The sequence below is a fragment of the Nicotiana sylvestris genome, chromosome 11, assembly GCF_000393655.2.
Source record: "Nicotiana sylvestris chromosome 11, ASM39365v2, whole genome shotgun sequence".
NCBI classification, from domain to species: domain Eukaryota; kingdom Viridiplantae; phylum Streptophyta; class Magnoliopsida; order Solanales; family Solanaceae; genus Nicotiana; species Nicotiana sylvestris.
The window spans coordinates 27958135-28030223 of record NC_091067.1 but is presented as its reverse complement, the minus strand read 5'-3'; the positions used below and the strand labels follow the sequence as shown (position 1 = coordinate 28030223).

Genomic DNA, 72089 nt, shown 5'->3' with positions numbered 1-72089 from the left:
GACGCCCCTTCGGCTTAGCGGAGAGATATTGGGATGGTCGCTCTATTGTACGGTCAATGCCTTTCCCGATTGAAGCGTGGGTGATCTCTTCGGTGGTCATTCCGACTATCTTTCCTTGATTCCATTTGGACTGCGGTTAGCCGTTGGGTTGGACCATTGAGGTCGTCTTTATCTGCCCTCACCTCGGCGTAGTAAGGGTTGTGAATTTCTTCCCAAGTGGTGGGAGGGTATTTTATGAGTCTACTTAATAGTTTTCTGGTCGCTCTTGACCCATTCCTGTTTAATCCGTTTTGAAAAGCCACTACCGCCATCCATTCTGATACATTTGGCAGGCTCATTCTTACTCTATTGAACCGGGATAGGAAGTCCTTGAGTCCTTCGCCAGGCAATTTCTTGTTGGCGAATATGTCATTCACTCTGGCTTCTACTTTCTTGGCCTCGTCATGAGCGGTAAAGAACTTATCGGCCATTTCTTCGAACATCATTATGGAACGTGCTGGTAATTGTGAGTACCATGTTAAGGATCCCCCTGTTTGGGTTTCGCCGAACTTCTTCAGCAACACCGACGGTACCTGCTCCTTCGAGAGGTCGTTGCCTTTTACTACCGTGACGTAATGAATGATATAGTTTTCAGGGTCTGTCGTGTCGTCATAGGTGGCATTTTGAAAGTTTTGGGTATGGCATGTGGGGATGCCTCCTCATTGTATGGCTGCTCCACGAACTGGCCGACATCCCATTTTGGTAGGAGCTTCGGAGTGCCTGGTATCTTATTCAAATCTTTCTTGGTGCTCCCTCATTTGGTCGTAGAGCACTTTATTCTCGTTCTCCATTTCTTCCATTTTCTTCAGAACAGCTATGAGGGCGTCGTTACCTGCATCAATAATGGTGTGAGGGTTACCTGTTGGGGGAAGAGCGTGTTGCTCGTTGATGGTTATTGGGGTGTCAACTCGTGCGGTGTTCCTACTCGCCCCTTGAGAGGGTTTGTAGAGTATACTACTTAGGGTACTTGTCAGCCACGCCTCCAATAACTTTTTCACTGCGGGTGGTGCTTCTTCCGTCGTAGACGTGGAGGCTCCCTTCTCATGTGAAGTGGTTACACTCCCATGAGGAGGGGGTGAATCACTTTGCCTGGGTGAGGCTCTCGGCGTCACATTCTCCTCGTCTTCCCTGTCCACCTCGTTGATGGTGCTTAGGAGATTGGTAGTGACACCCATCACTGCTTTCAGTCTTTCCTCTCCTTTTCCTGCCATTGTTAGCTTGTGCAAACAAGAAAAAGGGAGCTTTTGTTGTTGTGTTTTTTTAGATCTAGAAGAGACTAAACTTTTTAACTAGGAACTTCCCCACGGACGGCGCGAAATCGTTTGACTAAAAAGTTTTAAGCCTTTTTAGTTAAACCAATTTAATAAATAGATAAGGGGTGAATCCAAGTTAAAAGTAATAAATCCTAGATCCGAAATTAAACAACTTAGACGGTATGGGGCCGTGTTCAAGTCAACAAATGTTGAGTTAATGCTCAATGACTAGTAATAAATATGAAGATGAAAACATGCAATAAATGTGATAAATGACATTAAATGTAATAAGAAGGAATTTGTCACCCAATTGTTGGATGAGATGGATGATTCCTTCCTCTGACTACAACGTGTGACATTAGACAACGGAAATGGACTAAGTGTTCTTGGATCTTGTGAGCTAAAGAGGAATATTATGTGATGGAACCAAATAAAAGAGACAAAACAAGCTTTTTGTATATTCCTGATAGTTAACTCTCGACAAGATGTTCTTTCATAAAAGTTCTGAATCCCCTTTTGTTTCCTCTCTCTTCCTATTTATAGGGATATCCCTAGAAAATTCTAAAAAAGTACAATGTGGGAGAATATTCAACAGAATATTCCTATTCATAATCCTAGGAATATTCTACCAGATGCAGCCATTTGCGCTCTACTCGACCTGGGCACTGGTCTCTCCATTTGATCAACTCCTCGCCACTGAACCGTGCTTGGTTTCGACCTCGGCTTTAGCTCGTCCGTCTGCATTCGCTAAACTATATCTAATTTTGACCCATACATTAACGACAAGGTTATATTTAACTTGCTTGACTCAAAATTAATTTTGTTTGCACTCTAACTATAATCTAATTGCTAAAAAATGATTTATTATATTATTTTCCAATTTCCAAATACAATTTTATTTGTTCTCTTGGTTCTTTTATATTGTTTTCCATAATTCTAGAGATAAACCAGTGTATTTATTAAACATTGAATGATGCGGACCTCACTGGATACATTTGATTTCCATAAAAGTCTAGCATTGTGTGGATCATCTTCTTGAATTATTTGATTATCAAGAAGCGTCCGACCACACTCCAAGTTGATCTTAAGGAAGAACAATCAGACTTGAGAAAAACATAATTTTATATCTTAATCTTTTGATGAAAATCTCAAGAGTTTACGAAATTTTTGAAATTATTACATAGTTAATCCATCATCCTTTAATAATAAGTATGAACGTTGTAACTCATGGTATGCACATATTGTTCCCACAAAGGCACAAGATGGAATTTGGGCTAACAAAAGAAAGTTAAAGTTACTAATTAAGGTGTGAACCAAGTGCATTCGTCTGTGGGTAGCACTTCAAAATCTAAACATACAAAGCAATTTTTAGTTGCTTCGACAGATTTGAATTATAGATATTAAAAATATAAAAGTTTGTTCATATTATCAGTATATTTTAACTTGTTATAGTAAATAATTTATAATGTTTATCAAGTTATCAATTAATGTCTATCATATACATATACTTGTAAAGGATCTCTATACAAATAGTCTATCGAATTCACTATTTATTTTTTCTCGTTGGTATATATAGATTATATACGGTTATACACATATTTTACATGGATCACAAATATATATACACTGCAGTTACTTTTTGTTTAAATAATTAGATGAACAACCATTTAGGTTAATTCTCCTACTTGAAAATTTGTATCATATGATTGAACTTTTACTCTACTTCAAACATTCATTCCTAATTATCAATCAAATGGCCCTAAATGAGGTAAGGAAAGGCAACAACTTAATTGGTAAAAAATTATTCGCAACCAACTAATAAATACATGATATGTATTTGCATATATATTTTTTAGCACTTAATCATAATTAAATATTACATATTCTTATTTCATTAAATCACTCAACTATGATAGTTCTATATGACTTGATAGAAACATGGCTGCATATAAATATTTATTGAAGTTTAATCAATATAAGTCAAACAGGAGAGTCTCACCTCACATTCCTAGCGTTTTGGCCCGCAAGACACCTCTCTTATGGTGTCAAATTATAAGCACTTATTATACAAGCCTCTCTCTTTTTTTCCTTCAAAATATTCTGTAATAAAGAGTATAAAATATCTATAATTGAACAAATTCCCCCTTATTCTTTAATTTTATTCTGCTTCTTCTTATTTTCAATGTATTATAATCTAATCTTAATTTCATTCAACTTTTTCAAGTATTTTCCTCTTAGGAAGATAAAAGGAAAGTGAAAAAGACTCAAAATGAATGAGGAAAGACAAGCTCACATTAATTAATTCAAAATTAATTTATTTTTTTCCTACTTTTGTTTTGAGGATAACTATTTGTGTAAGATATTATTAACAATTATGAAATAACTAAATGGAATAAGAAGTATTGTTCAATAAAATAGAAGAAATAATGAAATATCACATCACAGAAGAAATTATCTATTGATTATAGATTATAATATGGTTACAATGCATGAAAAAGGTACTGTTTCGGGTAGGATTTACGTAATAAATATTGACAGTATAATAATTTTCTTATATTAATAGTATAATTTAATCTGTTATAACAGGTTTACGTACTTATCATTTATTATATATATGTTGCCAATAAATATTCTTAAATAAAATTACCTCTAACTATATTTTAAGTAACTTGATTGTGTACACGGGTTGTACTTGTAACTAAGTCATTATATTTGTGCAGGATTTTCATGTATAAGGGGCATAAATGTTGATTTTAAAATACAAAGGATGTAATCGTAATTGAGTCATTATATTCATATGATTTTCAAAATAAAGTGAGCGTAAATGATTGATTTTAGAATACAAGGAATGAATATGAAGCTGAATTATATTATAGAGGTGTTTAATGCAATTAATACAAATATTTAATCAAATTAGTACTCGTATAAGTTTAAGAAAAAACCAATGGCAAACATAAATATAACCTTTACATTGAAGGTCAAACTTGTCATTTAACAGCACAACCTAGACAACCAGCAGAAAAGGGAGGTGGAGGGTCCATTTTCAGTTTCCACTTTTATCCTCTTTGATTTCTAAATTTTCCTCCTAAAAACACTTTGCTCCTTAGCTAACAAAACCACCAAGACCACCATATGCCCACCCCCCTACATCCTTCACCCCACCCCCCTTACCTTTTACTCAAACCCCATACCCACCAACACTACTAGTACTACTACCTTCGCCCCCTATCCCAAATCCCATGTTAAACAAACTGGTTTCTTGATCCATTACCATGTTACTTCTTATTATTCCCAACTCATTTTCTTCCTCAGGTACCCTTCACATTTTCTTGATTTTCCTGAAATGAGTAAAGTTTTGAACTTTATTATCTGTTGGTACATTTACCCTTTTGTTAGAAATGTGAGTGTGGATTGTTTTTTGGCTTTCTTGATTTAGTTCAAAAGGGTTTTCAAGATTTATATACATGGTAGATTTTCTTTTTTTAAACCCATTCTGCTGATTTGGGTTTTCTTGAAATGAGTAAAGTTTTGAACTTTATGATCTGTTTCTGTTTTTTGGGCATTAACAATTTTGTTAATAATGTGAATGTGCTTTCTTGATTTAGTATAACAGGTTGTTTATTTTATGGGGTTCTCCAGATTTGTATAAATGGTACTAGTTTCTTTTTTAACCCATTTTGCTGATTTGGTTTTTCTTGGATCCTTACTTGAGACAATTTTGTGTCTGTAAAAATCGAATCTTTATTTGAGTTTTGTATATTTTGGTTTCTGATCTCTCACATTGTGCTTCTTACTGCAATTGTGTTGTTGGGTATGACTTTTGTTTTGTTTCTTTGTTTTGGATCTGTGGGCTTCTTTGTTGGTGTTTGATGTGTGAACACTAACCACATAGTTAAAGGATGTTAACCGTTTGCTACTGTTATTCAAGAAAACCTTTTAGTAGAACTAATTGAATGAGATTTTCTTCGGATTTGCTTGTCTGCATACATGTATGACTGAGATTGATTGCAATTTTGAAAATAATATCCAGATCTGTGGGTTATGAGTACTGATTCATGCTACTGCTCTATGGCTCATTGTTTCATTTTCTTTTAAATTGGAAGGAAGAGAATTATTAGAACTCTCGTCCCCTCTCTTTACCCTCTGTAGCTGAACTTTCTTACTTATGCAATGAGGAGCTTAGTTAGTATTGAAATCGAGTTGGCAGAAAGTACGGAAAGTCGGCCGCCCGCCCTATCATCCTGTGTCTCAACCAACTTTTTTGAAATTATGGGTATTGCATAATGGTTTATAAAATCTCTAGATCTCTGTGCATTTTCCCCCACCTTATACTTATTTGTCATTTTCTCGTTCTCATTAGTTGTGATTCAGAAAATAGATGATGCTTTTTTCTGGAAATTTAGTCCTAGTGAGTGCATATATGTTGTGCTAAGTCTGAAGTATCTAAATTTGAAGTTAAGCTTTGATATACAGAAGGCTTATCATAGCCGTTGGTGCTTCTTGTATTTTGCTTCCCAATGCAAATGAGATGCTTATACGGCACTTTTTTTGTTGAATAGGTATAACATTACTGTTGATATTGGTCTGCTGAGGTGGGTTTTCAGTCTGTTATCAAGTCTCTATTCGTGGGTGTTAAAGAATAAACACTGCTGTCCTGTCTACGTGCATTGCCATTGGGCTTCTACTGATAGCTAGGTTGGCATTATGGGTTCTCGGTTCCCGTCTCATAAGTTGAGCAGTGGCCTTTATGTATCTGGTCGGCCTGAGCAGCCGAAAGAAAAAGCTCCAACAATGAGCTCGGTTGCCATGCCTTATACTGGTGGTGATATCAAAAAGTCTGGAGAGCTTGGGAAAATGTTTGATATCCCAACAGGGGCACGGAAATCTGGACCTATTAACAATGCCCCATCAAGAACAGGATCATTTGGTGGTGCTACTTCTCATTCGGGTCAACTGAATTCAATCAGTCGCATGGCTTCCAGTGGCGGTTCTGGATCTGTTTCTTTGAAAAAGACCAACTCAGGTCCTCTAAATAAACACGGAGAGCCTATGAAGAAGTCATCGGGGCCCCAAGCTGGAGGGGCTACTGGTAATTCCCGTCAAAACTCTGGCCCTATTCCCCCGATTCTCCCTACGACAGGCCTCATTACATCCGGTCCCATTTCTTCTGGTCCACTCAATTCAGCCGGTGCTCCACGGAAGGTTTCAGGTCCATTGGATTCCACAGGCTCGATCAAGCTACAGAGTTCTATTGTTAATAACCAGGCTGTTACTCGCCTAAGCCCTGGTGAAGAATTTTCCTTTCGTAAGAGCTTCCCAAAGCCAATACTTTGGTCTATAATTCTTCTATTTGTGATGGGATTTATAGCTGGTGGCTTTATTCTTGGTGCTGTTCACAATCCCATTCTTCTTGTCGTTGTTGTTATCCTATTTGCCATTGTTGCTGCGGTATTCACATGGAATACTTGTTATGGAAGAAGTGCTATTGTTGGTTTCATCTCCCAGTACCCTGATGCCGAGCTTAGAACAGCAAAAGATGGCCAATTTGTTAAAGTTTCTGGGGTATGTTTTTACTTGATATGTTCATTCTGCATATCTTCGGAATCACTATTACTATCCCATTCTCTCATGGAAATAGCTACTGCTTTCCCAGTTTGTTATTGCCCATCCTCCCTTTTCTAAAATGTGGTTTAGGATCCTTTAATAAAGTAGTAATAGCCTTTACTCGAAGTATTGTATTTGTGTTAGTTCACAGTAGTGTTTCAGTTTCCATAGGTTGCAGATAGGTTAGTGGTGAATTCTACATAATATCACGCACTTGACTATTGCGGTTGCTATATTTACTGCTAATCATAGTCAGAAGTTATACACACAGTCACACACACATAGGCATTATGAGTATGTGGAAACAAAACGAATATTTGGCCAAAAGAAATTGAATACTAAAACATTTGGTATCATAGGATTTAAATTCCGACATGCAAATTAGTTAGTTGGTCCAATAGATTCATGATATTTATTGGTCAATAAAGGCTTAAAAAGAAAATAACCATAAAATTGTCATGTCTTTTATGCACCTTTCACCTTTGCTACGTATAGATAAAGCATTTACTAGAGAGGATCTGTTATACACAGTAGAGCAAAGTTTTCTATTTGCTATTGAGGACATTTATTGTTGGAGTCAATTCTTAGTTATATTTCTGTAAGTTTCTCTTTTTATAGCTTCTGTGTAGGTCGGCTAGGCTCCTTGAAAATTTTAAAATGCTCTTGCAAGTATGATGCTTGTATCTTACTCCCTCTGATCCACAATAAGTGGCCATTTTACCTTTGGCACACCCATTAAGGAAATACGAACTCCTAGAGAAAAAAAGATGTATTCACTAAATTAACCTTAATTAATTGTTACCTTGACACATTGGAATATGTAAATAAGGGCAAATTTTAGAAAAATAGAATTAATTCCTTCTTGATTATGTAAATGGACACTTATTTTGGACCAAAATAAGGTAAAATGGTCACTTATTGTGGACCGAAGGGAGTACTTGAGTTTACAAATGTTATTGGTCTTTGCATTTTTCTAAATTCTTAACTTGTTTGCATTGGATCCCGGAAACTGTTCGGATATGAAGTTTTAAATTTAACTATTGCTTTATGGTTTTGCAGGTAGTTACATGCGGAAATGTTCCTCTGGAATCCGCATTTCAGAAGGTTCCCAGATGTGTTTATACATCTACTAGCTTATATGAGTACCGAGGGTGGGATTCAAAAGCAGCCAATCCAGAGCATCGTCGTTTCACTTGGGGCCTTCGTTCCCTGGAGGTGAGAAGAGATTTCACACGCCTTTTTTTTAATTCGGAAGTACCTTTTTTTCTTAAAAAAAAAGAAAAAAGAAAATATCTTTTTCTTTTTTATCTAAGAATCTAACTAGCTCAGTTTTAGCTGGTTATATTCTCTTGTTGCGTGGAAATGCTTTTAAAAAGACCTGAATATTGCAGATTCGGTGATATAAGTACCTAGAAGTAAGTTTATGAGATTTATGATGTTCGAAAAGTTGGGGGATTAAGTAGGCTACAGATGGCCTAAGAAATTTTAATTTACTCAGGCTGGATTCTATGAGTCAAGATTAACTCCTTTGCTCCCTCTATCTAGGGAGAGTATCAAAGGTAGCATAGACCACACGACCTAAAAAGTAATCTGTCACCTAACATATATACACCTATCGAGCATTCTATCTCCTGTGAAATTATCATGTTGATCTTCATAACTATCGTGTTGATCATGTGATGAAAGCGCGTTGTTTGATTTATTCAAATAAACCTTATAAAGTACGGATGAAGCAAACATATGGTTACAATGAGATTGAAGATTTTATATGCTTCCTTTTTTTTCTTTTTACAGAGGCATGTTACGGATTTCTACATCTCTGACTTCCAATCTGGATTAAGGGCGTTGGTGAAAACTGGATGTGGTGCAAGAGTAACCCCTTATGTTGACGAATCAGTTGTTGTGGACATCAATCCATCAAATAGGGACATGTCCCCAGAATTTGTCAGGTGGCTAGCTGCGAGAAATCTATCGAGCGATGACAGAATAATGCGATTGAAAGAAGGGTATGATTTTAACAAATTTCAAAGATTGGTGCTTGCACTTTTTTACATAATACTGCTGTAGTGTCACTCTCGACTCTTTTCTCATCTACATTTGCGATCAGGTACATAAAAGAAGGTAGCACGGTCAGTGTAATGGGAGTTGTCCAACGAAATGATAATGTCCTAATGATCGTTCCTCCTCCTGAACCGTTTTCAACAGGATGTCAGTGGAGTAAATGCATTCTTCCCGCCAGTTTAGAGGGCATTGTACTGAGATGTGAAGACAGTTCAAAGATTGATGTCATTCCAGTGTAACAGATGACAGCGCTACTGTTTTGGTATTAACGTTGTTTAAGTAGTACTGAGAATGGAGTCTCCACTCGGTTAACCAGGTGTATAGTTTGTCAATCCTATTTTTTGCTTCTTTTTTCTTCCTTTTATCTGTAATGGTGTTGGTGTGATTATTATAGTAGAGGAAACATGTCGATTACTGAGGATTTTTGAGAGTTTTTTAAGGTTAGAGAAGTTTGATATATTCTTATTCATGTGGGGGCTTGTCAAAATCTGTTATGTCCTGAAAAAGAAACAAGATATGTTTATTGGTTTGAAGAATTTTTTGTGTGGCCTCTTAGCCACTTTCAATTGCTATGAAGTATGAACTAAGATCTCACTTGCAAAAATATGTTGTTGCTGCCTAGTTACCTGGTGCACTAAGTTGCCGCTATACGCGGGGTTTAGGAAAGGGCCGGACCACAAGGGTCTATTGTATGCAGTCTTACCTTGCATTACTGCCTAGTTACATATTGGAAAATTGAAGCTTGAAGTTCAGACAAGGAAAAAGTTATAATGTTGAAACAATTTGGATATAATTGGAGTTTGATGCTAGATCAAGTATTTTTCTGGCTTTTATACTCTATTTAATGTGTATATGGTTTCAATTGACTAAAATAACAATGTCTTCTCTACTTCTGTCTCAACTCTCAACTACTTGATTCTTTTTGTTTGTAGAGGGTCTATTTTATTTTTAAATCAAACTCTTTAACTTCTCACTTATATATTAAATGTTTGATACAATTTGACTTTCTAAATTCTAATTATGAACTATCGGATGCGATAAGTTTAGCTTATGAATCAGTCACAAGTTGTGTATTTTGAAGCTTCATTATAAATTGATTAGTTTTATGTTAGCTGCCAACTAATTTCAATTCTCTTTTCTTATCCGAGCTTATCAATAAAAATTTAAATGTGATTTCGACTTTAAAATTTGGACTCCTATATTGATCTTAGAAGGACTTAGGCACAAAAATAGTAAAAAGTGATAATCGGAATTTACTTGTACTAATTTCCCCCCAATTTTTTTTTATAAGTTTTGTTATTGGCTTGATATTGTAAGGCCAAATTGCCTCGCATAAATGAATAGTAAAATGGATGGATGGATACCTATTACTGCATGCTACCCTTTAACATTTTATTTTGAAAGATTTGGAAAGAAATTTTAAGAGAAATTTTCATAAAGCACTATCTTTTAGTGATAATTATCTATTTATAGATATCATTTCTTATATTACGGATTGTAGATATGTTTTCTGTTGTTATAAGATGTATTAGATGTATTTAAGCTACTGTATTCATGAATACAGTAGCAAAAATAGGCGTGAATAAGGGAAGTCCAGCTAATCAGTTGTTGTATTCTAGTGTATTCGACTGTATTCATGGCGTGAAACATGCGATTACAGCTGGACAGATTATTGTATTCGACTGTATTCACGGTGTGAAACAGGGGATTACATTGTTTTTAAACGGGAAGTGAATCAATTAACACAATAGACTCCTAATATAACTCAACAAACTCAATTATAACACACAAATTTTGTATTTCCAATTATAAAAAAGATTCTCAACTGAAAAATACCTAAAAACATAGCAATCTTCAGAGAAATTATATAATACATAAATTATATTAATTAAAAAAATATATGAATACATTCATGGCATATAGCGAGATAGTGAATACAATGAAACACATAGAATACAGCGGGATACATTGAAATACAATGAAAAAAAAACAGTGAATACAATTAAATACATGGAACACAGCAAGATACATTGCACTACAATGAAAAAAAGACAATGAATACAATGAAATACATGAAAATACAGCGTGATACGTTGAAAATACATTGAAATATATTAATAGAAATTTTGAGATGGGTGAGAGGAATTTGTCTCGGTTTTACATGAAGGAGCAGCAAGGGGTGCCGAAACTACCGTTGAAGATGCCATTTTCACATCGAGATTGACGAAACCCTAGATGGAATACATGCTTCTTCTTGGGCGCAATTCAGTAATGTGAAGCCGGTAAAGCCAGTAGAGCTCTATCGTCCTCAGACGCCCCCAACACACAATCTACAAGAGCTTGTCAATGGTGGAAGGGAAGAATTCCATTTGAACAACTTTCACCATCAAAATCCTGCTAGAATGCAAATTGAATTCATTGGACCAACCTCGAGACCCATTATTTCGCCATCACACATTGTTGAGTTTGAGCATCGTGAAGAGAAAGAGGCAAAAGCATCGTTTTTGACTAATGGTAGGTGATGTGGGTGAGATGAATTTTGAGATTGAGCATCGTGTTTTCAGGGAATGGGGGAAGAGAATGACATGTATCAAAGTAGAGAGAGAAAGAAAATAGTGTAACTGAATAGTGTATTTAGTGACTTAGGGGTATGAGATAACCAAAATTAGATATCTTGCTATAAACATTAAAAGGTATCTATAGAATATAATTTTTAAAATGGTATTTATTTAAAATAAATAAGGTGTTAACCTTTGCTATTGTTTTTCATCCGGTGTCCGATACCCGCATTGGAGTCCGACTATATCCGGATCCGTGCCGCGTAGGGCCCCATTCGAGGAGAAGGGCTCCCTACCAAGGATTTTTTTATACCCAAGGATCGAACCCGAGACCTCTGGCTAAGGAAATAACAATCTCATCTACTGCACCACATCCTTTGGTGGTAGCAAATTTTTAGCTATAAGCTAATGTACTCTTCAAAAGTTTAATTATTGTTCAATATTTTTGAGTTTAACTACCAAGTCTTTTTTTTTTTTTACCAAAAAGAGATATAATATATTAATACTATAGAGTAGCGTTTGTTACATCGCCTACATAGCAACACGCCTCGAGGACGTTCATATTTCCCCATTCGTCTAGTTGGGCACATATAGAACCAACAATAATTTTGACAAAATAAACACAAGAAGCCCTATCAGTAGCTAGATTATTTATTACATAGGAGGGTGGTTTGTCCAACTGTTGATAGTCGATTACTTCCTTCAGAGCTTCCCTCGCCAGCTTGTGGGCTACCTTGTTTCCTTCCCTAAAGTTATGGATGATCCTCGGCTCCCTCAGCTGGAGCATTAACGACCTGCATGAGCCAATGATTGATTCATGAGTAACGCAACCATCTTTTAAAAGATTTATTACATGTGTGACATCTGTTTCCACGATCAAGGAGTGGGATCCTTTATTAGGGCAATTTTGAGACCCTCATAGAGAGCTTGAAGTTCAGCATGCAGTGAAGAAGTAGCTGGGCATCTATGTTGGAAGCCTATTAACCAATGGCCATTGTGGTCTCTAATGAGACCTCCTAACCCTCCTACTTTTTCTCTGTCGTTAAAGGCCCCGTCAATGTTTAGTTTGTAGCTGTTGGGAAGGGGTTTATGCCAGGCTATCCTGATTGCATGGGAAGGAACAATAGTTTTTTCCTTTTCAGTTATTAGAAGGTACTCAGTTGCTAGGGCTATAGCAGTATTAGAGTTGATATAATATTCGGTGTTAAGATGATTGTTGTTATTCCGATTGAGCCAAATGTACCATAGGAGGAAAGAATAGTAATCTTTCCATGATAGGTGGATTGAGGGAGAGGTGATGTCCGAGTTGTTATGATTTCCAACCAATATGAATTATTAGGCCTTGGACTGAATTTGAAGCCTAACCTATTCCAGATGTTCCTGACTGCATTGCAGTTAAAAAAATATGTTCTATAGATTCCTTATCATTCTTACAAACTGGGCATATGGAATCTATGTTCATGCCAATATTGAAAAGGTAAGATCTAGTGGGTAGCTTATTATGCCGGCATTTTCATAAAAGAAATTTCATTTTGTTGGAGCATTTTAGCTCCCAAATCCAACTAAAATCCATAGGCAATTGAGTACTAGGAATAATTAGTTTGTAGCAACTTTTGATAGAGAACTTACCATCCCCCGTTAGGTCCCAAGTCATCTTGTCAATGTGCCCTACCTTTGGTTGAAGAGACAGAATACAGTTCGTAATGTCAGTGGGGAGATTGAAAGGAATTTTCCCTAAATTCCACTTACCTCAGTCCAAATATCTTTTATTGCAAGGGTTGAGTTATTTTTTGTCAAAGGACCCTCAATAACCTCTCTTAGTTTCGGAGTCTTAGAGATCCAGTTAGCCTCCCAAATATTTAGATTAGAACTTGATCCTGGAATCCATTTTAGCCCTTTGCTACATATGTCCCAACCTTTAACTTAGACCAAGGCATATCAACATTATGAATTAGTATCCAAATAAGACTAGCCAAATTGACCAAGTTTTTATGCCTAGCAGCTCGAATACCCAGCCCTCCATGGCACTTATCTCTAGTTACTGTGTCCCAGGCTACTAGATGAATTTTTTTTGTAGTTAAGGTCGATCCCCAGATGAAGTTCCTCTGTAGCTTGTCAATGAGGTTGAGGATTTTCATGGGGAGGAAGTTGTAATGCATATTATGGTTAGGCATACTATTTAGGGGTCGTTTGGTAGGGCGTATAAGAATAATGCTAAATAAGGTGCATTAATAATGCAGGGGTTAGTAATGCATGGGTTAGTAATGCAAGCATTAGTTATATAAAGATTATTTCTTATGCATTGTTTGGTGTGGTGTATTAAAAATTAAAATGCATTGCATAATTTTTTAAAAATTTAATTGTTTACAAAAATGCCCTCCATATTCTTTAACTTAAGGGACTTTAAAGATAATTTTATCTTTAATCATGCTAATGCATGCATTAATAGCCTTTGTATAGCTAATGCCATGGTTTTCTATGCATTAACTATACATAGGATAATACCAAATAGAGTATATAACTAATGCTTGTATTAGTTATACATAGTGTCACACCTCCTTTTTGCGCGCCCGCCCCGAGGGGTTAGATGCGCGGGTGGAGTTTTTCCAATTTAAGTGACAATATTCGAAATGAGATTATTTATTTAATTCAGAGTCGCCACTTGGGAAAGGTTTGGCTTTTGGTGTCCCAAGTCACCGGTTTATCTTGAATCCCAAATCGAGGAAATTTTCGACTTTTCCAAATGAAGTCTGCGAACCAGAAATTCTAAGTAAGGAATTCTGTTGACCCGAGGGAAGGTGTTAGGCACCCTCGAATCCCGTGGTTCTAGCACGGTCGCTTGAATTGTTATAATGGCTAAATATCTGATTTAAATACATGTTGTGACTTATGTGCTTTTATTAAGTTTAAACCGCTTTTATTATTATCATTTATTTTTGTAGAATTGCAACGTCGTGAAAATGCATCTCGAACCACGTCACAATCAATGCACCCGTAGTTGTTAACACATTTGACTCCGTTGAGACTTGGATTTGGGTCACATCAATGTGCACCCGATTTTAAGAATATAATTTACTTAAAGTCGCGCCTAAAGAATTTAAATGCGTTATTATCTTTGGGGAAGGCAGTGGAATTCACTAAACAGTCCGTCCCAAACTCTAAATATTTATCATGGTCAATTATTGAGGGCCCCGCAATTTGCATTTTTATTTGGCGAGGCTCGTCTCATTATTTTAGAAGGGTATCCTACAGTGACTACATTTCTATTATTTTTGTCTCTAAAAAAAAGAAAGATGATACCGAACTTACCTGTTTGAACAAATACAGACTGCATCTTTATTATGTTTGCCGAACCTAAGTTTGTTTGATTACCTGATTGAATATTTATGAGGTGAGAGCCACCTCATGCTTTGTCTTCATCGAGTGAACGCGCTTATTAATTTGCTAAGTGAGATTGCAAGCAAACTAACAACATATACTAAGTTATATTTAACGACCTCCAAGTTCTGTTTTTTAACTCTAAACTATTCGAAATTGATAAACGAAATTGGCTGTTTTATTAGGAAAATTACTACTAATTGAACTCATAACGACTATTAGTTTCCTTCAACAATCATCATATTATTTCGAAACAAGGAATCTATACCGAGACTCGATATCGAACCTATATTGGAACACATAATCTGACAGGAAGGCTGGCCTTCATAGCCAAACTCTTAATGTGAGTGCATGAGAGTTTGTTTGGGATACATTTATCCCGGACCTAGTACCACAGATTTGTCAATTCAGTGGTCTAGGCAAAATACATACAAGTGCTTACCATGACTCTATATTATACAGTCATAACCAAACCAAACAGAGTGTTATACTGAACTGAATGTATACTAAATCAAACATGCTGTCTATGTCATACTGTCATTACTATTGAGCCATGCTATCTAACAGTTCATCTTAAACAGAATGTATGCTAGTTTATACAGAATATTTACAGTTTGCAGTAACAATACAGGCCCAACTAACATTCGAACTATCTTTTTACACCAATGCTGTAACATAAACTGATGTTCATTTCTTTATTTCTGCTTCAACTTCAAACTTTCAACAATACAAGGTTTCAGAGGTTGTGTACCTGGAAATATTTGACAATTGAAGGAAAGGGGAGTCAGCAGAGTATAATGACAACAAAATTGCAGCAGCAATCACAGCACTATCAGTAGCAGCAGGGCAGAATAGCAGCAGGCAAAGCAATACAGCAAGAAACAGGCTCGAGTGCAGAAATGCAACTATGGCCAATAGAAAGCAATAGCCAAATAACAGCAACACCCAGTGGAGTAGAATCAGAACTCCAGACAGACCAAACCAGTAGTAAACCAATGAAAACACTCGACTAATAGACCCAACTGGAATTTCAAAGAATCAAGATTGATTTCAACAAGTTGAACAACTGAAACCCAAATAATAGTAGGAGGAAACAGTTTCTGATTGTTGGTTGTACACCTTCTATCTCTCAACCTCTCTCTATCTGTGTGTATCTATTTGTATGTATTTTAGCTCTCTCTTTCAAAGAATTCCTCACAGTCTGTCTATTTTTTTTCTTTTCTTTTTCTCCTTCAGTTCTGTCTCTTTTTACCTCTTTTTAGCTCTTAAGGTCCAGTGTGTGTATTTTCTTTCCCCTCTAATTCTGTATATGTCTCTACTCTCCCTGTATGTCTATCCCCCTTTTATAAGCCTTCCTTAACCCTTTTAACAGCCTGTTTTGAATATCACAGTACCCCTCCCATGTGCCCTTTTTTCATTTTCAGATTCCAACTTTAGCTAATTAAGTATTAGACCCCATTCACATTCCCTGGCAGATTCAACTTTTCCATTTTATTAACTAAAAGCGAGTATGGGCAGTAGAATATATCTGACAGCATATGCTGTCAAACCATTTTAAAATTGAAAGCCCTTTTATGCAGGAAAACAGGCTGTGCACAAGGCACATGAGGTGCACCAATGCACATGCTGTGCTAAGTGCACATGCCCTCCATTTCAGAACTTTAAACAAAACATTCCTTTTACATTACTGATTCAAATTGACAACTATAAGTAAACAAACTGAGTTCTTAATTGATCCAAACAATGCTTAGCAGAAGTAGGTCGACTTGTTATTGCTCGGATAACTGAAACTAATTGACGACACATGTCGACTCGACTATATTAGCATTAACATACACAATCGTAGCCAAAAATCAGACATTTAAACAGTATTGATACATGGTTCGAATTATACTGACTAAACAGAAATGCCCTCGAGGAGTCAACTAGTCAGTACAAACTTGGAATACAACCAATACACATGTCTTATCAGAATATGAGGGGTTCAAACAAACATAGTGGTTCAGGCAAGGTGGACAAACAGAAGTTGGTAAAAATTCAAAGACACAAATTGAAACAAAACATGAACAGACATTTAATCACTCACATGGACCAAAACAAATAAAGGGAAGAAAGCAGACTCACCTCAAATCTTGAAAAAAATCAGAAACCTTGACTCGGACTTGGACAGACTTTCTTAAGGCTGAACGGACTTTAATCGAAGTGTTTCTCAGATGAGAAACACTTCGATTAAGGTCCCTTAGACCTTAATTTCTTTGGCTCGAACGGGTATGAACTAGTGACGAGGAACTACAAAGTTCCAAAACTCAGATCCGGGATTCATGTTTCCATGGTTAGATTCGGACCAAACCAAGTATGGTTTGGTCACGAGGGGGTCTGGGGAGTGTCTTGTGTGAAGCTGGGGTTAAACTGTGTAGATCGAGTTTTGACTCGAATCTTCAAATGAAGATTCGAGAAGGTGGGGAGGGATTCGAACTACATGGTTAACAGATCCATGTTCAGGAAGGCAAGGGGATTCTAGGGTGTTAAGGGGAAGGTCACCGGCGTTCATGCCGCCGGTTTTCATGGTGGAGGATACAGGGGCGGCTCTAGGGTTTGAAGGGGATGAGGTTGTGAAGACGAAGGCTGGGGTTCGGGTAGGGGGGCAGGGTAGGATTATGGGCTTATATAGTTAGTGGGTGGACGGATCTCGACCGTTAGATCAATTTAGATCTACGGTCTGGATCTGATGGTTAAGTGGGACGGTGTCGTTTCAAGTGTTGAGGGTTTGGGTTCGGTCCGGGTGTAAACGGGTCGGGTTTGTTGGTGGGTTACGGGGAACTGTTCTTGGCCATTGATTACTCTGAGATCAACGGCCCAGATCAGGCACGATCCAAACGACGTCGTTTGGACACCCTGGGTACTAAGTGGTCTGGACCGGGCAGGCCTGGGTTTTGGGCTGTTTGTTTGGGCCAATTTTGTTGAAATTGGCCCAAGTCCGGAAGAAGAAAGGGACCTTTTCTTTTCTTTTTATTTTTTTATTTTTTTTTATTTCTTTTCCTTATTTATTTTAAAAACAAAACTAAACAAAAAATCAAAAATTAAATACACACTCAATACAATTATTCGCACACACACTAAGATATTTCAAAACAAGTAAAATCAAACAAAATAAAATCACGGACAAAGATGCCTGTCTATGCCTTTCTATTTAAACCATGTTACGGTTCAGATTATGCATGACACGTACACATTTTTTTTAATTTTGTTTTAATAAAGTAAATAAATAAAAATAGGCCAAAGTCACAAATAAATCAACAAAGTGCCGCACAAAAAATCCAAAATTGTACAGCATGACCAATTTTATTCTTTTGGAGCGACTGTCGCGCAAAAAACAAAAATCACGTGCTCACAGCTGCCCCTCTTTGTTCGGAAACACGAAGAGTTTTCGTGCAAAGATAAAGTGAGCGTATATGAGCGATTTTTCCCTATGGACCACTCCGTATGAAGCATTTTTTTTTTTGAAAGGTCTGACCGAATCTTGCTTCAAAGATTTCCTACATATCCTGGGCTAAACAGGAATCAGGTCAATGTAGTTCGAGAAGTTTTGGTAGCTGGGACTACCATGGGACTGCAATGCTTGCTGCTACTGCTGCTGCTGTTGTCACTGCTACGTCACTGACCGCCTTATTACAACCAAACGAAAATTGGAAACTGAACTAACTACTTATATGCATGTCAACTGCTAGTTACAAGATTCCTATCTATGATTCTTTTACGACTTGATCTTGGGTCTTAGCTGATTCTGCTTGTAGACTCCGATCTGAATCTTGATGCTTGCGAGTTGCGGCGACTTGTTTAATCTCCGGGATACTGAGTGAGGCGCGATTGGCAGGGATCAGAACCTTAATCAAATGTTGGAGTCAATCTGCCTTCCATTTACTCTGATGTATCGGGACATCTTTTCTCTTTTCTCTTTTTCTTCTTTGATTCCGAACTGGGAGTCATCTCGTGGGTCATTTTGATCCATGTGGCTAGAGGTCAGACCTGCGGGAGAAAACAAACGAACGAAATTTTCTGCCCCAGTTTCACTAGGAAAATTTCGTTAATTATTCGCCAGGAAGTTCATAAAATTGATGAAAGAGGATATGCATGCTCAGTTCAGGGTTGGAGCCCTAATACCGACTAGCTGGGGAAAGGTTCAGTTTAGGGTTTAAAACCCTAATGCCGAACAAAGGAAGAATTCAGTTTAGGGTTTAAAACCCTAATGCTGACTAAAAGGAAAATTCAGTTTAGGGTTTAAAACCCTAATGCTGACTAAAAAGAAAATTCAGTTTAGGGTTTAAAACCCTAATGCTGACTAAAAGGAAAATTCAGTTTAGGGTTTAAAACCCTAATGCTGACTGCATGGAAAAGAGTTCTCGAGTTATGCCGAAAAGATTCATCGAGTCATGCTGGGAGGATTCATCGGGTTATGCCGGGAAGTTTTATCTGATTATGCCGAAAAGATTCATCGGGTATGCCGAGGGGATTCGGGTTATGCCGAAAAGATTCATCAGGTTATGTCGAGGGGATTCATCGGGTTATACCGGGAAGATTCATCGGGTTATGCCGGGGAGATTCATCGGGTTATGCCGAGGGGATTCATCGGGTTATGCCGGGAAGATTCATCGGGTTATGCCGGGAAGATTCATCGGGTTATGCCGAGGGGATTCATCGGGTTATGCTGGGGGGATTCGTCGGGTTATGCCGGGAAGATTCATCGGGTTATGCCGGGAAGATTCATCGGGTTATGCCGAGGGGATTCATCGGGTTATGCCGGGGGGATTCGTCGGGTTATGCCGAAAAGATTCATCGGGTTATGCCGGGAGGATACATCGGGTTATGCCGGGAGGATTCATCGGATCATGTCGGGAAGGTTTATCGGGTTATGCCGAAAAATTCATCGGGTTATGCCGAAAAAATTCATCGGGTTATGCCGGGAAGATTCATCGGGTTATGCTGGGAAGATTTATCGGATCATGCCGAAAAGATTCATCGGGTTATGCCGGGAGATTTATCGGGTTATGCCGAAAAATTTATCGAGTTATGCCGAAAAGTTTATCGGGTTATGCCGAAAAGATTCATCGGGTTATGCCGGGAAGATACATCGGGTTATGCCGGGAGGATTCATCGAATCATGCCGGGAAGGTTTATCGGGTTATGCCGAAAAATTCATCGTGTTATGCCGAAAAAATTCGTCGGGTTATGCCGGGAAGATTCATTGGGTTATGCCGGGAAGATTTATCGGATCATGCCGAAAAGATTCATCGGGTTATGCCGGGAGATTTATCGGGTTATGCCGAAAAATTTATCGGGTTATGCCGAAAAGATTCATCGGGTTATGCCGGGAATTTGGATAAAAAGGGCTCCTTGGGTTATGCCAGGGAGATCCGGGGTTTATACCGGGATAGTTGAGGAACGAGGTCCTATGCTACCATGATTTGTTTTTCTTTTGAGATATTCATTTTTATTCCTTGTCTTCTTTCCTTCCTTTGGTTCTCCCCTTTCTCTCTTTTTATTTATCAGAAATGCACGAAAGAATTATGGGGAAACTTACCATTGGTCGTTTTCCCGCTGCAAGGCTGTTTCAATGCTGGTGTGCTCCATTTCTTTGGGCTACACCAGCTTCATGCATGGCTGCTTTGAGTCGCACCTGTCTCAATTTCCTGGACAAAGAAAACATGGTCAGTTTGAAAATGGCGGTTGGTTTTGGGGGCCTTGACCGTTCCAATTGCTTTGTCTTAGCCTAATCCTTGTTGAAAAACTCTGTCATTGATTAGATTTACATGCGAAAACCTTTGGACTACTCCGACTTGCGTTTCCCGATTTTGTGATGATTTGCCTTATAAGGCTTTGGTTTTTCCGTCCCGTTCTGCTTGGGGATTTTATCAGGGAGACTCTGTGGGGATTTGTACAAGAGGAAATTCCGTGTGGATTTGTCCAACGTGAACTCTGTGAGGATTTTTTTTTTTGTAACAAACTTGATGGGGATGTGCTGGGGTGGACTTCTTTGGGGAATTGTACGAGGGGAAACTCCATGGGGGATCTGTAACAAGGGATACCCTGTAGGGATTTGTCGGTTTTGGAAACAAATCAACTACCATGGCAAGTCGGGATGGGACTGACGCGCCACTGAGGTCGTACATTTTATTTGATTCTTGCCAAACGGAGCCCTGTAAAACCGGTCCTGCTACCTTTCTTTGCGATTATTACGGAATGAAGAGTTAGATCAAAGAAAACTATGTAAAGGAGAACATATGAGTTTAAAGAGAAACGCCCCTTTCGGGGAGAAAAGAAGGACTTATCTGGAGTGTATGCCAGTTTCAAACTGACATGACATGCCTTTTGGACTGGATGCCCGACCTCCGAGAACTTGCATTTCCTCATGAATCAAAACAGATCTATATTTTTCAAAGCCTGAGAACCTTGCTAGGACTTTCTGAGGTGGAATCATCTTTTTGGCCGACAACGCCCTTCGCGGGTTTTCGCTAGTCGACCTCTCTCATTTATCTTCTTAATGTCGCCTGCTAGTACTCTTTGCGAGTTTTTACTAAACAAGCTCTCTCATTTTCAGTTTCTCTTCTCGCATCGCCTCACGGTGCCCAAAGGTTTTCACCGACAAGACTCTCTTATCTTTATTCTCCTCATTTGTTGTATCAGACCCAAATAATTCCGTCTTCCTATTTTGGAATGCTTCGTTGATTGATCAGAAGGACTTGAAAAAGGTTTGGGGTGAAAAAAAAAATTGGATTGAACTACAACTTTGGAACCTGGTGGGATTATTGCTGATCCGTTATAACTTCTGCCCCAGTTTTACCTTCGGGGGAATTCCTGGATTTTGGGGGCTTCTTGGATTTTTATTGTTGGTGTGACTGAACCCCAAGGAGAGGTTGCCTACGTATCCTTTCGGAATCAAGTCAAACGTAGTTCAGGTTCTCTTTTTTTTTCTTTTTTTTTCTTTTTTTTTATGTATATATTTCCTCATTCTTCCAATTCTTTCTTCTTCCTTCTCTCTTTTTTTTCATTCAATTTTTTTCAATAATATTTTTCAGGTTCCAAAGAGGGTAATCAAAGAAGAGTAACCAACTCAAATGGGTTTGCAAAGGGTTGATAGTGTTTGGGTAGCGAGAATGAAAGCCTACGTCATCTCAAACTGTGCAAAGATATCGCTAGAGTGATTTAGACATATCACTGCACCTTCTTTCCAAGCAAGGCTGACGTTGTTTCTTCCGACGTCGCCCAGATACAAATGCTCCATTTGGTAACGTTTTTTGATGACGTATGGACCCTTATTTCTTGGTACAATTGCTCGTGACAAACCGCAGTTATTAAGGTTATCATTCTGTACGGGTCTAAACCCATTTACTGCTCTCAAACTCTGCTTTAGTGACGGACATTTTCCAAACCATGAACCACTTTTCTTTAGTTGTTCCTACTTTTCAAATTCTTTATATCTCAAATTTTGACTCATTATTTGAAATCTGATCGGAGTTCTCGTGATCCGGGCATGAAGTCCGCAAACATGTCATGTTATTTAAAGCTGCATTTATCAGAATTGAAGAGAACACAAAAGAAAACATAGAAGGAGAAAATGAGTAATGAAACATGATTTCATTTCTTGGCGTTTTGGGGAAGATAAGAAAAAAAGGTTGACATTCAGGAAATTAAAAACATGAAAAATGAAGAAAACATCTGAGTCGCCCTCTGGGGTAATTCGTAATGCAGAGAAAGTGGCAAGGCAGGTTCATTAGGACTTCCGTTTGATCAAGAATGGTGTAGCCTTCTAGTTTTGAAGCTTGGTGCTTGGCCCCATGTACGATGCTTCAACGATGCTAGTGCCCTCTCCTGGCTGGACCATGTGTATTTCGCATAGCTCTTCCCTTGTCGCCTCACATATTTCCTCGCTCTCGTCGAGCGGGGACACCTTATCATCTCCCTCTTTGTTGTATTTTGGTTCCTGTGGTATGCGTCCGACAAACACTGGCTCGTTCGGCCGAGGTTGTTTGATCGTCCCCCATACCATGGAGGCCTGCTTGAATACATCACTTATTCCTTTTTCTTGCTCCGGAGTTACCCTGGGTCCTTTTTCTGTATCAGCAATAGCAATTATGGCTTTAAGTGCCGGATCAACTTCCTCGTCTTCACAAATCATCCCAACTATCGGCCCGTTGTTGTGGGCGGGCAACGGATTATTGGTCACATTTGGGATGTCCTCGTCTCTCAACACAATCTTCCCTTGGTCTAACAGATTCTCCACAACTTGTTTCAATGTCCAACAGTCGTTGGTATCGTGCCCTTCTACCCCTGAATGGTATGCACATCTGACACCCCGCTGATATGATGGTGATCCCGGGTTCTGCCCGTTCGGTGGTATGGGCTGCAACAAATTCATTTGGACAAGCTTAGGGAATAGGGTGGAATAGGGTTCACCGATTGGTGTGTAGTTGGGTCTCCTGGGTGGTTCCCGAGGACGGAAATTATTTTGAGGAGGTCGAGGATTGTAGTGGTTTCGGTGAGGAGGCTGATTCCTAGGATGTGGGGCCTGCCCCCGATTGACTGGTTGTGTCCGCTGGATATAAGGCTGGGTGCTCATGACCATGTAGGGCTGAGGAGCGTAGGTCGCATTTTGGTGGGGGAAATAATGCTGCGAGGTTCTTTCCGAAGGACAAAGCCCGGGATTATGATATTCTCCCACCTCTGACACTGCCATGGATGTTTCCTCTTTTTCTTCCCTCTTGCCATTCCTCCAGACCCGCTTTGGACAGCTTGGGAGGTTGCCCTTATGGCTGCCTGACTCAAAATTCTTCCCGTTTTCAAACCGTTCTCCACCATCTCTCCAATCTTAATCGCTTCTGCGAAAGGCTTTCCCATTGCCGACATCATGTTTTGGAAATAGTCGGACTCTTGAGCCTGGAGGAAGGTAGTGACCATCTCTATCTCGTCCATGGAAGGTTTTACCCTTGACGCTTGCTCACGCCATTTGATGGCGTATTCTCTAAAACTTTCCGAGGGTTTCTTCTTTAAGTTTGACAAAGCATTTCTGTCTGGTGCGATGTCGATATTATATTGAAACTGCCCTACGAAGTCTCTGGCAAGATCATCCCACGTATTCCAGCGAGATATGTCCTGGTCCATATACCATTCCGAAGCGACTCCCACCAAACTTTCTCCAAAATATGCCATTAGCAGTTCTTCTTTTCTGCCAGCTCCCCGCAATTGATTGCAGTATTTTTTAAGATGTGCAATGGGGTCACCATGCCCATCGTATTTCTCGAACTTTGGGGTCTTGAAACCTGCTGGCAAGTGCACGTGAGGGAACATGCATAGGTCGGCGTAAGAGACGCTCTTCTGTCCGCTCAATCCTTGCATATTTTTCAAACTTTGTTCAAGGCTTCTCATTCTCTTGGCAATCTCGTTTTGTTCTGCAATCCTGGGGCTCTGATCCTGCCTGGGTGCAAGCTCGCACTGAGGCGGTAGAGGATTAGTGCTGGTAGCGAATCTAGTTGGTTCCATTGAGAACGATGGTGCTTGGAATGTAAAAGAGGATGAGTCAAAGCTTGGCTTGTACGTGGCAGGCTGTGCCGTAATCGGGCAAGGCGATGCAGTAAAGATGTTTATGCTTGCATCGGTGGCTGACATTCGGGGATGAGGGTCAGAAGGCGATCCAGCAGAGAAGGCTGAGGTGGCTGGGTACCCGAATGGGGTAGCAGGATAATTTACGGGAACATTTGAAGTCCCACTTGACCTGGAGAATAATTCAGGAAATCCGGGGACGACACTTGGCAGCTCTTTCCCATTATTCCAGTCGTCCAGCATTTCCAGCATGCGGAGCCGTAGGATTCTATTTTCCTCCGCAGTTGCGGATTCAGGTGTGAGGACGGTTGAGACCGAGCTTTCCTCGGAAACCGGGATTGTTTGCGATGGAATTTCTGAAGACATTTCCACACTTCCTTTTGACCTGGTGAAGTAAGTGTGAGTACTGCTTCTGGTCCTAACCACAGGTAGTTGAACACTTCTCTTTGACCTCGTGAAGTATGAGTGCGAGGCCAGACTTTCACCAAACCAACCGTCTTTCCAAAAACCCTGGATATACTCATCGACAAGCGCACGGTTAATTTGCAGCAAATAACAGATAGTTAATCTCACGTTGGGCATGATGCACCTATACAGTTAAGTGGATTACTATATGTTTGCTACGAGAGCATGCGTCATTCCGACATTTTTTTTTTTTTTTTTTTTTTTTTTGTTTTGCAGTAAAAGAAATGTGACCGGATCCGATGAGGATTGCCTACGTATCACGATGCCTACGTGAATCAGATCATTACGTAGTTCGAAACTAACAAAAATAAAGAAGCAAGTGCTCATTTAGCATAGGGTTCAAAAGATTTGACTATTCTTTGTTTATTTACTTATTCAAAAAGAAAAAAGAGAATTTTGTTTATTTGCTTTCGCCTTGAATTCTGGAAATTTATTAAAAAAGAAAATATTTTTGGCTGATTTTTTTTTCCGTTCGTTTTCCCTTTTCTACGGAAGAGAGAATGTATATGATGTTGCCCCTTAAATTTGAAAGAGAGACTTTTAAGAAAATGATGTGGCATTCTGAGTTCTATTTATTTACAAAAGCACTTCCAAAGGAAAAATCCTAATATTTTGAAATTCAATTTTTCAAATATATATATATATATATTTTAAAAGAAATTTACAAAAGAGAGACTAGAAAGCAAAGAGTATATTTTTTGCTGATTTTTAATTCTTATTACATTATTTCACACGAAAGACTTCAGAAAGAAGGAGACCATTTTATTTGAGTTTAAGAAAACTTCTATATTATTTCTTGTTTCTTTTTTTTTTTAATATTTTCTAAGGAAAAATTTTATAAAGAAAGGACTAAAGGGAATTTTTTTTTTTTTGATTTTTGAAAATTGAGGCCGGAACCGATGAGGTTTGCCTACGTATCTCACATTCGGTGAGAATCAGACCCGCGTAGTTCGGTCAAATTAACCGAATTATTTTAGAACAAAACTCTTTCATTTTCAACAAACAACTTTCCAAAAAGACTATTTTTCTATCTTTTGTTTTTTTTCTTAGTAAATAAAACATTTTCACCTTTTATTATTGCAAAATTTCGACAGATTTTTGACGGTAATTGGGCATTGCTATTTTTTCAAAGTAGAAAATTAGTCCTATACACTGATATTTTTTATTTTTTTTTATTTTCAAATACTCCAAAGTCAGGCAGCATGCATGTCCGAGACAAATAAATGCGCGGAAACAAATAGGATGCAACAAGATGGTCTTTTCATTTCAGGTCGCTAGTCCTAGACGGACCCAACCCCTGTGTTGAGTCCCCTAAGTCAAATGCAACATGATGCAAATAAGCGTTCCTACTAGGGATCCGGCATGAAGTCAAGTTATTCTAGGTTCGTGACCTGGGTATTTGTTCTAGACTGTGTACCCGAGCGGACAACTCGAGTCGAGGAGGGGGCTACGTACCGGGGACCCGCGAGATCGTCCGGCTTTGTAACTTGTCCGACCTCTTTCTTATTTCAGGTATTGACACTAACAGAATAGGGAGTCTCGACCAGCGAGCTTCTCCCCGGAGGTAAGAAGAGAAGGGTTTCGGCACAGTTTATATACAGTTCAGATAATATCAAAGCGGTAAAAGACAACATTTAGCACGTTATGCAAAAACATGTAATAAAGATCAGATAACAAAGCCAAATATAACAATTATTCTAAGCTCGAATTCATGAACCCTGAACCAGTGGTTCTGGGTTACTTTCCCCAGCAGAGTCGCCAGAGCTGTCACACCTCCTTTTTGCGCGCCCGCCCCGAGGGGTTAGATGCGCGGGTGGAGTTTTTCCAATTTAAGTGACAATATTCGAAATGGGATTATTTATTTAATTCAGAGTCGCCACTTGGGAAAGGTTTGGCTTTTGGTGTCCCAAGTCACCGGTTTATCTTGAATCCCAAATCGAGGAAATTTTCGACTTTTCCAAATGAAGTCTGCGAAACAGAAATTCTAAGTAAGGAATTCTGTTGACCCGAGGGAAGGTGTTAGGCACCCTCGAATCCCGTGGTTCTAGCACGGTCGCTTGAATTGTTATAATGGCTAAATATCTGATTTAAATACATGTTGTGACTTATGTGCTTTTATTAAGTTTAAACCGCTTTTATTATTATCATTTATTTTTGTAGAATTGCAACGTCGTGAAAATGCATCTCGAACCACGTCACAATCAATGCACCCGTAGTTGTTAACACATTTGACTCCGTTAAGACTTGGATTTGGGTCACATCAATGTGCACCCGATTTTAAGAATATAATTTACTTAAAGTCGCGCCTAAAGAATTTAAACGCGTTATTATCTTTGGGGAAGGCAGTGGAATTCACTAAACAGTCCGTCCCAAACTCTAAATATTTATCATGGTCAATTATTGAGGGCCCCGCAATTTGCATTTTTATTTGGCGAGGCTCGTCTCATTATTTTAGAAGGGTATCCTACAGTGACTACATTTCTATTATTTTTGTCTCTAAAAAAAAGAAAGATGATACCGAACTTACCTGTTTGAACAAATACAGACTGCATCTTTATTATGTTTGCCGAACCTAAGTTTGTTTGATTACCTGATTGAATATTTATGAGGTGAGAGCCACCTCATGCTTTGTCTTCATCGAGTGAACGCGCTTATTAATTTGCTAAGTGAGATTGCAAGCAAACTAACAACATATACTGAGTTATATTTAACGACCTCCAAGTTCTGTTTTTTAACTCTAAACTATTCGAAATTGATAAACGAAATTGGCTGTTTTATTAGGAAAATTACTACTAATTGAACTCAGAACGACTATTAGTTTCCTTCAACAATCATCATATTATTTCGAAACAAGGAATCTATACCGAGACTCGATATCGAACCTATATTGGAACACATAATCTGACAGGAAAGCTGGCCTTCATAGCCAAACTCTTAATGTGACTGCATGAGAGTTTGTTTGGGATACATTTATCCCGGACCTAGTACCACAGATTTGTCAATTTAGTGGTCTAGGCAAAATACATACAAGTGCTTACCATGACTCTATATTATACAGTCATAACCAAACCAAACGGAGTGTTATACTGAACTGAATGTATACTAAATCAAACATGCTGTCTATGTCATACTGTCATTACTATTGAGCCATGCTATCTAACAGTTCATCTTAAACAGAATGTATGCTAGTTTATACAGAATATTTACAGTTTGCAGTAACAATACAGGCCCAACTAACATTCGAACTATCTTTTTACACCAATGTTGTAACATAAACTGATGTTCATTTCTTTATTTCTGCTTCAACTTCAAACTTTCAACAATACAAGGTTTCAGAGGTTGTGTACCTGGAAATATTTGACAATTGAAGGAAAGGGGAGTCAACAGAGTATAATGACAACAAAATTGCAGCAGCAATCACAGCACTATCAGTAGCAGCAGGGCAGAATAGCAGCAGGCAAAGCAATACAGCAAGAAACAGGCTCGAGTGCAGAAATGCAACTATGGCCAATAGAAAGTAATAGCCAAATAACAGCAACACCCAGTGGAGTAGAATCAGAACTCCAGACAGACCAAACCAGTAGTAAACCAATGAAAACACTCGACTAATAGACCCAACTGGAATTTCAAAGAATCAAGATTGATTTCAACAAGTTGAACAACTGAAACCCAAATAATAGTAGGAGGAAACAGTTTCTGATTGTTGGTTGTACACCTTCTATCTCTCAACCTCTCTCTATCTGTGTGTATCTATTTGTATGTATTTTAGCTCTCTCTTTCAAAGAATTCCTCACAGTCTGTCTATTTTTTTTCTTTTCTTTTTCTCCTTCAGTTCTGTCTCTTTCTACCTCTTTTTAGCTCTTAAGGTCCAGTGTGTGTATTTTCTTTCCCCTATAATTCTGTATATGTCTCTACTCTCCCTGTATGTCTATCCCCCTTTTATAAGCCTTCCTTAACCCTTTTAACAGCCTGTTTTGAATATCACAGTACCCCTCCCATGTGCCCTTTTTTCATTTTCAGATTCCAACTTTAGCTAATTAAGTATTAGACCCCATTCACATTCCCTGGCAGATTCAACTTTTCCATTTTATTAACTAAAAGCGAGTATGGGCAGTAGAATATATCTGACAGCATATGCTGTCAAACCATTTTAAAATTGAAAGCCCTTTTATGCAGGAAAACAGGCTGTGCACAAGGCACATGAGGTGCACCAATGCACATGCTGTGCTAAGTGCACATGCCCTCCATTTCAGAACTTTAAACAAAACATTCCTTTTACATTACTGATTCAAATTGACAACTATAAGTAAACAAACTGAGTTCTTAATTGATCCAAACAATGCTTAGCAGAAGTAGGTCGACTTGTTATTGCTCGGATAACTGAAACTAATTGACGACACATGTCGACTCGACTATATTAGCATTAACATACACAATCGTAGCCAAAAATCAGACATTTAAACAGTATTGATACATGGTTCGAATTATACTGACTAAACAGAAATGCCCTCGAGGAGTCAACTAGTCAGTACAAATTTGGAATACAACCAATACACATGTCTTATCAGAATAGGAGGGGTTCAAACAAACATAGTGGTTCAGGCAAGGTGGACAAACAGAAGTTGGTAAAAATTCAAAGGCACAAATTGAAACAAAACATGAACAGACATTTAATCACTCACATGGACCAAAACAAATAAAGGGAAGAAAGCAGACTCACCTCAAATCTTGAAAAAATCGGAAACCTTGACTCGGACTTGGACAGACTTTCTTAAGGCTGAACGGACTTTAATCGAAGTGTTTCTCAGATGAGAAACACTTCGATTAAGGTCCCTTGGACCTTAATTTCTTTGGCTCGAACGGGTATGAACTAGTGACGAGGAACTACAAAGTTCCAAAACTCAGATCCGGGATTCATGTTTCCCTGGTTAGATTCGGACCAAACCAAGTATGGTTTGGTCACGAGGGGGGTCTGGGGAGTGTCTTGTGTGAAGCTGGGGTTAAACTGTGTAGATCGAGTTTTGACTCGAATCTTCAAATGAAGATTCGAGAAGGTGGGGAGGGATTCGAACTACATGGTTAACAGATCCATGTTCAGGAAGGCAAGGGGATTCTAGGGTGTTAAGGGGAAGGTCACCGGCGTTCATGCCGCCGGTTTTCATGGTAGAGGATACAGGGGCGGCTCTAGGGTTTGAAGGGGATGAGGTTGTGAAGACGAAGGCTGGGGTTCGGATAGGGGGGCAGGGTAGGATTATGGGCTTATATAGTTAGTGGGTGGACGGATCTCGACCGTTAGATCAATTTAGATCTACGGTCTGGATCTGATGGTTAAGTGGGACGGTGTCGTTTCAAGTGTTGAGGGTTTGGGTTCGGTCCGGGTGTAAACGGGTCGGGTTTGTTGGTGGGTTACGGGGAACTGATCTTGGCCGTTGATTACTCTGAGATCAACGGCCCAGATCAGGCACGATCCAAACGACGTCGTTTGGACACCCTGGGTACTAAGTGGTATGGACCGGGCAGGCCTGGGTTTTGGGCTGTTTGTTTGGGCCAATTTTGTTGAAATTGGCCCAAGTCCGGAAGAAGAAAGGGACCTTTTCTTTTTTTTTTTTTTTTAATTTCTTTTCCTTATTTATTTTAAAAACAAAACTAAACAAAAAATCAAAAATTAAATACACACTCAATACAATTATTCGCACACACACTAAGATATTTCAAAACAAGTAAAATCAAACAAAACAAAATCACGGACAAAGATGCTTGTCTATGCCTTTCTATTTAAACCATGTTACGGTTCAGATTATGCATGACACGTACACATTTTTTTTAATTTTATTTTAATAAAGTAAATAAATAAAAATAGGCCAAAGTCACAAATAAATCAACAAAGTGCCGCACAAAAAATCCAAAAATTGTACAGCAAGACCAATTTTATTCTTTTGGAGCGACTGTCGCGCAAAAAACAAAAATCACGTGCTCACACATAGGTTGAAAACGTTTACCCAACAAAGCATTACTAATACACAAAGCTAATGCATGCATTATTTGCTCTAACACACTTTACCAAACGACCTCTTAATGTGGAACTAGCTAGAGTCACCCTTCCTGCCATACTTAGGAAGTTTGATTTCCAGGAGGCCAATTTCTTGGTCATCTTGTCTATAATGATTTGGTAATGAGAAGACTTAGGTTTGTGATTAGTGATAGGATATCCTAGATATTTTCCAAAGCTTTTGCTAGTGTTGATATTGAAAAGCTTAACCAATTCTTTGGAAGTTTGAGCAGTTTCTGGACACTATCATTTTAGACTTATTGTGATTGATTTGTTGGTCAGGTAATTTGCAAAAAAAATTAAGGCATTAAAGCATGATTGTTGGAGTTTTTTATCAATTCTACACATTAATGTTAAATCATCTGCATAGAAGAGGTGAAATAGTTGATATTTATTACTCCCCATTGATATAGGGGTCCAACAGCTTGTGTCTACGTAGTGATTGATATGGATGGATAACATTTTCATACATAAGATAAAAATATAAGGTGATAGAGGATCACCTTGTCTAATGCCTCTACTGGAAGTCAAAAAAGTTGCTTCTACTACCATTCAGCAGGACATATATTCTACTAGTAGTTATGCAATTCATAATGAGAGTAGAGATTTTAGGAGGAAATTTAAAAAAATGGAGAGTCCTATAGATGAAAGACCATTCTAATCGGTCAAAAGCTTTTTCAAGATCTATCTTAAAGACCATGTTTGCCTTGGTACCTAACTGCTTGTGTATTTTTAACATAAGCTCTTGGATTATGATAGCATTGTCACAAGTGTGCCTTCCTTTAATAAAAGTAGCTTGGTGAGGATTAATTAACCTATTTAGGAAAAGCTTTATTGATAATAACATATCAATACCCTCTAATAATATCACTACCCAATCAGAGATTAACTCCTCTCAAACGTTAGCTATGAGTGACACCCCAATCCCCTTTAATAACTTAATCAATCAATTAGTTGATAACCCTAGTATGCATGCAGACGTCCACTCGTCCAACCAAACCAACTCCTTTAGACAAATGTCTCAAACATTGAAACACGTACCAAATCAAACGCAAGCTATCAAATCTATTAAACCAAACACGCTAATCCCTTCAAATGCCATGCAAATAAAAGAAATTATTACCGCTACATCTGCTTCCAACACATTATATCAACCTCACCACTCTCCCAAGTATGTCGAGAATCACCTTAGGTCACCAAAGGAGGAGGTACAGATTAATTCAAATTCTAAGGAATCATCGTACTCCAAACAATGGAAAATCTTCCTCCCTTCCCTCTTCAAATCCCAAACATGCCAGTAATCTATGCTCATCCCCCTTTCCTCAGGATCACCACCCAACTTCCTGGATAGAGTTAGGGCTAATGGGAATGGGTGTATCTCTCCAACTCAACATGGGCAGGCGCTGAAGTGGGATCACCTTTCATTATTTTAAGCTTGTATTTTTTTCTTTTCAACTTTGTTTTATACTTTACACACAGGTTTTAACAATGCGTATGTGATTTTAATTTTTTTTTTCTGAGACATGAAATGTAAATATACTTAAGAATAGAATATAAATAGGGTAACGACCAGCTATGTCCATTTATAAGTAGTTCATTACAAAAATTGGCCAATTCATAAAATATTACCAATATTAGCCAATTAGCTATTTGTAGCAAAAAAAGTTAATTTTTTTACTTTCTTTTGAGTGGGTGTTATTAGAATAGATTGGGTATATCTTAAGGAGCCTGAATCTCAGTTTTGGGATGATTTGGTGAAGTTTTGAGGTGGTTTGAATTGAAAATTCAAAGTAAAAGTTGAACATGAAAAAAATAATGTGTATCACACTGTGTATCATTTGTGTATCATATATGTATCATATTTGTATTAATTGTATATCACATATATATCCATGTATACCTGTGTGTTAGATACATGTGTCGCAGAAGAATTTTTTGAACTCGATTTAATTACGAATTTGGATACAAAACCAGTCCAAATCACCTCCAATCTTACTCAAATTTTGTATATTGACTTATCTATATGTTTTCAATGAATTTCAACTATACCCATTGAAAAAGCTCCTTTTTTGCTTAGATTTTTGGAATATTGTTTATTTTATTTTTTTGTATTTAATCACCTTATTTGCTACCCTATCCATAAAATTTTCTTTCCGTCTTGCACCTAATATTGCTAATCACGCTTAAAAATATGGAAGATGATTTTTGCATGTGATTCTTTGAGAGAAAAACCTTATTATTTGGTTTTTCAATGAAAGCTACCAGCATTTGTATGACTTGATACTCTTTGTCGACTTCAACTATCAAACTATTTTTTAGGTCAATTATTTTATACCTAGCTATATGCATATATATATAAATCTACAATATTATACATGCATTATACATTGCACTACACGCTCAAATGTTATATTTTTCTCGTATCAAGAATTTCTTTACAATCTCTCTTTTCCCCTATCATTCAAACAAGGATGCATTGCTTCTTTAAGTGAAAAAGGGAGGGGCTTGGTAAAATTGCAATGATATATATCGAATGTTATTATTGTATTGACAATATGTGTATCACGTGTGCTGTTTCATATTTTTATTATACATAGGGAAAATAAGGGGAGGGAATTAAACAGTGAGGAATAGTACGAAGTTTTAATCAACACTTATTCTGTCATAACTACTTAATTAGTATGAAGTTTTTTGAAAAATTGCTTCTTCAATGATTGTATTAAAAGTATGTAGCTCCTACATAAATCACCAAAGTACTTATTTACTTCTTCTTTTTTTTTTCTCGGTGGATAAAAATTGAATTTTAAGGTCAAATTTATGAAGGTGTGCCATCAAATGCTTCAATACACTAAATGTTTTGCAACTTAAATTAAAATATTTGTCATATTTTGCTCTAGTATAATTTTGGTTACTATTATTGTTATCCAAAATATGCTACTATAATATAATTTTACTTACTATTTCTTTCCAAAATGCTTTAAAATTTATATGAAACATTATTCCAAAAGTTTGATCATTTGTCTTCTAACGTTCACTTTTAGAAATTAGAACACTTAAATATGAAAATGATTAAAATTTACACGTATAGAATATATATACCAAATGAATACAAGATATGTGTTTTTTCCCACTCGTTTAGCAAGTAATCACAGTTAAGTGGCAAATAATCTCATTTTAATTTGCATCTTCTAAAATTAAATTGCTTGGTTCAGCGAGTACAAGTAAATTTTTACAAGACTAATAGTACTAAACTTGTACTATTACTTAAAGAGAGTGAAAAATAAAGAGAGAGAAAAATGCATAGGCACGTGTTATGCACGTGAAAATCTCGACCTCTATAAAATCGTCAATATCTTCCCTCTCCTCTTTCTTTTCTTTTTCCCTCACCTGCAAAAACTTACACTAAACCCTAATACCAACCCCCCGCAACCCCTACCCCCCACCCCTAGCAGCGTCTACCAATGGCTTCCACAGAACAAACCCAGAACGGCTCTACAATATCACCAGAAACCCTTACAACAACCACCGAGACCAAACCAGAGCCTGAAAATCCTCAACAAAAACCAGAAGAAACAACAGACCAAGTCCCAGACCCAGTTTCAGTTAACGCTGAACCAGTTCCAGCTACAGAGGTTTCAATAGAGAAGCCAAAGTGGCCGGGATGGCCCGGGAGTTGTGTATTCAGGATGGTAGTACCTGTGGTCAAAGTTGGAAGTATAATAGGGCGTAAAGGTGAGCTCGTCAAGAAGATGTGTGAAGAAACGGGCGCGAAGATTCGCGTGCTCGATGGGCCTCCTTCTTCTCCTGATCGCATTGTAAGTTTTACCTTTTCAAATGCACAATCCTATTAGCAATGTTTAATTTATACATAGTTGCATATAATTCATGTTAAGTTAGCTATCAAGATTTGATTTTTATTATCTATCAAACTCACATTTCAACATTATGTTAGTAACACTTTGTTTCACCATTGATTAGAGGCGGGCGGATGTGTTGGGGGGGGGGGGGCATTTAATTTGAATCTCCTTTAGGTGTTTAATGTTTTTTCATATATATAAGTTTTTGAATTCCGTTGATGTAAGGGAAGATTCTACTGTAATGATAACAACATTACTATGTTTCAGTTCCAAACAAGTTGGGGTTGGCTCTATGAATCCTCACTAACCACGATACTCCATTTAAGCTCATCTTGCCTCTATTATGCAAATACAAATAATTAGTATTACAAGTCCAGTTTATTTTTCTGAACATATAAACTCTAATGAAGGTGGTTCAAGAAATTACCTTAGGTCACATATTCAAATTCAAGATGCAATCTCGCATATGTTTGAATTTCCTTGCTCTGCGACTGATATAATAAACTAGTTAAATACGTATAATAAAAAAATAATACACTAGTTAAATGAACATCTTAAACTAGTAAAATGGAAGAGAGGAAGTATGCCACTGGAGGAGGAAGATCAAATTTTGCACTTCTAAGATGCAAAGTAGGATTTTTACCACAGGATTCACAGGTTCACGCTTCTTGAGTATCACATTTTTATTGGTTAGCGTTACTGGCCTATAAATTCTTTTTATGACATATAAGCTTGAAGGGTTTAGAAAGTTTGAGTTTTTTGTGACTTAGAATGCCACTTTTAACTCACATTGATCCCTCAGCTTGCATGGTTTTGTAAACTGGCCCTCTAACTTCATGATTCTCAATAAACACCTCAAGTTTTTAGAATACAGATTTTAAACATCTGGACCCGTGAGTCCCTCAATTGTGAGAATGTCGATAAAACATCAGTATCCACGCACATCATTATTTATCTTCACCGCGTTATCTATAAAATCTCAAAGACCTTTCTCTTTATCAACTTCTGACTGGCACCGTACTCCTTCTCTTCCACTAGCACCATTCCTTTCTCTTCCACCCAATACTACCAGACACCACTGGGAGAATGTGGATAGATTTGGCCGCCACTGGGAGCACTGGGAAGAGATGACAAATTAAGGGGTAAAAGGGACTTGGAAATTTCAAACGACAAGCTCTCTCATGCATAGTCCTTTTCAGTAGTTCTCGGTCCTGTTAGTACCTTTTCCGGCTTTAAAAGTGATAATGTCTGCATCAAATATCGTCTGATTATCTTGGTGGAGAATCTCTTCCTGGAAAGAAAGAAGAATTTGTGGAAGTATGGAAAAGTTTCACTTTATTCTCGAGAGCATAAATCCTCTGCGCACCCTCCATCCCCTGCCCCGTACCTTCCACACAAAAGGAAAAAGAGAAAATGTTAGTTGTAAGCAACAGACTCAACTGATCTTTTCATGTTGAAAATAATCTGGTCTCAAGCTTTAATGACTTGAAAGAAGAGTGAGAACGATGAAGTTGCTTGGGATGAAATTGAAGAGAGGACTAAGTATTACACTAACGAGTCACCAGAAGTAGTTGGCAGAGATTTTTACAACAAACAGCAAGCTAACGGAATTTCACGAGATTAGAACCAGCCCAATATAGAGTTCAACAACGCTAAGAAACTTTGCCGAGCTATGCGATTTCAAATTCGCTATGTGATCTACTTTTAGACATCTAAACAAGCATCTATTTGAAAATCAATGAAATTGTAATTGAAGATCAATGTCAAAGCTAATTCTGAGGGACAGAAGTTGAAATAACGAAAAGCAAAAGAGCTGAAAAAGTTAAGGGAGCTAGAGAGGTGAAGCAATAAGCAAAGAAATGACCATGATTATTTTACTTCTTAATCCTATTAAGTAGGAAAAAGACTTACTGTGAGAAGAGAAATGAACATGTATTTATGCTTCTTTATTGATAAAGCATGTATGTACACTCCATACAAGCATGATTACCACACCCTTTGTACAACCCAGTCAAGGATAGGTTACATAAACCTGGTCAATTGTCAAAGGGGTTTAAAACATGTGTTTGACCAACTTGAGGTGTTTAGTTGGGAAAGTGTAAAGTTAGGGTTCCATCTTTACAAAATCATGCTAGTGAGGTGTTAATTATCTGTATTATAGCTAAAGGCTGCAATGCTTGTTCTTTTAGGGGAATAGAGTACCTAAAATTTTAGTGCATATTAGGGAACCAATAAAGAGCAATTCTCATCGTATCAAAGCACATGGTATAATTCCTATGACGCACATAGTGCTTTGACAAGATAGAATTTATATCACGAATTTGAATCCTGCCGCATACAAAAGCTTGGTATTTAAGTGGAGAAGAATAGAGGGGCGGGCCCGTTATACACCCAGCTTCGAACTGTGCGATGCTGGGCCTAGGGAATTTCTCGGTTATCAGAGAAAAAAAAAAGATAGATTTGCTCTCACTATACGACTAGTGTTTTCTTGGATTCTTTCCGTAATTTTTATTATACGAACATTGCATTGCAACTGCTTTGTTTGCTAGTGTAACAGTGTAACTTATGTGTAGCATTTGTTTTCTGGATCTTCAAAATGCTGTCCTGATATAGGAGTACTTTGTTTTGTATCTTGAGTCTATAAACATCTTTGTTTTGTGCCAATTTATATGCAATCAAAACATCATCCATACCGACACATTGTTTTAAACTATGCAAATTCTAATAATTGGGCCAGTGGATGACTGCTTGAAGAGTTTTTCCCCTTTGCTATGGCTGTAGAAATGGGACAGATATGATCCAAGATTTGATGCGGAACTAACAAGTTTCCTGCATCCACGTGATCTTCCATAAAACCTTTTTCGTAGTTGTCATAATTTTAACCCAGAGAGAAATGAAGGAAAGATTCAATAGAACCTCTTTATGGCAAAAAGGGACGGACGCTTCCAAGATCAAATGAAAATCAGTTTCTTGCACCATATTTGAGATGCTGTATGCCGCTTGAGCGCATGTTTATTGATCTTTTGTGTTTTCTACTTTTACTTTAGGGGGCTAGTGGTGAGGAAAGATAGATGTGTATTATAGATGTAGGTTTTAGATACAAAAATTACTTCCCATCTCCCTTAATATGACTAATTGAAAGAGGAAAGGTGACTGTCAATTATTTTCTTGCGAATTTTGCATTTTATTTTTCTTTTCTCACTCTTAGATGCATCATTAGCTATCATTCTTTCGAAGCTATCATTCTTCAATATATGTAGATGCTGTTGTGAAGACTTTCGACCTCCTTTTTCTGTTCTGCCCTCTCTTTGAAAAATTAGTCTTTACAATAGTCTCCATAAATAATGTCATAGGTTCTAATATCGGGGAAGGAAGAACCTGAGGCAGCATTATCCCCTGCTATGGATGCTGTAATAAGAGTATTCAAACGTGTTAGTGGACTTGAAGCTGATGGAAACTTACCTGGAGCTGCTGGGGCTGCATTCTGCTCTATCAGACTACTTGTAGCATCAACACAAGCTGTGAACTTAATAGGAAAACAAGGGTCTTTAATCAAGCCTATCCAGCAAACAACTGGTGCCTCCATTCGAGTTCTTTCAAATGGTATTTCGTCGCAGTCTTCATTCTATTACTGTTTGAGTTACTGGAATTATGCTAAATAAGTTGCAGGGGTTCATTTTAATTTATGTACTCAGATGAAATGCCAATCTATGCGACTTCGGATGAGAGAATTGTGGAGATTCAGGGTGAAGCTCTGAAGGTTCTTAAAGCTTTAGAAGCAGTGATTGGGCACCTTAGAAAGTTCTTGGTGGATCATAGCGTTCTTCCCTTGTTTGAAAAGAGCGTAAGTTTACTTATCTTTCTTTTTTCAGTTTATTATCAAATCAATGTCCTTTTATATATGCTTATATTTGTTATCCTTGCTCTTTCCACAGTACAATACACCTGCCACTCAGACGCAGGAACGCGAACCTGAACCTTGGTCTGAGAGGACGATGCTTAATACGTCACGGCCTGGACTTGGCATGGATTATCCTCCTCCAACAAAGAGGGATTCTCTGTTTTCTGAACGTGAAAGCCAGCTGGATTCACAATATCATCCTCCTGGACTTTCATTGTATGGGCAAGATCCTGGACTTTCTGGAAATCGTACTTCAGGCCTTGGTCGTGCTGGAAATCCTGTTATTACTCAGGTTTGTGTCTTTAGCATGGAACTTTACATTATGGAAACATTATGTTTTTTTCTGTTTAGATTTTATCTCGTCTATTTTCACATGGTATGGGAGCTTCTGCAATCTTGGTGGAGACTAAATTAGTTTTTGCCTACTGTCATGGGCCGTTATACTATCTGATCCGACGTTTTTCTGTCCTTTCATAAGTTCACTATTCTTGTTTCTTTCTATTGACCGTTTTGGCGCCACAATTTTTATTTTGGGTGACCACTCCTGTGGCACCGGTTGTTAGGTGACTTTTCGAACAAAACTTTTTTACTTTCTTCTTTTTATTCGTGGTATTAAAGTGTGGATATTAGATTCTTCTTTTTATTCGTGGTATTGTTGGCCATTGAATTTTCACTCGCTGTTTTTACTTCCTTTTGTCGTGTTATTAGAGTCAGGCAGTGAGTCCCTCTTCTCCTCTGAGCATTGTATTTCCTGTCATTGTTTCGAGAATATTCATTTACTCTTCAGCTCCTAATTCAGGCTAAACTGACGAGGTCCTGGACATTTCATCCCTCTACCTCTTTTATGCGAATATATTTCTGTGTTTATTACGATAAGCACATTTCTTTTAGTATTGCGCTTGCTTTGCTATTAACGTTCTAGGGAAAAGAATCCTAGCAACATTTTCTTTGCTGTGATTTAGTATTTCTTGTTCAAATATACAAGAAGAAAAAAGAACTCCTCTTATGGTTGTGTGGAGTGTTGAATGTGAAGCGAAACTTTAAAATTTGTATTGAATATTCTTAATGAATTTGTTAATTAAGAGAAGTATTGAGTAGAATATTAGTTTAGAATATTCGTATTGCCGTTGATCATTGAATTTTTTATCATCGGCATGGAAAGTCATCTTTTGTTCTTATTGGAGTCTGAGTAGCGAGTTCCTCCTCTGAGCATGGTAGTTTGGATCATTGTTTCTGCAACTTTTGGTTACTTTTCACCTTCTAGTTTCAAGATAAACTGATGATGTCTTGATGTTTACGGTACTGTACCGTCTTTTAGAGAACTCCTTTCGATTTACTATAAAATGCTCTTTTTTTCCTACTACTGAATTGTTGACTTTCTTGGAGAAAGAATTGTAGCACCATTTTTCTTTCCGGTGATGTTTTAGGATTTCTTTATAAAATAAGCAAACTCAAGTTAACTCATCATCTTGAGTTTGTGGGGTAGAAAGTCAATAAACATTTAAAATATTGGGTAGAATATTCTCAATGGTTATGTTACTCGAGAATAATTGAGAATATTGTTGAGAGTAATCTTGATTTGGGACTTGGGGAAGGAGTAACATTGAGATGTACAAGTAAATATAATTGTCTAGTTGCATAGCTTCTCTCTTCACCTACTGATCATGGTCTTGTCGATGCTCGTATATGGGTTTGCCAACCTCCAGTGCCTCCGTGAATTGACTATACTAATTGTTAATTATAGAAAACAACTTCTGTACTTCAGTTTTATGCTATGCTTTCTATCAATTACTTTTAAGTTTTCTTAAACTGTATGCTTTTTGAAGGACATATATTTGGGATGGAGTGTTTCTTATGGAAGTACAAGAGCGGATTATGTATAGCCAAACAGCAATATGAAACGGCATAAACCACTGTCTATGACTCGTATAATTGACATGCCATGATGTAGTTAACACACTGTTACCCACTGCAAGATTTCTCCTCAGTAGTTGAAATCAAAGGGATTTTTCTTTGCATTTTTGAGTAAAATCAGATCTCGTGTGCAATTTCCTGATTGTTGCAGTTTAAGCCATTTTAATTGCAATTGACCTTTAGACAGAGGAGATTATAGGGATAAGTATGAAGTAAGAAAGAAACAGAAGCTCCCGTCTTTTAATTGAGATATTTGTAGGATAATATCTGCTTGTTATCTCAGAGAAAACATTTTTGATTTGATGTTCTTTATCGTGATTTTTATGGTTTTATTCGGAAAGGTGAAGTGCACTAGTGAATTAGATATGTTGGTAGAAATTCTGGTTGGTGATATGAATTGGAGAAACATTTGCTAACTGTAAACTGTTGTAATTTTAGCTGCAATATGCCACTTTGCTACACTTGCCAAATACCGCTAGCTGAGTATATGTAGTATGTATGTTATCTCAACTGGGATTATATGATTAGTTGCTTATGTTTTCTGCTGTAAGAAACCTAGATCTGTAAAATCATAATTAAATTACGCTAAAGTTGCTAATATTATGTTTCTTTCGATGTGTGAAAACTTTTGCTCTGTTATGTCAAAACAATAAACTTTTATTTGGCGATCTTATCTTGTTTTTCCTTTGCAGATTTCCCAAACTGTTCAAATGCAAATACCACTAGCTTATGCAGAAGATATCATTGGCATTGGGGGAGCAAACATTGCTTATATACGGCGTACTAGTGGTGCCATTCTCACAGTGCAAGAAAGTAGGGGCTTACCTGATGAAATCACTGTGGAAATAAAAGGGACGTCATCGGAGGTTCAGACAGCTCAGCAACTTATCCAGGTAATCTCAATTTCCTCTTTTTATAAAAAATAATTTCAAGAAGCCAACAAGTTGTGGTATAAGTGGTTCACATTTTTATGTAACACATTTAAAGCCCTGTAAGTTATATGCGATTGTCGAGTTTCTATAGTGTTCTTCCGAATTGCAATGTAACTGATGAATGAATCGTCATTATAGGAATTTATGGGTAGCCACAAAGAATCACTTGCAAGCAGTTATGGCCAATTAGATACAGGCTTGAGGCAGTCTTCTTACTCTAACCTAGGCAGCGGCTCCTATTCATCTTCTTCATACGGCGGACAGCAATATGGTGGTGGTGGCGGCGGCGGCTATGGATCATTTGGTGCTGGAGGGTACAGTAGCTACAGGTCATGAACAGATTAGCCCCGAGTCTTGGAACTCGTAGTTACCTGTCCTGATGTTTTTCTTGTGCATTTGGTGCCAGAACAAACACTGAAGCAACTGCAGGCCGTTCATGCTATGTTAATCTGATGTCTCTTACTGCAATGTATTGATAGCTTTTCAGTAGCTCACCATATCTTGTAGTTCTTACATGTGTATTGGTACGATAACATTGAATTTTGCAAGTGTAATGGTTAAGATGTGGTTCTCAAAGTATTATCTCTCTCTATTTTTTTTTTCAATCTTTATTTTGTAAATGTTGCAACTTGCCACTTCATATAAATGATCAGTTGCAATTTGCCTCGCTGGAGGGGTGTTGGGTTTTCACATAAATGAACCTTGACCAATTTGTTCTTTAGAATGTTTTATTTTGCTTTGTTATCTGTTAAGTTGAGAGCATTCTTTGCCATTTCAAAATGGGTTATATGTTAACCTTCTGCATCGACTGTAAATCTTGTCAATTTTGCTTTGTTATCTGTGATCCCAGTATAATCTTGTCAATGTTTTAAATAGACCCTTGGCTCAAGAAAAGGTAAAAAGAGAGAAAGGAAGAAGACGGAGAAGAAAGAAAGAATAGGGGGACAAAGGACTATAAGGAAAAGGGGAGAAAACTATAGTAACAACAACAACAACAACGAAATTAGTAAAAGAAAATAACATCAAACAGTAACAAACTGGAACATACGATACACAGAGCGAATGAAAAAATAACAAACTGGAACATACGATACACAGAGCGAACGAAAAAATAACAAACTGGAACATACGATACACAGAGCGAACGAAAAAATAAGGGAGCTACTAATACTACTAAAAAAGAACGGGGAACTTTCGACTACCTACTAACCAACTACCCTAATCTTGACCTCCACACCCTTTTATCCTGAATCATGCCCTCAGTGAGCTGAAGTAGCGTCATATCTTGCCTAATCACCTCTCCCCAATACTTCTTCGGCCTTCCTCTACCCCTTCTCAACCCCACCACGGCTAGCCTCTCACACCTCCTAACAGGAGCATCCGTAGTACTCCTTTGTACGTGCCCGAGCCATCTCAGCCTCAACTCCCGCATCTTGTCCTTCACAAGGGCCACTCCCAGTTTGCCCCGATTAACTTAGTTCCTAATCTTATCTCTCCTGGTATGTCCACACATCCATCTCAGCGGACTTCCTCCAGACCTCCAGCCTCGCATTGACCCCACTCCTCGTCTCATCAATCAACACTATGTCATCGGCAAATAACATGCACCATGACACCTTCGTTGAATGTGTCGCGTAAGCACAACCATCGCAACCTGTTTGTCCATAGTTTTCTTTTTCCTTTTTTTTTGAACTTTTTTCTTCAAAATATTAATTTGATTATATAGATGAAAATCGTTTTGAAGATGAGTTTCCAACAAAACCACTTTTTAATGTAAAACTTTCTTTTGCCCACACAAAATTATACTCTTTTATCAAGTAAAATACATGTTCAAACACAATTTCGAATTTTTAATACTTTTTTTTCACCTAACCTAAAAATTATATTTTTCAAATTTTTATTTTTTATGCCCAAACACCTATGTTAGTTCGACATACTCGAACTCACAAATAAATATTTTGTCACAAATAAAATATTAATATTTAAGTGTTAACATAATAGAATGACGGTCTCATACGAATTAGAGTTTCCACTTGCACCAGTGACCTTGAAAATTTCTCCATTTAGGAAAAAAAAAAAACCTCGTTCTTTCGTACTTTTCCCCCACGGATAAGAGTCATATTTATGGTTCTGCTGTCGAAAATAAGTTATATCTACCCTCCGTTTCAGTTTCTTATTAAAATTAACCTTACCGTTGTACTTTGGGATTAAAATTAACCCCCAGACATTAAATTGCTCTACAAAACTTAAAAATCACACGTGGCATGATATGATTGAAGGTAAAAGATCAACCCCACCTTCCATTTTAAACAACCCGATCCAACCAAATAACCCGTTCCGCCCGAAACCCCTCACCTTTCTTTGTGATTTGTTACAACTTCTGAACTGGGATGATGATGAAAGGTCGTTTGCACATTCATTGATTTATTTACAGCTTCTGAAAGGTCGTGGTACTCGTATTGCTGCCAAGCTGTCAGCTTTGAGAGTGGAAAGGGAGAGGGAAAGGCAAATGCTGAAAGACAATGAACAGTAACATTTCACCAGAACAGATTTTAAGCAAATAGTCTTCTAAATTTTTTGGCCAAGATGAATCAACCAGTAGGCATGCATGGAATATCGAAAATCTAGTCTTATCTAAACGAAAGAGGATATTGAGATGAAAAGAGACACCAAATATCTCAACAGTAGTGCATCAGAGGAATATTTCTCTTGTATAGGGTTTTCCTCGATTAAAAACCATATTGACATCTTTGCCTCCATTTTTCATGGTAAAATTGTCATATTTAAATTCTACAATTGCTTGAGATATAAACAAATTCAAGAATATTTTATGCTTAGGCGTTATATGTAATGAAAGTTAGTGCAACTCAATTTATCTAAAAGACTAACTCCTATATTATTATGAAAGCAGGCAATTCTTTTAAACAGTACATATTTTTTTCTTAACCTTTTAACACTAACGAATTTATTTACCCATAACTTTCTAATGTACATGTACAGTGGATTAAAGAAAAAACAGAGATGAAAAAAAGATGATAAGAATAAAGCTGAGACTGGGAATAAGCGATGATTTGATGCTCTTGTGCTGGTACGATTTCATTCTATTGACCCATATCTGCAGAGCTTTGTGAAAGTGATACAGGAAGCGGATTTGTCGGAGAGCCACCGGAATATTGGGAACAAGTGAGATTTTTTCCCGCTCCAAGATGTGGGGTTATTTGGTTGGGTCGGGCTGTTCAAAATAAAAAGTGGGGTGGGTCTTTTACATTCAATCAGATCGTGCCACGTGTATTTTTAAAGTTTTGAAGAAGGATTTAACGTCTGAGGAGTAATGCTAATCTCAAAGTATGACGGTAAGGTTATTTTTACTAAGAAACTTAAACGAAGGATAAATATAACTTATTTTCGATAGTATAAGGATAGATATGACCCTTTTCCGTTTCCCCCAAATAAAAAAATAATTAAAAAAAATTAAAATTAAAGAAAATACTTTTCTAAACCCTCCTAAAACCCCCAATTCAAACCCTCTCCTCCAAACCCCGGCGCCACAGTTCCTTCGACCATTCCTGGCAAATTCTATCAGCAAACAAAAAAGTGAATTTATGATATTTATTCATCTTCTTCATCCTTTCAATTCAATGGCAAGTAGTACTACTATTCAGCACCCATTTTGATTCTTGTTCCTCACTCCCTTAACTAATTACAACAGCATGATTCTTTGGTTTTCTCTACTTCTCAAAATAAATTAGGGGCTTCAACTTCAAGTTCTTTCTTGGAAAAAATTTGTTCCCTTTTCCACAAATTACAATTAAGAATAGAATAATAGCTTGAGATGTAAAATGGGTATAGAGAAAATGATAAATAATTTATGTTTGCTTAATTTTTCCGGGTCGTGGGTGGTTTGTAGTTTTGAGCTAGCAGATGTTGTATAGCATTAGTAGTGCACAACTTTTCATACCCACATGCATATTTCTTGAAAAAGATCGTTTTTTTCATATCCATATGCATATTTCTTAAAAAAATCAATTTTTTCATAATATCCATATGCATATTTCTTAAGAAAAATCAATTTTTTTCATACCCATATGCATATTTCTTGAGAAAAATCATTTTTTTACTCCTAAATGAGCCAAAGAACCTTTCTTTTGAAGTCTTTGTCGATATTTAAAGCACAGTGTCAATATTCAAACAGTTTTTCATCCATTAGTTACAAGTCTTTTGACCTCAAGACTTGCATTGTATCACTTCAATCATGTGCCAATGACAAGAACCTCACAGGAGGGAAACAAGTCCATTGCCATATGCTTAGATTTGGCCATTTAAATTTATCTCCACTGCCTACTACTAGCCTAATTAACATGTACTCGAAATGCAACTCGTTATCGTATGCATTATCTGTGTTCTATGCTTCACCACTTGGTCATAATGTGTTTGCTTATAATGCTATTATAGCAGGGTTGATTGCTAATGACTTGAATAAAAGAGCTTTTGAATTCTATTGCCAAATGAGGGTAGTAGATATCGTGCCTGATAAGTTCACTTTCCCTTGTGTGCTTAAGGCTTGTTGTAATGTAGTAGATGTGAAAAAGATTCATGGGTTAGTTTTTAAACTTGGGTTAGAAGTTGATTTGTTCATTGGCAGTGCTTTGTTGCATAGTTATTTGATATATGGGATGGTAGATTTTGCATTAGATGTGTTTGAGGAGTTGCTGGAGAGGGATGATGTTGTGCTTTGGAATGCGATGATCAATGGCTATGCTCAGACGGGTGAGTTTAATAGTGCTTTGATGGTGTTTAGGTGGATGATTGAGGATGGGGTTGTTCCCAACAGGTTTACTATAACGGGTGTACTTTCTGCTCTGGCAAATTATGGGGAAGTTTATAATGGAAAGGTGATTCACGGGTTTGTGATAAAGAAGGGGTTTGATTTGGGGGTTGCCATTTCGAATGCACTAATTGACATGTATGGTAAATGTCGCTGTGTTACTGAAGCTCTGGAGGTTTTTGAGACGATGGTGGAGAGGGATATATTTTCTTGGAACTCGGTAATTTGTGTGCATGAACAATGTGGTGATCACGATGGAACGTTGAGGCTTTTCAAAAGGATGTTGTCTGCTGGAGTTCGTCCGGATTTGGTGACTGTCACTACCACTCTTCCTGCTTGTGCTCATTTAGCGGCATTAAGGCACGGTAGGGAGATTCATGCATACATGATTGTTAATGGAGTGAGGAAAGACGCTGATTACAGAGAATACGACGATACTTACATTGATAATGCAATTTTGGACATGTATGCAAAATGTGGAAGCATGCGTGAAGCTCAACTGATCTGTGATATGATGAATTACAAAGATGTCGCATCATGGAACATTATGATTAAGGGGTACGGCATGCATGGATTCGGCATCAAGGCACTAGAATTGTTTTCTGATATGTGTAAGGCAGAATTGAGGCCTGATGATGTCACATTCGTTGGTGTGTTGTCAGCTTGTAGCCATTCTGGCCTAATAAAACAGGGGAAAGAATTTCTTGCACAAATGCAGCCGAAGTATGGCGTTGTGCCTTCTATTGAACATTATACCTCCGTGATTGACATGCTAGGTCGTGCCGGGCAGCTTGAAGCTGCTTATGAGTTGTTATTAGCGATGCCCATTAAGGCCAATTCTGTTGTATGGAGGGCATTCTTGGCTGCCTGCCGTCTCCATGGTAATTCTGATCTAGCTGAGGTCGCTGCAAAACAGGTACTTGACCTTGAACCAGAACATTGTGGAAGTTATGTCATATTATCAAATATTTATGGACAGACTGGTCGCTATGAAGAGGTATTAGAGGTAAGAGACACAATGAGGCTTCAAAATGTACGGAAGACACCTGGTTGCAGCTGGATTGAACTTAATAATGGTGTTCATGTCTTTATTACTGCTGATAAGTCTCATCCTGAAGGGAACCTTATTTATGCTGGATTGAATTCCTTAACTGCTCGATTGCGTGAGCATGGTTATACACCAGAATCAGATGCCTTGGAGAGCAGTCCATGAAATTCCGGACATATTCTCCTTCATCCTAGATGAGATTCTTGAAGCACTGACTGAAATGTGGTTATTATAATATCTCTTTGGAAAATCCTAGTCGGTGTGTAAGTTCGATTTGCTGCTCATGGAAACCGACGTCTATGTATGCTGAGCTGATGCAGTGAAAGGAGCCGAGTTATCCGTGTTTTTTCAAACCTTCCATCGAAAAGTATGTTTTCTTCACTTTTGGATCATTAGTTACAATATTTTTATTTTTTTCAATATGTGAGTCCCATATGCACATTCTCTTTTCATATATTGTCACAGGAAGAGTTGAAAATTCAAAAACTGTGAAATATACTTAAGTGGGAGTTGAAACATTTGAGCATTAGAACTTTCCTCTTAACATGCTTGCTTTTCCACCCCTGAGTTCATAACCTATATAATTCTTCTGTATTTCCTTTGATGGTTCTGTGGTTATGGAGATTGTGCACGGGTTCAAATGGTTGCCAATTGATGCTCAAATAAACGAAGAGTCAATGTGCTATCCACAATTACATTTTCAGATGTGCTGGGGGCAAGAACTCAATGAAATTTTATTTAACATATTGCATCTTTATGATCGTCAAAGTTTCTTCAAAAAAGGGCAGCCCGGTGCACTAAGCTCCCGCTATGCGCGGGGTTCGGGGAAGGGCCGGACCACAAGAAACTTCAAAAAAGTTTCTTCAGTTTCGTTTTATTTACTTTTCCATAATGCTTAGTATCATAGCTTTGCAGTTATTTATGCATTACCCATGTAGTACCTGAAAAAAATACTTTGGTCTGCAATGTCTGCAGGTTTTGAGTATGTAGTATGCCACAGCTCTAGCTTCGACATAGTTAAACATGCCTAAAAATGATGTGTCTCAAAAGTAGGTAGAATCATCGAAAAGAATTTACTATATATCAGAAGAGGGAATACAATGCTCGTCATTTCCCTCCTTGCCAACCAGATGGGGGCAAATTTGGAATTTCATTTTTTCTGCACTGTGAAATGCTTTGCAATTTGCTGTAAATGGTGTACCGTTTTCTCGATAATTTCTGATATTTTTAACAATTTTGAGTAATGCCATTGCCATCCTCATCCTGTTGATCTTATTTAGTCGACTTAAATTACATTGCTGCCCTTGTTTGGAGTTATTTTGTTTCTGTGATGAAGTTTATATTTGTTACTTTGCCACCAAAAAAATTGGTGGTGACCATCCAGCTTCTGCTTATTCAAATGAACTTTTCTCTCCTATGGATATTCTGGTAGCTTTTGAATGTTTGGTGAGTAAAGAAAAGGTGTGAAAGAGTAACTTCTAATATGGAGTAGTTCGGACAAACTCTTTGGGGTCGTTTGATTGGGGAACTAGTTATCCCGGGATTACGGTGACGGGAATATAATACATGGATTAAATAATGATGGAATTATTTGGTGGATATACTTTTCTTAGTAGATGTGTGGTTCGTTGGACTAAAAATGGGATATACGAGATATAACATAAAACATGTGTTTGGTTTTATTAGATGAATTGGGATAACCTTTATTTCCAAATTTAACCTTGATTTTTTTAAAGGACTTCGGAAGAAAAGCCTTGGAGAAGGGCATCTTTGACCTTTTAGTGTTTTATCCTGGGATTGTTATCCCATCCTCAATGTAGGATAAGAATTACACCACAATTGTGGTATAACTAATCCCTGGATTATTACTCAGGAATTCGAAAATGTAATCAGATGTGGGATAAAATAATGTCAGCATTTTATCCCAGAATTATTATCCCTTATCCCACCAACCAAATAACACCTGTGTTATGGTTCAATTTCATGTTTTACTTTTGAGTAAGTGACATTTTTCATTAATAAATTGTTGAACAATATATTTTGTTGCTAGACTTGTTTCGTCATTCATATTATTGCTTGAGAAATTGACTGTCTTGGTGCATTTAAATAGGATTCGATGGGATCGACAATGGTTACTGGTGAATTCCAGAAGCAGAGCCTACACTCAAAAGAGTTTAGCTCAAAGCTCGCTCTTGTTGATTGGAATTACCAAATTATGCAGTTTCTGAGGGATAGAAACCGAATAACAACTCATAATTTTCTGCAACTTACGTGGAAACGGCAGCATGAAAGTCCAGGTCTGGTTGTTTTATCAGTTGGTTGAGCTGTGAAATTCAAAAATCTGTCCATCACTACTGAAGAACATTTCTCTCCTATGGAAATCCTTGTTTCCAGTTTGCTATTGTAAAATGCCACCCTCAATAAGTTGAATATACTCAACAATTGTGATGCACTACTAGCATATTCGGTCTGACTAATTATAGATTTCTATGGTGTTACTTATATTGTCTCCTTTCGTCTTTTTGTCTTCTTGAGCCGAGGATCTTTCGGAAACAACCTCTCTACTCCTTTGGGGTAGGGGTAAGGTCTACGTACGCACTACCCTCCCCAGATCGCACTAGTGGAATTTCACTTGGTCGTTGTTGTTGTTGTAATTATAGACTTCATCAGCATAGCTAAAACGTATTGTTGTATTTTTTTTAACAGCTGGTATTGATTATTTTTTCTGGTGAATTTTATTCCAATACTTTTCTTATTTTAATCTATTCTAATATTTTAATTTTGTTTCAGTAATATTAAAAAATAAAAATTCATTTTCTCATTTCCTATATGTCGCACCAAACATCCTGCCTTACGATAGAACATTTCTTTTTACGCCTTTTGCCTCTTATAGGACTAATTAGAATATCGAAGTACAACATCCTAACAGCTTGTTTGGATGGTCGTTACGTATTGTATTGTATCGTATTGTTACTTTAAATACGATGTTTGTTTTGGTTGTTACTTAAATTTTATTATATTGTATCGTTAAATCCGTCGTTACGTAACGACGAAATGTGCCACTTTATATAACGACCGATTTGGTATGGTTGCATCGTTATTTTGCCTTTTTCTCTCTTCTCATTCTTCACTCTTATTAAATAATTTTTTTTTTTGTCATTTACCATACCTTTTTATATAATAAATTTACCCCGTAGTATAATTTTTCTTTATAATATTGCAAATTTATTCTTTATATTGCTCGTGCATAATATCATGAAACTACATTAAATGATTCAATCTATCCGAACATTGTATTTATCAAACGATATAGTACAATACAATACGATACGATATATTACGAAACGATATAAACTGTAAATAACATGTTATTTACTATACTTAATTTAGATTATCAATCAATGCCATTAAATGGAGTTATTTGTAATTACCTTTTAAACGATGATGATATAAATATTTAGTACATCGTTAGTGCATGGAACTTAAATTCTTAATTATACATTTTTTTGGCAGTTTTAGATCACCCAAAAAGTATTTACAAGTAATCTTTCACAAATAGTAAGATTTGTAGTCTCAGAAATTGGTGAGTTACATGTTTTCACAAATTAAAGTGATTTGGTATTATAAATTTTCCTTGCACTGTGAGTGTAAATAAGGTGAACTCTAAGGGGTGGTTTGGTATGAGGTATAAGAAGGTATAATGCTAATATAAAAATTTAATATCATCTTAATGCTTTGTTTAGTTAGCAAATTAGGTATAATTTATGTCGGGATTAAAATTAACACTGAGATAACTTATACCTTATAGAAGATAGAGTAATTAGCACCGGTAAAACTTATACATTCTTCTTACAAATTATGCAATTGCCATATTTAATACTACAACATACCAAACAATGAATAAAAAATAATTCCACCATAACTTATCCTTACATAAGCCCGTATTAAAACCAAACGACACGTAAAAAAGAAGTCGCGATCACAACGGCTAAAATACAAAAACAAGAGAGAAGCTCTCCTATTTTCATCTCCCAACAATATCTATCAACTGATTCTTAACTACAAACCACCCATTTCCCAACACACACCCAGAAGAACCTTTACAAATGCCGACTCTGAATCTGTTTACAAATGTACCAGTAGATGCAGTGGTAGCTTCTGATATTCTCAAAGATGCTACTAAAGCTGTTGCCAAAATTATTGGCAAACCCGAGTCAGTTAAGTCCCTCATTTTTCCTATTTGTATTGGTGTCATATTGTTTTCATATTTCGCATTGCCTGATACCTGCTTGATGAAATTCCGCTGAAAAAAAGTGTATCAACTTCTTTTTACTGAATAGACAGCAATATTGGTTTAGTGGTTTATAAGTCTTCTTCACTTTTAATGGGTAGGTTGGGAATTCGAGTCGTGAAGTTAAGTGACATTGAAATGAGATTGGTTTGCTAGTAGGTGGAGAATTCTAGTCATGTGGAGCAGTAGCGGAGCCTCGATTTTTATTAAGGGGTATCAAATTCTAAAGAAGTAAATAAGCAAAGAAGTAAGGGAATATTTTTCGGGCGAAGGGGGCCACCCCTTGGAGCTATGTAGCTCCAGCACTCATGTGGAGATTAACAGAGGTTTTTGAGTGATGTGGAGTATTTACCATCTGCAATCCCGAAGTCACTACCCAACTAATCTAGATTCGCGCTGCATAGAGTCCAAAAGGGGTTTCTCCATTATCAAGCTCGAACTCGAGACATCTGGTTAACAATGGACTGATGCGTCCATCCCACGACACCGCTTGGTAGTCATGTGGAGGTTAAGTGGGAACATGTTTAGAGATGAGGTGTAAAAAAAAGGAAAAGAACTTTTACCTGTGCTTATCCATTCTTAGCTATTGAATTGAATTGAAACTATATTAGTATTACAAATATTGGTAGTAGGAAGTTAAATTGGATGCAGACCCATATTTTGATAGGATTTTAACCTGAGACGGAGCAGTTTGACTTACCCATTAGGATAACCTTCATTGCCAGCTTGTAAATAATTGTTTGTTGGTTTGGGGTTCACAACTTTAAAGGAACTGTTCTTTCGTTTCGTAATACATTTATGTTGGTAGATAACAAATTCAGAATCCAAATTATCCAATAGATGTTTTGTTGCCACTTCTTGTGGCATGGAAAACTTTGAGGGGTGGGTGGTTTCATTCAGTCTACTCTATTTCTTTGTGCTAGTATAAAGGAAAAACATCGTTGCTCTCTAAGCATTTACTTATCTCCAAAACAGCAGGAAAAATAAATTTAGTACCCTTTCTCCAATAAGTAGAATACTAGCTTCCCACAATTGTGAGGTGACTTAAAATGACAGGTTTTGCTGATTGTAAGGACCAGATTTCCAATATATGAAGATAAATTAAATTGTACAAAAATTAAAGTGGTATACTAAGCCACTACCACAAAGAGATTTTGATATGTTCCCCTGAATATGGAAATGCCTACCATGAATCTTTAAATACAGATGCAACTGAGCAATAATCTGATTATCTCGTAGTTTCGCTCTATGGTAGAGTAACTTTGCTGTTGTGAAGAATGTTAACCTATGCCTACTTGTTTTTTCCCCAGTATGTGATGATCTTGTTGAATGGAGGAGCTCCTATTGCATTCGCTGGTACTGAAGCTCCTGCTGCTTACGGAGAATTAATCTCCATTGGGGGTCTTGGACCTGGTGTGAATGGAAAACTCAGTTCAACCATTGCCGAGATTCTTCAGACAAAGCTGTCAATAGACAGCAACAGATTCTATATAAAGTTTTATGATTCTCCGGTAAGTCTTCACGAGAACAAAGAGGGAAAGGATCTCTTTGTCTTCCCCCTACCCCAACCCGTCCATGGGCCACTACAGGAGACAGACAAGTTGGTCTTAATTAGGTTATGTGTAATGCACTTCTTTTTGTCTTGAACAACTAAAAGAATCATCTACTGCTTCCTATTATACGCCTGGACTCACAGAACCGATTCAATCAACCCTGGGGAAGTTTAGACCTTGTTTGTGTTTTTTGCATGTATCGAGCATACTGTATGTTGTTTAATAGTAAGGATCACTCTCTAGATAAGTTGAATTAGCTGTAAAGTGTGTTCATTAGATGAAATCTGTGGAGAAGAACCACTCAAAGTTAACCATCTTGAAAACAACTTTCAACATTATCGTTAGATGAGGTTGCATAGAACTTTTGAAGTGATGTCCTTCCGTTGATTACTCCCAAACAGCATTAGTTTCCTAAGATACTGTTTCAACTGGAATTTGGTTGTTCACCATTTATGCAGTCCTGCTCAGAACTGATTGCTGATTGGTTAAAATGTCCTGTTTTCGTTGCACCAATGTTCCTATTGTCCTATTGGAATTGGCTCTATTTCGGTGGAATCTAATCATCCGAACAGTACGAATAGACATTGTGCTTGTACCTACTTTTTAGTAAGCATCGTTTATGCTCAACCAGCACAAACTTGTGCTATTGCTGCATTTAGGTAGATTCTTGTGCTTAGATCTTGCATTTTCATTTCATAGTTTTTTATATGTGACCGTGTGTACATCAATGTAAAGGTTCTGTTATTGCGATATCTGAACCAGAACTACTTATCTTTGTGTGCAGCGCCAATTTTTCGGGTTCAATGGCTCAACTTTTTGATGAGCCTGCTTAAGAATAGCTGCTCTGGAGAAGGCACTTATTGGTAGAAGAGCACATTTAAGGTGGCTTAAGACTCCATCTGCACTCAGCTGTGACCGTATCATTGAAGAAGAAAACTTTCTGACATGTTAATGGTTATACTTTTGTACTTGACTGTACAACTGGTCTCTATGATTTTGTACTTGATTGTGGGATTCGTAGCGGTAAGAAAAATAAAGTTGTAATGCATATCTCAGCATTAACAATTGCCCAGCATTGGGCTAATTTTCCAAATTTAGTTTCTGTTGTCGTCTTCAATTAATTGAAATATTTCGTAGTAGATTTCTGTTATATTTTTATACAAGTTAAAGAAGTACAGACCTATGAGTTTATATTTGTTTCCTTGACTGGAAAGTTAATTGAAATTAAGTTGAAGAAGAAGAAAAAAGAAAAATCACCCTACAAACTTTGGGGGCAGGGGTGGCAAAACGAGTATAAAGTTGCGCATTCAATAAGAACCAGCAGACATTCAAAATTAAATTTTTTTGGCTCAATTACTTGGACCTCCTGACAATCATTTTGAAGTAATTTCTTTTACATGTCATTTTTGAAATGGCAGAAACCAACTGCCAGTTCTTCCTGACTATTGGCTGCAGCAGGTTGCGCATTGCTCCCTTCTAGGAAGGATCAGATTGATCGTTTGCTGCAGCTTAGCAATATCGAGCTCGTGACAGGCCATGCTTTCTATCCACATCCTATCAGATTAAAGAACTCTCCAGGTTAGTATCTTGGGATCTTGAACCAAACCAATAATAGCAATGCTACTAATCACCTCATCGCAGTCGAGTTTGATGCAACTCAGTCCCGAGGATTCAATGATATCAGTGATAACCGTGCTGAAGTGCTTAAGTTCCATGGAATCAGATTTCTCATGGCCAGTCCTTGAAAAAAAAAAAAAAGATCTCATGACCAGCAGAATACTTTGAAGAACAATAGTGGTGTAATGGTATTGTTTCAAAGTACTACTCTTCCGAGGAGAGGTTGAGCCAGGATTGATGAGAACCAACCCTATTCACTATAAAAAAAAAAAAGAAGACAAAAAGAAGTAGAAAAAAGACAGAGAAAAAGTAAGAATGAAATGAAAGAAAAGGAAAGAAGAAAGAAAAAAAGTCAAAGTTGGTGGGCTGCAAAATGTGAAAGAAAGAATCGGCTCACGGTGCTGTCCCACCCAGGGGCGGATTCATAGGCAAGTATACAGTGCACATGAATCCATAGTATTTTCGTCAAACTAGGTATTTTATATACATATTTTTTAGAATTAATCTAATATTATCTACTGACACTGATGCTCCAAAGAGACTATATGGTGCACTTGTTGAATGTTGAGTTATTTATCTAGATGAGCAGAGATAAATCCCACTTAATACCTTTTTTCTCTCCTTTCTTTAGTGGTGCACTTAAAAATCTTAGATCCGTCTCTGGTCTTACCGCGTATTTACATTCGCTTAAACTTTTTCCAGCAGACTGTCATGACCCGATCCTCGAACCCAGTCATGATGGCGCCCCTCGTGAAGACAAGGCCAGCCAGACCAAAACGGAACACCTCTTTTAAACAGTTAATCATCATAAACAGTAATAACATATAATATAATGCTCATAAATTGCGGAATTTAACGATAATAACAGCAGGAACCATCCCGACACAGCCCAAACCGGGGTGTCACAAGTCATGAGCTACTACAGAATCTACTATAGGTCTACAAAGTACGGAATCCGATACAACAGTTTGAAGAAAACATAAATGATAGAGGATAAGAGAGTCAAGGGGCTGCAGACGTCAACAACTACCTCGTAACTCCAAATCACTGCCTAGCCTGGAAGGAATCAGCGCTCAGGTGCGGACTCTGCTATACCTGAATCTGCACACATGGTGCAGGGAGTAATGTGAGTACTCTGACTCAGTGAGTAATAATTACAAATAATGGCTGAAAGTATGAAAACACGTAAAGGCACAAAGCAATTCCATATCAAGCAGTAAAATCACTTAAAGCAGTAAATCAGTGAAGAAATCAAATGATATTCCTTTTTAAAACAAGTAAAACAGGTAATTTAACAGGTATTTAACAAGTAGAAATCCGCCCCTCGGGCACAGTATCAATCGCTCAGCATAGTATCAGCCCCTCGGGCTCACTCTCAGTGCAGTCTCAGCCCCGCGGGCTACCTCACAATCACTCAGCATAATGGTCAGTCATTGTTACCTGACCAACTTCATCAAATAGTGTCATTGTTACCACTGTTTCAAATCACTTGGGTACCCGCGCTCACTGTGGGTGTGCAGACTCCGGAGGGGCCCCTTACGACCCAAGCACTATATCAAGCCACCTCGTGGCATCATCACTCAATATATCCTCACATCACTCAAGCCACCGCATGACATAAATAGTACCTTAGGCCCTCAGCCTCATATCACTCAACATATCCTCACATATGGCCCTCGGCCTCACTCAGTCCAGAAATCATCATAAGCCCCTTGGGCATTAGTAAAACAGTAGTTCTCGGCCCAAAACATGATGTAGAAATATCATTTAAGTTTCAAATCTGAGTAAAAGTGGTTGAGTTTGTAAAGCAATAGATATCAACAGGACTGAGTTCAAATAATAAGTCAAGCAGTAAGGAAACAGTGATAAAAATCCCCGAAGGGTCCAAATAGTTGGCACGAAGCCCAATTATGGCAATCAGCCCAAATCATGATGGTAACAAATGAATTTCAGTCAAATATTCGGTAAAATCATCAATCGGGATGGACCAAGTCACAATCCCCAGTAGTGAAGACCCCACGCTCATCATCCAGCGCGTATCTTGCCTCAATATAGCACTACGATGTGCAATCCGGGGTTTTAAACCCTCAGAACATCATTTACAACCATTACTCACCTCGAACTGGCTAATTCTCTAGCTCACGACGCGTTTGCCCCTTGAATTGGCCTCCACGCGCGTCGAATCTATCCAAAATCAGAGTCGCCAGAGCTGTCACACCTCCTTTTTCCGCACCCGAGAGGGTACAAGGGAGTTTTTCCAATTAAAGGACAATCGAAACGGGATGAGTTTATTTATTTCAGAGTCGCCACTTGGGAGATTTAGGGTGTCCCAAGTCACCAATTTTAATCCCGAATCGAGGAAAAGAATGACTCTATATTACAGTCTGCGTACCAGAAATCCGGATAAGGAATTCTGTTAACCCGGGAGAAGGTGTTAGGCATTCCCGAGTTCCGTGGTTCTAGCACGGTCGCTCAACTGTTATATTCGGCTTATTTATCTGATTTTTAATACAATTATGAACCATGTGCAAATTTTATCTTTTACCGCTTTATTATTATAATTATTATTTTTTAGGAATGTGAACATCGCTTAAAACATATCTTTGGATTGTGTCACATGAAATGCACCCACAATACGAAACATATTTTATTTGATGTTTTAGGATTTAGATTTGGGTCGCATGAAATGCGCATCCCGAATTAAGGAGAATAAATTATTAAGACGTGCCTAAAGCAACTAACGTATTGTTGTTTTGGGTAAGGCCGAAAAATTCGCTAAACGGCCTGTCCCGAATTCTAAGTGTTTTAATATATATACAGCTAGAGGGCCCCGCGGCTGTGTATATTTTTGTTTGACGAGGCTCGTCTCGTTCTACTTTTAAAAGGAATTCGCGACGTCATGGACATGCCTCTCGAACCACGTCACAATCAATGTACCCGTGATTAGAAATACATTTCGAATCCGTCGAGATTTGGATTTGGGTCACATAAATGTGCACCCGAGTTTAAGAAGGTAAGGTTTATTAAAGCGTATCCTAAAGAGACTAACGTGTTGTTATTTTAGGAGGGTTGTGAGATTTGCTAAACAACCCGTCCTGGAAACTAAATGCTTCAATAATATACATTTAACAAGGGCCCCGCATCTGCGCGTTTTGTTTATTTTCATCGAGGCTCATCTCGTTCTTATTTTAAAAGGATATCCTATAGCAACTACGTTTCTTGTCGTGTTTGTCTCTATCAATTGAAAATAGTAGATAGTCCTAATTAATTACATGCTTACAAGTTGTTTGTAACGGAATTCGGAAATGCTTAAAAAAAATCAGGAACGAGGCTGCGTGCACAGTCAATTGAATAAATAATCACGGTCCCAAATCTAGCCCATGCGCAATAGGCCAGACCTGGGCCACTGCTTGTTCGATGCGGGCCTGCCTGGGCTGTTTTTGACCGGGGCTCGACCTTCATGAGGTTGAGGCCCTGAATGTGTGTTCTTGATCTTAAAACATGGTTTTAAGAGTTATATATAGCAATTCATTGGAAAGGAAAGAACTTATTTACAGTGTACGAATTTCATGCTTGACATACATTACAGGCTTATGCTACACCATTGAACTAAGTAGGAGATACTACCTACTGCCTTGGGCATACTCTCATCATCAACCTATATGCACATTCTAGCATTCAACTACCATGCATTGACATTTATGGGCATGGAGACTGTCTCTAGTACCCAGAACAAAAATGTAAAAAAACTATTACACATTACATGAATATTTAATGTAACAATCTATGTGTAAGAGACATCCTTCAAGATCTTTCATTTGTATTCATGCTCATTTTTCAATTACATTTCTTGACAGTGCATTGGTTGTGTACCTGGTATAGAGGACAAAGAAGAAAGGGATGATCAGCTGGGCAGTATGCAGTAAACACAGCAACAGCAGATACACAACAACAGCACAGCAACAAACCAACAATCAAATGTTTTCCACAACCCACAGACAACCAGCAATATTTCCCAGAACAGAAGAACTAACAGATAGTCGAGTAATCCCAGGAAAGAGTAGAAAAACCACAGCACTAACAGAGTGTTCAATGCAGCAACACCAACAGTTCAACAACCATAAACAGCTCAGTCAATGCAAGCAACAGAACTTGGCCAAGACAGCTTGACCAAAATGCACTCTTATACAACTTTCAGACAGTGTTTGGTTGCAGTGTTTACTGGAAACTACCTTATGTTTTTCAGTTTTTCTTTGGACTCACTAGACCTCTCTTCAGATTAAAACTCCAGCCTTAAGACTAAAATTCCACTTTGTTTTCTCTTTTTCTGAAGACTAAAAGTCCAGCCCTCTTTATGTTCTCAAATGGCCTATTTATAAGCCAAATGAACCAGTGCAGTTAAGCTGCCTGCCCTGCCAATTGGCAGAATACCCATACCCTTTAAGCCCATGCCTAAGCATCTTTGGTGCCAGCCCCTTTGTTCCCCACGCTTGGTTTTTGTTTAATCAAGAGTTATGGGCATCATTTTATTATTCATTTTAAGCCCCATACCCTTGTGTCTTGTTCCCCATTGGTATTAGTTTAATCTTAATTAGTACCCTACTTGTCAGCTTCATTTAAACTAACCTTTTCTGCCCTTTTCAAACCCCAGATTACCCCTGTTTAACCTTGATTATTACTGCCCTGCCTATTGCAGCATCAGGGCACTTTGGGCTTTGATCATTCGATTTCAGAACTGCCCCAGCCTGGCTTTTTAATTGTTTACAATGTAGTTACAAACTAACATTCATAGGTAATGCCCAACATTCAGATCACAATACAGGCCCATTCAGAATATTTGAACATTCAGTCGTAGGAGACTAATCGACGACATTTATCAGGTCGACTACACTAATTATAACAGGTAATAATCAGTCGCTCATATAAACAATACGTTCAGGGACCTAAAGGGCATCAGACAACTTTTGTTCAATTACTGGGGGGGCCTATATGAATTAACTCATTTGACGACTAATCTAATTGACGCACATGTATATCACAAAGTACATTTAGAACACAAACAGAAAACAACTGACCAAATAAGAGGCCTTTGACAGAGATGGAAGAAATCCGAATGAAAATAACAAAATAACAAACAAACATAACGAAGCATGCTGACAACTTAATTAGAACCAAACAAAGAGAAAAGGAAACTTACCGAAAAAATTTGAAATCAAAACGGACCCAAATCAGACTCAACTTCGACCTCTTGAGGCCGAACAAACTTTAATCAGGGTGTTCTCATATGAGAACACCTTGATTAAGGTCTATTAGACCTCAAACCCTTGTCAAGACCGGCCAGATTCCCCAGGTGCATGTGTTCTAAGGTCTGGATTTTCAGATCTGGATTTTTAGGATTTGTGGGTAGATTCGGACCAAACCAAGCTTGGTTTGGTCACAAGGAAGGTCAGGGGAGTGTCTGATACAAAGATGGTGAGGTTTGGTGTAGATCGAGTTTTGTCTCGAATCTTCAAATCCAGATTCGAGACGATAGGAGGTGATTCGAGGTTCGTGGTTAGTGGATTCGTGTTCAGGGTGGTTGGATGCTTTAGGGGTGTGAAGGGGGTGGTCACCAGCGTTCGTGCCGCCGGCTTCTGGTGAAAGGGGAACTAGGGCGGCATTAGGGTTTGGGGTTTCAGAGCTTAGGGAAGGGGACGAGTGAAGGGTGGGGTTGGTATAGGGGGCGTGGGGTGTAAGGGAAGGTTTATATACGGAGTAGGGGATTGGATCTGAGCCGTTAGATCAGATGATCTCAACGGCTTGGATCTGATGGTGAAAAATGAGACGGGGTCGTTTGGTAGTTAAACGGGGTCGTTTGGTTTAAGTGAGGGGTTGGATCGGATTGGTTCCTGGGTCGGGTTTTGAAACGGGTTACTGATAGTGATCCTGGACCGTTGGATTGGATTGATTGGAACGGCTGAGATGGATTTGCCTGAAACGGCGTCGTTTCAGGAGGTGCCTGGGCAGGCTCGTCTTGGACTGGATCAATGCTTTGGTTTTGGGCCTTGTTTCGGGGCCCAAATCCGATTTTCCTTTCCCTTTTTATTTCAAACAATTAATCCACAAATTCCTAAAATAAGGTACGTAATTAAAATAAGCTTGCGCACATATTGTGTAACACCTACAACAATAAACACACATAAGAAATAAAAATAAAAAAAATGGTTAGATCACAGCTTAGAACGAACGATGCACACATACATATATTTTTGAATTTTCTTTTAACGACACATATTTTTGTATTTTTGTTTGATAATGACTGGATGCAAAATGGACAGACCCACAAATGACCAACAACACATGTTACGGAAAGATCGAAAAATTGTACAGCGAAGCCATTTGCCACTATTTTTATTTTCTTTTTGGAGCGATTGTCCGTGAAGCAAAAATCACGTGCTTACAGCTGCCCCTCTTTGCACGAAGATACGAAAGGTTTTCGCGCAAAGATAAAGCGAGCGATTTTTGCCCGTCCGAAAACTCCGTGTGAAGCATTTTTGAAAAAGATTTGACCGAACCTTTGCTTCAGAGGTTTCCTACATATCCTGGGCTGAATAGGAATCAGGTCAATGTAGTTCGGGAAATTTTGGTAGCTGGGACTACCGTGTGACTGTAGTGCTTGGTGCTGTTGTGCGCTGTCGCATGCTGCTGTGGGATGCTACTGCTCACTGATCTCCTTGTTACATTGATCTTGAAAGAAAAAAAACAAGAAGTTAAGCTAGAGTATGAGATCTCATCTATCTCCGACTTGCTCTTGTTGTCTTGCTTTCTTGTCGGCTAACGCTTTCCTCTGACGCCTTTATTTTGTGATCTTGGAGATGATGCTGGTGCTTCACTTTTCTGAATGTCAGTTCTCATCACTTTGCTTGATTTGCTGGGAACACGGCTTTCTTCTTTAAATCTTTCAATGGTTTCTTCAGTGGTATGGCTTTTCATCAGAATTGTTACGTTGGGCATGCCATAGCGTTCTCAAACTGCTTCTTCTGAGACGTATTCCTTCTTCCTTTTGAATGTGCGCTTGCTTTAGCAGCCTCCTGCTTCTTGGCGCTGGGGATTTTATTGTTTTTCCTGCTTGGGGCTCTCTGTTGTAACCTTCCGTCTTCAGGTGGGGTTACTGATTCCAAAATCTCGAGCTAAATGATTTCCCGCATTATACTGGTGGGCGACCTAGAACTTAAATGTATTCCCGCATTATACTGGTGGGCGACCTAGAACTTAAAAGTATTCCCGCATTATACTGGTGGGCGACCTAGAACTTAAAAGTATTCCCGCATTATACTGGTGGGCGACCTAGAACTTAAAAGTATTCCCGCATTGTACTGGTGGGCGACCTAGAACTTAAAAGTATTCCCGCATTATACTGGTGGGCGACCTAGAACTTAAATGTATTCCCGCATTATACTGGTGGGCGACCTAGAACTTAAAAGTATTCCCGCATTATACTGGTGGGCGACCTAGAACTTAAATGTATTCCCGCATTATACTGGTAGGCGACCTAGAACTTAAATGTATTCCCGCATTATACTGGTGGGCGACCTAGAACTTAAAAGTATTCCCGCATTATACTGGTGGGCGACCTAGAACTTAAAAGTATTCCCGCATTATACTGGTGGGCGACCTAGAACTTAAATGTATTCCCGCATTATACTGGTGGGCGACCTAGAACTTAAAAGTATTCCCGCATTATACTGGTGGGCGACCTAGAACTTAAATGTATTCCCGCATTATACTGGTGGGCGACCTATCATTATACTGGTGGGCGACCTAGAACTTAAATGTATTCCCGCATTATACTGGTGGGCGACCTAGAACTTAAAAGTATTCCCTCATTATACTGGTGGGCGACCTAGAACTTAAATGTATTCCCGCATTATACTGGTGGGCGACCTAGAACTTAAATGTATTCCCGCATTATACTGGTGTGCGACCTAGAACTTAAATGTATTCCCGCATTATACTGGTGGGCGACCTAGAACTTAAATGTATTCCCGCATTATACTGGTGGGCGACCTAGAACTTAAAAGTATTCCCGCATTATACTGGTGGGCGACCTAGAACTTAAATGTATTCCCGCATTATACTGGTGGGCGACCTAGAACTTAAATGTATTCCCGCATTATACTGGTGGGCGACCTAGAACTTAAAAGTATTCCCTCATTATACTGGTGGGCGACCTAGAACTTAAATGTATTCCCGCATTATACTGGTGGGCGACCTAGAACTTAAATGTATTCCCGCATTATACTGGTGGGCGACCTAGAACTTAAAAGTATTCCCTCATTATACTGGTGGGCGACCTAGAACTTAAATGTATTCCCGCATTATACTGGTGGGCGACCTAGAACTTAAATGTATTCCCGCATTATACTGGTGGGCGACCTAGAACTTAAATGTATTCCCGCATTATACTGGTGGGCGACCTAGAACTTAAAAGTATTCCCGCATTATACTGGTGGGCGACCTAGAACTTAAATGTATTCCCGCATTATACTGGTGGGCGACCTAGAACTTAAATGTATTCCCGCATTATACTGGTGGGCGACCTAGAACTTAAATGTATTCCCGCATTATACTGGTGGGCGACCTATAACTTAAAAGTATTCCCGCATTATACTGGTGGGCGACCTAGAACTTAAATGTATTCCCGCATTATACTGGTGGGCGACCTAGAACTTAAAAGTATTCCCTCATTATACTGGTGGGCGACCTAGAACTTAAATGTATTCCCGCATTATACTGGTGGGCGACCTAGAACTTAAATGTATTCCCGCATTATACTGGTGGGCGACCTAGAACTTAAAAGTATTCCCGCATTATACTGGTGGGCGACCTAGAACTTAAATGTATTCCCGCATTATACTGGTGGGCGACCTAGAACTTAAAAGTATTCCCGCATTATACTGGTGGGCGACCTAGAACTTAAATGTATTCCCGCATTATACTGGTGGGCGACCTAGAACTTAAAAGTATTCCCTCATTATACTGGTGGGCGACCTAGAACTTAAATGTATTCCCGCATTATACTGGTGGGCGACCTAGAACTTAAATGTATTCCCGCATTATACTGGTGGGCGACCTAGAACTTAAAAGTATTCCCTCATTATACTGGTGGGCGACCTAGAACTTAAATGTATTCCCGCATTATACTGGTGGGCGACCTAGAACTTAAATGTATTCCCGCATTATACTGGTGTGCGACCTAGAACTTAAATGTATTCCCGCATTATACTGGTGGGCGACCTAGAACTTAAAAGTATTCCCGCATTATACTGGTGGGTGACCTAGAACTTAAATGTATTCCCGCATTATACTGGTGGGCGACCTAGAACTTAAATGTATTCCCGCATTATACTGGTGGGCGACCTATAACTTAAAAGTATTCCCGCATTATACTGGTGGGCGACCTAGAACTTAAATGTATTCCCGCATTATACTGGTGGGCGACCTAGAACTTAAAAGTATTCCCTCATTATACTGGTGGGCGACCTAGAACTTAAATGTATTCCCGCATTATACTGGTGGGCGACCTAGAACTTAAATGTATTCCCGCATTATACTGGTGGGCGACCTAGAACTTAAATGTATTCCCGCATTATACTGGTGGGCGACCTAGAACTTAAAAGTATTCCCGCATTATACTGGTGGGCGACCTAGAACTTAAATGTATTCCCGCATTATACTGGTGGGCGACCTAGAACTTAAATGTATTCCCGCATTATACTGGTGGGCGACCTAGAACTTAAAAGTATTCCCGCATTATACTGGTGGGCGACCTAGAACTTAAAAGTATTCCCTCATTATACTGGTGGGCGACCTAGAACTTAAATGTATTCCCGCATTATACTGGTGGGCGACCTAGAACTTAAATGTATTCCCGCATTATACTGGTGGGCGACCTAGAACTTAAATGTATTCCCGCATTATACTGGTGGGCGACCTAGAACTTAAAAGTATTCCCGCATTATACTGGTGGGCGACCTAGAACTTAAATGTATTCCCGCATTATACTGGTGGGCGACCTAGAACTTAAATGTATTCCCGCATTATACTGGTGGGCGACTAGAACTTAAAAGTATTCCCGCATTATACTGGTGGGCGACCTAGAACTTAAATGTATTAAAATTGCTTCCCCGTTCTTCCGAGAAAATTTTCGACAATCGGCAGAAAATTTTCTGCCCCGGTTTTTGGTGACTTCCCTGGCGTTGCATCTCGCTGCCATCATCAATCCTTTGTTTTCCTGCAGCAGACAAAGGGATTTAATTAGTTTTTATCGTGGTGGTAGAGGGTGCCTTTCTGGCGGATGATTTTTCCTTTCTTCTCTTTTCTTGCTCCATGTCCCAATTGATTATTGGGCAAAGTTTCCTGTTGGGGGCCTCTAGCCTGCTGGGGATTGGCTCTCATTTAATCCCCTTTTCTGCTTTCTCTTTAAGCATATTCTATGGGAGTCTGCTTTTAACTCCCGCAACCACTCCCTTTAGGAGCTCACATCCTCTAAAATTGCCGGGCATGATCCCTGCATTGGGTGAATTCCCCTCCGGTTTCTGGTAGTAAGCTTTGAAAATTTCTTTTCAAGACAAATTTTAGGAAGAGAAAATAAAAGCTAGAGGGAGAAAAAAAAAATCTTTCTGAACCCATATTTGGTGGGGAGAAGAAACTCAAAAGAACTTATCTGGAGGACATGACTGGTCCCCGTGATCATGACGTGCACCATAGATTCCCGACCCAGTCTATTTGTATCAATCGATTTGCCGTATGGTCTGACTTGCTGGGGATGATAAATGACTGTCCATTTTGTTGCAAATGTGGTAGCTTTTGCTGATTCGTCTTGTCGCCTCATAGTGCCCTTCGAGGGGTTTTCACTAATGAGACTCTCTCTTTTCTCTCATCTCCCGGCGCCTTATGGTGCCTGTGAGGGTTTTCACCAATAAGACTCTCTCATTTCATATCCCTCATCTTACATCGCCTCTCGGTGCCTGTGAAGGTTTTCACCGATAAGACTCTCTCATTTTATTTCTTTCGAGGAATCGGGGCGTTGTAGATACGACCCTCTCTTCTGGAGATTCTTTTGACTATCAATTTATTCCCAGTCTTGCGATCCTCTTCTTTGCTGGGGATCGGTGTATTATTCTCGGCCTCATTGCTTGACTCGACATCTCTTGAACATTGATCGGGAGGTCTTTTGGACATTGATGTTGGTTTTGGTGTGGAGTTAAAGAAAGGCTATGAATAATTTGAGGGGTGATGTGCTACAACTTTTGGAATCAAACCTTTGTTAGAACTTAAAACATAACCTCTGCCCCAGTTTTCTTGCTTGGGGAATTTATTTTTTACACTCAAGTTGCGCTATGTGCGTTACGCACGCTATGCCTATTATGCACACTATGTACCTTATGCATCCTATTATCCACTATGATGCATGCTATGACCGAGCCGTGAGGCGCCTACGTATCCTCTTTGAGGAATCAGGTCAAACGTAGTTCCCACGGTTTTGTATTTCTTATGATTTTATCTTCTTCTTTTTTTTCTTTTCCTTCTTTTCATTTTCTTTCTCTTTTCTTTTTCTCTTTTTTTTTCATGTCTTTTCCATTAGTGATTCCAAAAGGGGGTATGAAAGAATTACTTAGGCTCAAAGGGGGAAGCAAGGGTTAAAAGTGTTTGGATAGAAGAAAGAATTGCCTCCGTCATCTCATTATCCAACAAATGCCAAATACAAACAAATAAACCAAAAATTGCCATAATTAAAGAAATTACGCATAATATCTCTTGACTGCATCTGAATTGATAGCCATGTCGACACATCTACCCTCGACATCTGTCAAACACAAAGCACCGTTGGACAATACTCTGGTCACGATATAAGGCCCTTGCCAATTTGGGGCGAATTTGCCTTTTGCCTCGACCTGATGTGGGAGGATCTTCTTTAACACCTGCTGCCCTACCTCAAACTTCCTGGGGCGCACCTTCTTGTTATATGCTCTTGCCATTCTCTTCTGATACAGTTGACCATGGCACACTGCTGCCAATCTTTTCTCATCTATCAGGCTCAACTGTTCCAATCGAGCTTTGACCCATTCATCATCATTAATCCCGGCTTCAGCGACAATTCGGAGGGACGGAATTTCGACCTCCGCTGGTATTACGGCCTCAGTTCCATACACCAACAAATAAGGAGTTGTGCCTATGGAAGTTCGGACGGTAGTGCGGTAACCCAACAAAGCAAAGGGTAATCTCTCGTGCCATTGTCTGGACCCTTCCACCATTTTTCGCAGTATCTTCTTGATATTCTTATTGGCTGCTTCGACTGCTCCATTCGCCTTGGGACGATATGGGGTGGAATTGCGGTGTGTAATCTTGAATTGTTGGCATACCTCTCTCATCAAGCTGCTATTAAGATTCGCACCGTTATCCGTGATGATCACTTTTGGGATCCCAAATCTGCAGATGATATGGGAGTGAACAAAGTCCACCACTGCCTTCTTGGTTACTGATTTGAAGGTTTTAGCCTCAACCCATTTGGTGAAGTAATCAATGGTCACTAGAATGAACCTATGACCGTTGGATGCTGCCGGCTCGATGGGCCCAATGACATCCATGCCCCATGCCACAAACGGCCAGGGTGCTGACATCGTATGTAACTCTGTTGGCGGAGAATGAATCAAATCTCCATGTATCTGGCACTGATGGCATTTCCTCACAAAAGTGATACAGTCGTGTTCCATGGTGAGCCAATAACACCCTGTTCGAAGGATCTTTCTTGCCAATACATATCCGCTCATGTGTGGCCCACAAACTCCAGCATGTACCTCTGCCATAACCGTCGTTGCTTGACTGGCATCTATGCATCTCAACAATCCCAAATCCGGGGTTCTTTTGTACAATACTCCTCCACTGAGGAAGAAACCATTCGACAAACGCCGAAGGGCTCTTTTTTGGTCTCCAGAGGCATGTTCTGGATATATCCCCATTCTGAGGTATTCCTTGATATCATGAAACCAGGGTTCGCCATCTGCTTCTTCTTCTATGGCATTGCAGTAGGCGTGCTGATCACGGACCTGGATGTGTAGAGGATCAACATACATTTTGTCAGGGTGGTGCAGCATTGATGCTAAGGTGGCCAAGGCATCCGCAACCTCATTGTGAACTCTCGGGATGTGTTTGAACTTCACCGATCGAAACTGCTTGCTCAGATCATGCAAGCATTGTCGGTATGGTATGAGCTTTAGATCTCGTGTTTCCCATTCACCCTGAATTTGATGTACCAAGAGGTCCGAGTCTCCCAAGACCAAGACGTCTTGGACATCCATGTCAGCAGCCAAGCGCAGACCCAGAATGCAAGCCTCATACTCGGCCATATTGTTGGTGCAATAGAAGCGTAGTTGAGCCGTAACAGGATAATGCCGTCCTGTTTCAGAAATGAGTACTGCTCCTATTCCAACCCCTTTTGCGTTTGCAGCTCCATCGAAGAAAAGCTTCCAACCTGGTTCCTCAGTCAATTCCAACTCATTCGTATGCATTACCTCTTCGTCAGGAAAATACGTTCTTAAGGGCTCATATTTTTCATCAACGGGATTCTCTGCCAAATGGTCTGCCAGCGCCTGGGCTTTCATGGCCGTCCTCGTCACATAGACGATATCAAACTCTGTGAGCAGAATTTGCCATTTTGCCAACCTTCCCGTGGGCATAGGTTTCTGAAAGATATACTTCAATGGGTCCAAACGGGATATGAGATAAGTAGTATATGAAGACAGGTAGTGTTTCAACTTCTGAGCTACCCAAGTTAGGGCGCAACATGTTTTCTCGAGTTGAGTGTACTTGACCTCATGCACTGTGAATTTCTTGCTAAGATAGTAGATGGCCTGCTCCTTCCTCCCTGTGTCATCATGTTGCCCCAGTACACAACCAAATGAATTTTCCAAGACCGTCAGGTAAAGGATTAGGGGTTTCCCGGGCTTAGGCGGGACCAATACGGGTGGATTAGACAGATACCCTTTGATTTGGTCGAAAGCCTCCTGACACTCTGCCGTCCAACCTACCGCAGCATCCTTTCTTAGCAACCGAAATATGGGCTCACAAGTTGCTGTGAGTTGGGCGATGAACCTGCTGATGTAATTGAGTCTACCCAGCAAACTCATTACCTCTGTTTTGTTCCTTGGCGGTGGCAAATCTCGGATGGATTCAATTTTGGATGGGTCTAACTCAATCCCCCGTCGACTGACGATGAATCCTAGCAACTTTCCTGATGGAACCCCGAATGCGCATTTGGCCGGGTTAAGCTTGATATCATACCTCCGGAGTCTTTGGAAAAATCTCCTTAGGTCTGCTACATGGTCCTCCTGACGCCAAGATTTGATGATCACATCATCGACGTACACCTCGATTTCCTTGTGTATCATGTCATGAAACACAGCAGTCATTGCTCGCATGTACGTTGCCCCGGCGTTCTTTAACCCGAACGGCATTACCCGATAGCAGTAGGTTCCCCATGGCGTAATAAATGCTGTCTTCTCAGCATCCTCTTCGTCCATTAGGATCTGATGATAACCCGCATAGCAATCCACAAAGGATCCGATCTCGCGCCCAACGCAATTATCGATCAGGATATGGATGTTGGGTAATGGAAAATTGTCCTTGGGACTTGCTTTGTTGAGGTTGCGGTAGTCGACGCACACCCTGATTTTTCCATCCTTCTTTGGGACTGGTACCACATTGGCCAACCACTCGGGATATCGAGTGACCCGAATGACCTTCGCTTGCAATTGCTTAACCACTTCTTCTTTGATTTTTACACTCATTTCTGTTTTAAATTTCCTTAGTTTTTGCTTGACCGGAGGGTATGCCGGGTCAGTGGGCAATTTGTGAACCACTAAATTGGTGCTTAATCCAGGCATATCGTCATATGACCATGCAAAAACATCTTTGAATTCCATGAGGGTTTTGATCAATTCTTCTCTGACATTCGGCTCAATGTGGATGCTAATTTTGGTCTCTTGGACGTTATCAGCGTCTCCTAGATTCACAGCCTCAGTGTCATTTAGGTTAGGCTTGGGTTTCTCTTCAAATTGGCACAGTTCTCGGTTTATCTCTTCGAAGGCTTCACCTTCGTCACATTCGGATTCATTATCGCAAACGACCTCTTGCATCATTGAGTCAGATTCAGATTGATTTATTAGACTAGGTCGAAGATCCGCTGTGCATGCCATGTCATTAGAACCAGTAAAAAGAGAACTGTTCAGAAAGAAAAAGAACAAAACAAAATTAAAATGGGACAAAAGAAAGAACTTTATTAAATTTGTGAGATAAAAGGGTTCACACTTTTACAAAAAACGAAAGTAAAATTTGGATTACACCCTTGAATAGTCCGAACAAACAAACAAACAAAACATAAATCAAAGCCTACTACCAAGACTCCCCTCGGATAGGAAGAGGAGTAACCGTCCAATTGTTGGTCTTGGCCTCAGGCCCCACAAACTGTATCTCTGCTCTGCTGGACCCTTCTCCAGCCTCCACCACACTGACATCCGTGAATAGCCTCTCAAAACTCAGATTCAGGTCTTCATTTATACCGATCAAAGGTCCTCGAATCTTTGGGACCGGCGACCCCTTGGCACTTGCTTTGACAAAAGACCGCGAGAGACGTGGCACTGGCTTAGGCAGAAACCAAACCCGCTTCTTCATTTTTCGTGCTTGCTTCCTATCTGTTGCGGTTGGTTTGAACCCCAATCCGAAAGTTTCCATATTTTTAGGAAGGGATACAGGTTGGACAATCCCTTGAAGCTCGACTCCCAGGCCTTTTCCTGGCACAAATCCGTTACCCAGCATTTCCGAGACCATCATGACTGTCGCGGCAGCTACCCTAGGGTGCGGGATGATTTCTCCTTCAGAAATTTTGTTGGCTGACCCTGTATCGAAAATCTGGTAGACCCAAGGACCTTTGTCATCAGCAGTCTCTATGAAAGGTATAATTGCTCCACCCGTGGTGCATGTTGTGTCCTCGCCGTGTAACACGACCTCTTGTCTTTCCCATTCGAACTTCACCGTCTGATGTAGAGTGGAAGGCACTGCTTTGGCTGCATGAATCCAGGGTCGTCCTAACAGCAAGTTATAAGAAACTGTGGCATCTAACACCTGGAATTCCATGGTAAACAGGACTGGACCAATGGTCAGTTCAAGTACAACATCCCCCACAGTGGATGTTCCATTTCCGTCAAACCCTCGGACACAGATACTATTCTTTCGGATTCTTCCGCGGTCGATCTTTAACTGGTCCAGAGTGGATAATGGACAAATATTGGCGCTTGAGCCATTATCCACCAACACTCGAGTTACCACCGAGTCTTCACATTTGACGGCTAGGTATAAAGCTCTATTGTGCTCTGTACCTTCCACCGGTAGGTCATCATCTGAGAATGTTACCCTGTTCACCTCGAAAATCTTGCTGGCAATGGTTTCCAGGTGGTTTACAGAAATCTCACTGGGCACATGAGCTTCGTTCAATATCTTCAACAGGGCCCGACGATGCTCCTCAGAGTGGATCAGTAATGACAACAGTGAGATCTGGGCCGGCATTTTTCTCAGTTGTTCGATCACAGAATAGTCATGTACTTTCATCTTCCTCAGGAACTCTTCAGCCTCTTCTTCGGACACAGGTTTCTTGGTTGCAACTGGGTTGGTCCTTCTTAGCTCCACCGGAGCAAAACATCGACCTGATCGAGTCAGCCCTTGCGCCTCACAACTGACTTCTTCCACCTGCTTTCCTTTGTACATCACCAACGCCTTTTCATATTTCCAAGGCACAGCCCTGCTGTCAATCATCGGCAGCTGGACCACAGGCTTTATGGTTACCCGTTCTCTACATACCCCTTTCAACACGACCGCCGGTGTGGGCGGGATCCCTGGTATTACCAACTTGCTTGGCTCGGGTTTGCTTATTATGGCGGACGGGCTCTTTCCCAATATCACTAACGGCTTGACGCCTTCTCCCTGCGACTGTAAACTCGTTCCTCCACTGGTTGAGACTTCTTTCGGGGCGGCTTGGATCATCATCACTGTTTGTGAGGGTTTTCTCAATTCTCCTCCCTCACACACCAACTCAATCATGTGAGTTTCGTGGTGCG

General features: G+C 38.9%; 4 protein-coding genes and 1 long non-coding RNA gene across 6 annotated transcripts; 4 read left to right on the top strand and 1 right to left on the bottom strand.

The window, feature by feature from the left end:
- Window positions 1-4347: 4347 nt before the first annotated feature.
- LOC104236049 (uncharacterized membrane protein At1g16860-like) lies at window positions 4348-9523 on the top strand. 2 transcript variants are annotated; one of them, XM_009789894.2, is made up of 5 exons: window positions 4348-4604; window positions 5852-6854; window positions 7956-8111; window positions 8691-8902; window positions 9004-9523. In XM_009789894.2, the coding sequence occupies exons 2-5, from the start codon at window positions 5997-5999 to the stop codon at window positions 9194-9196; spliced, it is 1419 nt and encodes a 472-aa protein (XP_009788196.1). In that variant the 5' UTR covers window positions 4348-4604; window positions 5852-5996; the 3' UTR covers window positions 9197-9523. The 2 variants fall into 2 exon arrangements, with proteins under 2 accessions (XP_009788196.1, XP_070018869.1); XM_070162768.1 differs by having other exon boundaries at window positions 4436-4604; window positions 9102-9523.
- Window positions 9524-34370: 24847 nt separating this feature from the next.
- Window positions 34371-42210, top strand: LOC104236050 (RNA-binding KH domain-containing protein PEPPER-like). Its single transcript, XM_009789895.2, has 6 exons — window positions 34371-34816; window positions 38212-38461; window positions 38554-38702; window positions 38794-39051; window positions 41366-41566; window positions 41744-42210. Exons 1-6 carry the CDS (start codon window positions 34463-34465, stop codon window positions 41939-41941), a joined length of 1410 nt encoding a protein of 469 aa, XP_009788197.1. The 5' UTR covers window positions 34371-34462; the 3' UTR covers window positions 41942-42210.
- A 2928-nt stretch (window positions 42211-45138) lies between these two features.
- Window positions 45139-49930, top strand: LOC104236052 (pentatricopeptide repeat-containing protein At3g14730). Its single transcript, XM_009789896.2, has 2 exons — window positions 45139-47845; window positions 49589-49930. Exon 1 carries the CDS (start codon window positions 45730-45732, stop codon window positions 47641-47643), a length of 1914 nt encoding a protein of 637 aa, XP_009788198.1. The 5' UTR covers window positions 45139-45729; the 3' UTR covers window positions 47644-47845; window positions 49589-49930.
- A 1289-nt stretch (window positions 49931-51219) lies between these two features.
- LOC104236053 (uncharacterized) lies at window positions 51220-54439 on the top strand. Its single transcript, XM_009789900.2, has 3 exons — window positions 51220-51695; window positions 53080-53280; window positions 54107-54439. Exons 1-3 carry the CDS (start codon window positions 51585-51587, stop codon window positions 54140-54142), a joined length of 348 nt encoding a protein of 115 aa, XP_009788202.1. The 5' UTR covers window positions 51220-51584; the 3' UTR covers window positions 54143-54439.
- A 210-nt stretch (window positions 54440-54649) lies between these two features.
- On the bottom strand, window positions 54650-55620 carry LOC104236054 (uncharacterized). Its single transcript, XR_713345.2, has 2 exons — window positions 54954-55620; window positions 54650-54876 (listed from the first exon to the last, which is right to left on the bottom strand). It is a non-coding gene; the product is annotated as an uncharacterized lncRNA (long non-coding RNA).
- Between the last annotated feature and the right edge of the window lie 16469 nt (window positions 55621-72089).

What these genes read in the sequence shown, in the direction of transcription:
- LOC104236049 (XM_009789894.2), top strand. Translation starts at nt 5,997, where the DNA reads ATGGGTTCTCGGTTCCCGTCTCATAAGTTGAGCAGTGGCCTTTATGTA. An exon ending in AATTTGTTAAAGTTTCTGGG is followed by an intron (nt 6,855 to 7,955) that starts GTATGTTTTTAC and finishes ATGGTTTTGCAG; the next exon opens with GTAGTTACATGCGGAAATGT. An exon ending in GGGGCCTTCGTTCCCTGGAG is followed by an intron (nt 8,112 to 8,690) that starts GTGAGAAGAGAT and finishes TTCTTTTTACAG; the next exon opens with AGGCATGTTACGGATTTCTA.
- LOC104236050 (XM_009789895.2), top strand. Translation starts at nt 34,463, where the DNA reads ATGGCTTCCACAGAACAAACCCAGAACGGCTCTACAATATCACCAGAA. An exon ending in CTTCTTCTCCTGATCGCATT is followed by an intron (nt 34,817 to 38,211) that starts GTAAGTTTTACC and finishes ATAATGTCATAG; the next exon opens with GTTCTAATATCGGGGAAGGA. An exon ending in TTCCCTTGTTTGAAAAGAGC is followed by an intron (nt 38,703 to 38,793) that starts GTAAGTTTACTT and finishes CTCTTTCCACAG; the next exon opens with TACAATACACCTGCCACTCA.
- LOC104236052 (XM_009789896.2), top strand. Translation starts at nt 45,730, where the DNA reads ATGAGCCAAAGAACCTTTCTTTTGAAGTCTTTGTCGATATTTAAAGCA.
- LOC104236053 (XM_009789900.2), top strand. Translation starts at nt 51,585, where the DNA reads ATGCCGACTCTGAATCTGTTTACAAATGTACCAGTAGATGCAGTGGTA. An exon ending in TTATTGGCAAACCCGAGTCA is followed by an intron (nt 51,696 to 53,079) that starts GTTAAGTCCCTC and finishes TTTTTTCCCCAG; the next exon opens with TATGTGATGATCTTGTTGAA. An exon ending in TAAAGTTTTATGATTCTCCG is followed by an intron (nt 53,281 to 54,106) that starts GTAAGTCTTCAC and finishes CTTTGTGTGCAG; the next exon opens with CGCCAATTTTTCGGGTTCAA.